The sequence below is a fragment of the Triticum aestivum genome, chromosome 4D (assembly GCF_018294505.1).
Source record: "Triticum aestivum cultivar Chinese Spring chromosome 4D, IWGSC CS RefSeq v2.1, whole genome shotgun sequence".
Taxonomy (NCBI): Eukaryota; Viridiplantae; Streptophyta; class Magnoliopsida; order Poales; family Poaceae; genus Triticum; species Triticum aestivum.
In genome coordinates this window covers 311,370,629-311,442,160 of record NC_057805.1, presented here as the reverse complement: position 1 = coordinate 311,442,160, position 71,532 = coordinate 311,370,629, and the positions used below count along the sequence as shown (strand labels likewise).

Genomic DNA, 71,532 nt, shown 5'->3' with positions numbered 1-71,532 from the left:
ATGGTTGAATGATTTGAATGTCATAAATTTGAAATTATATATGTTTCATATGCCTTTCCCATGGGGAGTAATGCCTTCACATATAAGAAGTAGAGGTGGTAAATTTTTTGAAGGTTAGCAAACATTGTATTGGTCACTTGAACAATTCATGAAAGAATATTGAAGGAAGAGAGATTTCACATATAAATATACTATCTTGGACATCTTCTATGATTGTGAGCCCCATTAATTATTTTCAAACCTGAGCAAATTAGTTGAAGTTGGACAAGGAAGACACCATAATGAGTTATGCTTGGGTATATTTGTATAGAAGTTATATTGTTATGGATCCTCTAACATGTGGTGCTTGCTATTTAGAATCCTTTGCTAGCCAAAATATGTGTACTAAGTGGGAATAATGCTTGTGCATCCAAATTCCTTGAACCAAGTTTATTCCATGAGTGTCCACCATATCTACCTATATGCGGTATTTACCTGCCGTTCCAAGTAAATTTGCATGTGCCAAACTCTAAACCTTCAAATAATAATCTGTTTTGTATGCCCGAATCGCTCATGTGGCGACTAGGGGCTGCCAGTATCTTCCATGCTAGGTGGGTTATTCTCACGATGAGTGGACTCCGCTCATCATTCACGAGAAAATGGCTAGTAACTGGGATGCCTAGTCCTATGATCAAAAGATCAAAAACAAATTCGCAAATAATTTACACAAAACTCCCCCAGGATTGTTGATAGTTGGACGGCACCCGTTGTTTCGGACAAGCCGTGGAGTGTGATTGTTGGTGGAGGGGGAGTAAAATCTTTACCTTTCTGTTTGGGAACTGCCTATAATGTATCTAGTATGGAAGATATTGGGAACTCTTGGTCGTTATGTTGACAATGAAAGCATACCTCTCAAAATTATTTTCATCTCTGTTTTAGCTTCGAGCTCTGGCACCTCTGCAAATCCCTGCTTCCCTCTGTGAAGGGCCTATCTTTTACTTTTATGCAAGAGTCAGTAGTATTCCTTCTCATTCCAACCTACTTTTTAGTTGGCAAGCATCATGTGGTGGAGAAAGATCTAAGCATATATGGCCATTCAAATATATTTGATCATGAATTATTATTGTTGACAATTATCTATATGATAAATAAGTTGGGAGGCAAAACGTTAAGCCCATATCTTTCTCTGTGTTTGATGGATGCTATTTATTCTGAAAATATGCTTTGAGTGGTAGCAATCATGGAAGACTATATGATAGTTGAGTATGTGGGATTTGCTAAATCAAAGCTCTTACATATACCCTTCCTGAAAATAAGATGAATTGCAATTGTTTGATGACTGAGAACATAGTTTGTTAGTTTTCAAGAAAGTTTATGGTCTATGCTTTAACATGTGAATAGCTTGTTACTTGATCATGAAAAAATTTATGATATGAGCTACTGTTATGACATATAATGATGCTAGAAAATGTGATTGAAATTATCATTGATCAAACTTGTGCACCTGCTAGCATTCACACTTCATAAATTATTTCTTTTATCATTTACCTACTCGAGGACGAGCAGGAATTAAGCTTGGGGATGCTGATACGTCTCCAACGTATCTATAATTTATGAAGTATTCATGCTATTATATATTCTGTTTTGGATGTTTAATGGTCTTTATTATACACTTTTATTTTATTTTTGGGACTAACCTATTAACCGGAGGCCCAGCCCAAATTGTTGTTTTCTTGCCTATTTCAGTGTTTCGAAGGAAAGGAATATCAAACGGAGTCCAAACGGAATGAAACCTTCGGGAGAGTTATTTTTGGAACGGAAGCAATCTAGGAGACTTGGAGTAGACGTCAGGGAAGCTTCGAGGAAGCCACGAGGCAGGGAGGCGTGCCCCCCACCCTCGTCGGCCCCTCGTGGCTCCCCTGACCGACTTCTTTCGCCTATATATGTCCATATACCCTAAAAACATCAGAAGACACAATAAATCGGGAGTTCCGCCGCCGCAAGCCTCTGTAGCCACCGAAAACCAATCTAGACCCGTTCCGGCACCCTGCCGGAGGGGGGAACCCTCACCGGTGGCCATCTTCATCATCCCGGCGCTCTCCATGACGAGGAGGGAGTAGTTCACCCTCGGGGCTATTCTAGTACGAACTCTTGAATAGATCAATCCGAAAGAATAACTTTGAGGTGGTTTCGTACCCTACCATAATCTCTTCGTTTGTTCTCCGCCATTAGTGACTTTGGAGTGACTCTTTGTTGCATGTTGAGGGATAGTTATATGATCCAATTATGTTATTATTGTTGAGAGAACTTGCACTAGTGAAAGTATGAACCCTAGGCCTTGTTTCAACGCATTGCAATACCATTTGTGCTCACTTTTATCGCTTGCTACCTTGCTGTTTTTATATTTTCAGATTACAAATATCCATATCTATCATCCATATTGCACTTGTATCACCAAAACTTCGCCGAACTTGTGCACCTATACAATTTACCATTGTATTTGGTGTGTTGGGGACACAAGAGACTCTTTGTTATTTGGTTGCAGGGTTGTTTGAGAGAGACCATCTTCATCCTACGCCTCCCACGGATTGATAAACCTTAGGTCATCCACTTGAGGGAAATTTGCTACTGTCCTACAAACCTCTGCACTTGGAGGCCCAACAACGTCTACAAGAAGAAGGTTGTGTAGTAGACATCAGGATGCCCACAACCCCGACAAGTTCACCTGGCCATGTGACACCTCAGGCTCTTACACGACACACTCAACCTACCAGAGACTCCGCCTCAGTCTCATACGATCGCCTGTCCACAATTGCATCTGGAAAAGCTGGGCCATCCTCAAGTGTAAGATCTTTGCATGGCTTGTGTTGCAAAGAAGGCTTTGGACATCCGACCAGTGCGCCCGTCATGGCTTGCAAGACCAGACTTCGGCATGTTACACTTGCCTGCAAGAGGAGGACACCATGGATCACATTTTGATCCAACGTGGAAGTCAGCGCCCCTGAACCTCACCACTTGCTCAAAGATTGGTGGTCCTTGGCGAGGCTTAGCCAACCCCGAGCACATACCCATAGCTTTGATACCCTGGTCATCAACATAATCTGGTCACTCCGGAAAACAACGGAACGCGAGAATCTTCGGTAGAATGGACCAACACCGCTCGCCTGCACAACCAGCTTCTCAAGTGCTCGACAAGATTCATGAACGGCACACCGCATGAGTAGGACACTTAGATCCCTTATGAGAGAGTAGCTTGTGTGCGCTATAGGGATGGGTGTCGGCTACACTGTACAGTGGCGGAGCTTCATGGGGGCCAACCTAGGCGATGCCCCCCCCCCCCAGCCCAAGAAAAAAATCACCTACTACACATTAGTTTTTATGCTATATGTTTAGTAAAAATAGGCTAAACCTCATAGTTTTTCCCCTCCTAGCCCATTGCCCCTCCAAAGATTTGGCCCAAGCTCCGCCACTGACACTGTTTGTTCGCATTTGGTCCTAGTCTCTTGTGCATGTCTTGCTTCCTTCCATAAAAATATGGTACGTCATTGGCGTATTCTCAAAAAAAAGTGTGAGAGAAAGATGACACACATGTGTCATAGGATCTGCCCAGATCCAAAGAAGCGCGTGCGACCGACGCCAGCTTTGGTCGGTCGCACGGAAGCAATTTTAAAAAAAATACACAAATGCAAGACTGGATGTATCGCCGCTGGGCCGCCTGTCCGGCCACTCCCCGACATCCTAAATGCTAGAAAATGCAGCGGCGCTATCTCGTTGTTCCGGGCGTATGCGTGTCAGCCATCGGATGCGGCCATATCTCTTGTATGTGCATGTTCTGACGCATCTGGTTATTTCGCACAGCAGATGATGACAGTGTGTAGGGATCGCGCCCACTTGCATGTGGATCGCCAGCGGCGCGCATGCATGTAATGATGCACCTATTTATTTCGTTTCATTTTATTTCAAAAAGCTATAACTTTTGAACCGAGTGTTGAAACGATGAACCATTTTCACTGTTGGGTTCCTTGTGATGAGCTCTTCAAAACTAGATCCCGTATGAATATGTTTTGATGACTTTCTTCAAAATCAACTTCAATGCTAGACGAGGCAACTTTAGTGTTAAACAGGAGCAACTTTGCTGCAATATGAATTGCACCATGTGTATTAGTGAATTCGCCTAATAGCCTCCTAATTAATTGCGTGCATTAGTGTAATAGAGGGTTACCATGGTTGCTAAGTTGTATACAACAGAAATTAAGTTGTAGATATTTTTGATGCCTACAAGACTGTGAAATTTGCTTACAATAGAGTGGAAAGTTGTCGAACATGGGTTTCAAGTTGTCTACCTCAAAAACTAAGTTGCCTACGGATGATCCTTAATTGCCTACAATACTATGGATGTTGTCCATCCAGGGACTAAGTTTTTCACAATATCAAAATGTTTTTGTGGGTTCTATGTTGTCTATCATGATTTTAAATTTTGAAACTATGTGGAGATTGATGGTATGAGAGCCTTGTGTTTTCCTTTATTTGGGGAGTCTGTCCACCAATACTACTGAGCGTGTGGGCATTGGCTAGGCAGGTCATGACGAGCTTTCCAAAACTAGTGATTGTGCTTGATCCTATGACTGAGTACAGGTGCAGTGCATGCACTATTCTTGATTCTGCTTAGAAACATACTCGTGCGTTGTAGAGCTTTTTAAAACTAATCAGGACTTGCCCTTGATGATAGATGAGGGACAGTTTTATTGTGGTATGCTTCATTTTCTTTCTTTTTTAGTTTTCCCACACATGTTTTCATCCTAGGTTAACACAAACATGTCATACTTTTATCCACAGGAGAAAGGGCGTACATGGTCTTAACAAGATCACGATGGACCGACGGAGTTGCAGGGGAGGGGGTAACAAGATCATGTCTTCTTTTGTCTGTGTGCTTTTTCCGACAGCTAAATTGTTTGGGAAATACACATGAGTTGCACATAAATTAGCTCATAGTTGCTTTCTTTTGTTCTGGTCAAAAACACTTAGAGCTGCTATGTTTGTTTCCTTTTTCTATTTCCTAGTTAACTTGTGCTAGACTGAATACTCTAATTTGCCCTACATAGTTTGCATCCTTTTTATGCACAATACATGAAAGATAACATAGTTGCCCACATTAACCATACAATTTCCTAAAAGCTTGTATCCCATTGCCCAATCCACATGAACAAAAACATTACCAAGAACACGATTTGGCCAACATCTAAAGGTTTTAGATACCTTTCAATTAAGTTTGTGTCATAGTGGTGTGTCAAGAATTTCTTCTCTTCGGGTGGGATCCCTTGGTATGATCGTAAACACTTGGCGAATGATCATAGAGGGTGGTGGGGTGGAGCTAGTCATGGGGACATAACTAAAACCATGGAGTTTTTTATGAGATTAAGTTTATCTATGAATCCCTAAAAAGCAAACATGTGTATGTTCTTTATCCCTTTTCAGGTGTCATAGTTGCCCAAAATCAGCTATACAGTTGCCTAGAACCATGTATCCAGTTGCCCAATCCTCATGAACAGAAATATTACCAAGACCATAATTTTACTTATATGTAAAGGTTTTAGATACCTTTTAATTAAGATTGTGCCATAGAGACACATAAAGAATTTCATCTCCTCGGGGTTCGATCCCTTGGTATGATGGTAAATACTAGGTGAATGATCATAGAGGGGGGGTGTGGAGCTGGTCATGGGGACATAACTAAAATCACAAAGTGTATTTAGGGGATTAAGTTTATTTGTGACCCCCTCCAAAAATGAACATGTGTATGTTCTTTATCCCTTTTTAGGTGTCATAGTTGCCTACAATCAACTGTTATGTTGCCTAACACCATGTATTCAGTTGCCCACAATCAACCGTACAATTGTCTAAAATCATGTATCCAATTGTCCACAATCAACCATACAGTTGTCTTAAACCATGTATCCAGTTGCCCAATCCTCATGAACAGAAATATTACCAAGACCATAATTTGACTAATATGTAAAGGTTTTAGATACCTTTCAAGTTTGTGTCATAGAGATGCATCAAGAATTTATCTCCTAGGAGTGGGATCCATAGTATGATCATAAATACTTGGCGAATAATCATAAAGGGGGAGAAGGGTGGAGTTGGTCATGGGGCGTGACTAAAACCGTGAAGTGTTTTTCGGGGATTAAATTTATCTGTGAACCCTTTGAAAATGAATATGTGTATGTTCTTTATCCCTTTTCCAGGTGTCATAGTTGCCCACAATCAACCATACAGTTGCCTAAAACTAAGTATCCAGTTGCCCATGATCAGCAAATAGTTTGCCTACAACCATGTATCCAGTTGCCCAATCCTCATGAACAGAAACATTTATCAAGACCATTATTATTTGGTAAATATCTAAAGGTTTTAGATACATGTAATTAAGTTTGTGTCATAGAGGTGGAGTCAAGATATTCCTCTCCTTGGGTGTAATCTCTTAGTGCGACCGTAAAGGGGAGCGGGTGGAACTGGTCAGGTTTCCTAGCTGGAGATATGAGGCACATGACTATGTGTGTGTGTGCGCGCGCGTGTGTGTGTTTTGTCCTCTGCTACTGCCTAGGTGCCCAAAGAAAACTGTGGAGTTGCTCAAGCTTGGACTACACACAAGTTGCCTGGTGAACTTAATATTTTCTATATGTGGCCGCTTTATCTAGATACCAAGTCAGGATGAGACTACACACGAGTTGTCTGGTGAAGGCATTGGAGTTGCACAAAAACACCCCAAAAGTTGTTGGCTTTTTAAATACAACTCCAGTGCATATAAGTCATATGGTTGTTTTTCTTTTCTACCCCAACGGGCTCTGTTGGGTGAACTTAGTCTTTTTTATATGTTGTTGCGTTTATCAATACCCGAAGTTGTTGTTGCCACCTCTGTGACGCCCCCGATTTGACCATACACTAATCATGCACGCAAACGTGTACGATCAAGATCAGGGACTCACGGGAAGATATCACAACACAACTCTACAACATAAATAAGTCATACAAGCATCATAATACAAGCCAGGGGCCTCGAGGGCTCGAATACAAGTGCTCGATCATAGACGAGTCAGCGGAAACAACAATATCTGAGTACAGACATAAGTTAAACAAGTTTGCCTTAAGAAGGCTAGCACAAACTGGGATACAGATCGAACGAGGCGCAGGCCTCCTGCCTGGGATCCTCCTAACTACTCCTGGTCGTCGTCAGCGGGCTGCACGTAGTAGTAGGCACCTCGACGGTGGCGTCTGGCTCCTGGACTCCAGCATCTGGTTGCGACAACCAGGTAGAAAGGAAAGGGGGAAAAGAGGGAGAGAAGCAACCGTGAGTACTCATCCAAAGTACTCGCAAGCAAGGAGCTACACTACATATGCATGGGTATATGTGTAAAGGACCATATCAGTGGACTAAACTGCAGAATGCCAGATTAAGAGGGGGATAGCTAGTCCTGTCGAAGACTACGCTTCTGGCAGCCTCCATCTTGCAGCATGTAGAAGAGAGTAGATTGAAGTCCTCCAAGTAGCATCGTATAGCATAATCCTACCCGGCGATCCCCTCCTCGTCGCCCTGTTAGAGAGCGATCACCGGGTTGTATCTGGCACTTGGAAGGGTGTGTTTTATTAAGTATCCAGTTCTAGTTGTCATAAGGTCAAGGTACAACTCCGGGTCGTCCTTTTACCGAGGGACACGGCTATTCGAATAGATAAACTTCCCTGCAGGGGTGCACCACATAACCCAACACGCTCGATCCCATTTGGCCGGACACACTTTCCTGGGTCATGCCCGGCCTCGTAAGATCAACAAGTCACAGCCCCACCTAGGCACAACAGAGAGGTCAGCACGCCGGTCTAAATCCTATGCGCGCAGGGGTCTAGGCCCATCGCCCATTGCACACCTGCACGTTGCGTACGCGGCCGGAAGCAGACCTAGCCTAGTGGCGTTCCAGTCCAATCTGGCGCGCGCCGCTCGGTCGCTGACGTCACGAAGGCTTCGGCTGATACCACGACGTCGAGTGCCCATAACTGTTCCCGCGTAGTTGGTTAGCGCGTATAGACCAAATGGCCAGACTCAGATCAAATACCAAGAACTCGTTAAGCGTGTTATTTTGAAGTAACCGCGGACGCCGACCAGGGCCAGGCCCACCTCTCTCCTAGGTGAGCTCAACCTGCCCTGTCGCTCCGCCATAAAGTAATAGTCGGGGGCCGTCAGGAACCCAGGCCCACCTCTACCGGGATGGAGCCACCTGTCCTTTCAACCCCCTCATCAGAATCACCTGCGGGTACTCAACGAGCCGACCCGACTTTAGTCACCACATATGTCATGTATATAATGTATATAGTATATACCCGTGATCACCTCCCGAAGTGATCACGGCCCAGTAGTATAGCATGGCAGACGGACAAGAGTGTAGGGCCACTGATGGAACACTAGCATCCTATACTAAGCAGTAGGATAGCAGGTAAGGGTAACAACTGTAGCAACAATGACAGGCTATGCAACAGAATAGGATTAACCGAAAGCAGTAACATGCTACACTACTCTAATGCAAGCAGTATAGAGAAGAATAGGCAATATCTGGTGATCAAGGGGGGGCTTGCCTGGTTGCTCAGACAAGGAGGGGTCGTCGGTGACGTAGTCGACCACATGGGCATCAGCATCGTCACGGGGTCTACCGAAGAGAAGAGGGGGAAGAAACAGTAAATACATAGCAAGCAAGTGCATAACAGGACAACAGGTAGAGCTAGACGTGTTCTAACGCAGTATGAGGTGATACCGGTGAAGGGGGGAAACATCCGGGAAGGTATCCCCGGCGTTTCGCGTTTTTGAACAGATGAACCAGAGGGGGAAAGTTGCGTGTTTGCAATGCTAGGGATGTGTGGCGGATGAACAAGCCGCGTATTCGAATTCGTCTCGTCGTTCTGAGCAACTTTCATGTACAAAGTATTTCCATCCGAGCTACGGATTATTTTATATCAATTTCCAAAGTTTTTTTCATTTTCTAGATTTAAATTAATTCGAATTTAAACAGTGGAATATTCTTTTATACCTAGCAGCAGCTAGCTACTGAGTATGACAGGTGGGGTCCAGAGGCTGAGTCAGCATCCACAGTCAGCAAGTCAAAGGTCAATGTTTGACCAGTCAAACAGGGGGTGGGACCCAGGTGTCATAGGATGTTTTATTAACAGCAGTTTTAATTTGTTAGTTTATCAAAAGGGGCCCACTAGTCAGTTGGATATTAGGTAGGGGTTAGGTTAGTGCCTAATTAACAGGGTCGGGCCCACCCGCTAGTTTTAACCAGCGCGTCGGCGGTGGCGTACAGAGGCGACGGGGGCTCGCCGGACTCGCGGCTCCGGCGGCCATTTGGTCAGCCGAGAGCGGTTACGGGGAGAGGGCGACGGCGCGAGTCGGGGAGAGGGGTCACTAGGTGCGGGGGGGTGGCCGGAGCGACGGCTACGACGACTGACGAGCGGCGGTGGCAGCGGAGTTGCGTCGATGACCCGGTACAGGCGACCCCAGTACGTGTGGCGGGGCTCTCTGGAACGTCCGCATCGCGGTGCGTCCAGCGGTAGCGGTGGCATGGCCGGAGATGTGCGGCGAGGTCCGTGGCGTAGGAGGCTGCAGTAGGGCGGGCCAGGGCGACGCAGGCATGCGAGGGTGCAGCCTGACGCGCGGGCCGGGCTGCAGCGGCGCCGGGCATCGCGTGGAGGCGGGACTAGCAAGGAGGCGCGGAGCAGAGGGCAGTAGCGAGCAGAGGTGGACGGCGAGGCATGCGTCCGATACGGCGACCGCGCATAGGCGCGTGGTGACCGGGAGGGACGAGGAAAGAGGAGGGGCGCGTGCTCACGTGCGGTGCCGGCGACAGGGGAGAGAAGAGGCCGGGGGCTTGGCCTCACCGTACGGTGTAGGGGAATGGCAGCGGAGTTCGGGGAGGAGGACGGGGACGAGCGACGCAGAGGACGGCGAGGCAGCTCCGGCGAGGTCCAGGCGGCGGTGACGTGGTCCAGCGACGGGATCCGGGGAGGCGTGGCGTCGGGCTTGCGGGGAGGGGCGCCGTTTCCCCCCGATCCAGATCGGGAGAGAGGGAGGAGCGGGGTCGTGGGGGGAAGTGGGGTAGCGGCTAGGGTTTCGGCGTAGTGTGGGCATATGGCGCGGCTGGTGGGCCGTCCTGGTTGGCCTGATGGCCAGCTGGGCCAAGGCCCAGCGGGGGAGGGGGGATATTTCTGTTTTTACTTACCTTTTCTTTTTCTTATTTTATTCTTTATTGTTTAAATCTTATCCTTACATTAATTTTAATTCTAAAATATAGGAGTAGCTCCTAAATTAGTATAACTAAATATACTACTACCACATAAGGTTTAGTCCACAAATAAATTAGTTTAATATTTTATTAATTATAAAAGGCATCTAAATAATTGTTTTTGCTACTGTTTTAATTAGTTTAGCGCATCTAAACATTTTATAAAAATGTGGTTTCCCCACCATTATTCCTTATGATTTATTTGCCACATTTTGAACATCTTAGTTTTTGACATTTAAAAACTTTTAATGTTTGACTTTATTTTAAATTTGATTTTTGAACTGATTTTTGAATCAACGAGAGATTGACAACAGTAATCGAAGTGATGTGGCATCATTAGCAGAGGGTTACTGTAGCTTAATTATCCGGGCGTCACAATTCTCCTCCACTACGAGAAATCTCGTCCCGAGATTTAGGAGGCGGAGTAAGGGGGAAGATCTGGTTACGAATTCTAACGAGTCTTCTTGGTCTTGGTTACTCTTCTCGAAGAGGTCAATTCATTATATTGATGTCTTCATTTCTCTGCTTCGGGAACTCCATCGTACTTACAAAAGAATAAAGGGTGGGTATCCCGGGAGAACGGACCTCTGCAAGGTTGACTATCTGGTCGATAACATCAAGGGAAGGTGGAAAGTAACTCTCGAATTGAAACTTAAGAAAATATCAATAGTAAATAAAGGAGGTATCGTGGGAAGTTTCGAGCGGGCAGGCAATCGCCCGATGCCTGAAACAGAGTGTGAAAGGGGTTCAAAGCAATCGGAATAAGTATTATGTCTGATGCAGTATAGATCAGTAGGACGGTGGTCCGTGAATTACATACGAGGCCACGCGCGATGAATAAATTTGGGAACAGGGGGTGCACAGGAGAGTCATGTTTTGATCCTGTGGAACTGTGGGGTATGGGCCCACCATGTGGTTAAAGTAGGAAGGGCGGTGACATCTTGCACGATCATGATAGCAAGGCATGTCAGAGGGTAGCCTATCAGTTATATGTCAGCAACATCGTCGGTACCAAGGGCGAGGGACGAAGAGAACCATTTTCCTGCTCGTTGAACGAGGCGGACCAATAGGCAAAGTTCTCGTCCATCGGCGGCTACCGGAATGTCATCAACAATAGTAACAGGGTCTTACTGACCACGTGGTACAACAAGGTGCTTACCTAAGCAGGGAATTATCACTGCTCAGTTAAATCATATTACAAGAAAGGTTAAACAAAACAATGGAAAGGAAATATGATTATCAGATTAAACAGAACAATGGAAGGGAAAAATGTGTTTAAACACATATTTCAGGGGTATATCCTTCCCAAGGACAAGCAAGGCATGATATCTGTTGACAAGATATAATGTAGAAAACCCTTTAGGTAAGGGGAGAGAAATTTCATGACATTACCCATACAACGGTGTTTGGATAATTGAGCAAGAAACATTTAGCATTGGGCTTCAAATGTTCTTGTTGAAAATTGGAGTACCACAGACATGCTTCAAGATAGCATTGACATGGTCATTAGGTAAGATCAGGCTATGGATACACAAGGATCCATCAGGAACAACTTATAGAGTAAGTCTTACAATTTCCTCATGGAAGAATAGCTAACCTTGCTAAAAAGGAAAACTTATAACAATAGGTCCAACCGGCCAGGTGTGCTAGGCATGACATCACCTTACCGGGTCATATAAAGACCAATGTTATAACTCTTGGAAATATGTTCCAACCATCATATCTGACCGAGATTCAGTTCTGATTGGTGTCAGGATACCTCAGACTTAGGATGCCTGAGAAGAAAAGGTGCGGCACAATTTGACGAGATGACATTGTAAGATTCTCGGGAAATGAACTATGGAAGCGAGTTCCGAAACAAGAGTCCATCAGTAAACCAACGAGAGGATGAGGAGGTGGCTGATGGAATCAGCGACAATTCATCGAGATTAACAAAAGATGGATTTCCACAACCATGTGAACAAGGAGATAACATTTGTTAGATCAAATGGTATAATGATGTATGCTCGAGGAAAACATACACAATTAAACATTGGTTGAAAGGTGCACCCGAAATATGGGGTTAGGTAGCATGATCAATGTTAGAATGGTGTTAGCAACCGATAGGCTAAGAATGAATTATCGATCATTAACTTCAAAGCAATAGGGTTGCTAGAAGTGCAGAATCCAAACAACACCGTTCACTTGTGGGTACCCCGGTTGGAATCAACACGAGGACCAAGAAAGAATGGTGATGGTGAGAAGTATCATTATAGCAAGAATTCTTAAGAGGTGGAGCAATCCTCACAACATTCTTGACATCAAAGATGGTAATACTCCGCGGTAGAACTTAACATAAGTTGGATAGCAAGGAAATCAAGGTACAACACAAAACACGAACAAGTTTGTGTTGAATGGAAGGCAATAAAATGGTCGATGATAAAACAAATCATCGAGGGCAAGGATGGTATTTCTCATCCAGAATTCGATAGATATCTTGGAAGAGCTTAGGACGTTGATGATGTTCACGACACATTTGTAGCGAGAATTTATGAAGAGGTAATCGATCAGCGATGACATCAAGTCAAAGGAATGATGAAGCGAAAGGTTATTGGAACCAAGGGTACGACACAAACTCGAAATCAAGCTTGTTGTTCAAGGCTAAATGATACGACGAGGAAAATCGACGTAGGCTTAGCTCATCATCGGAAGTGGTGCTCTGGGAATAAGGACCAGGTAGCACAGTTAAAATCATCACGATAATGATATAGACAAACAGGCTAGGAATGACGTGATCGGCTACAAACCCATAAGTAAAGAAGATTTCTAAAAGTTGTTGAACCATAGTGCGGACTCAGTTCACTATTTGGTGTTCTCAGTTGACAACAACCCAGAACCCAGGAAAATTGGAATCGGAACAGTTGGTGAAGAACCCATAAGAAGTTATGCAGTTCCATGATATTCTCGAGATGCCATAGTGTAATACTCGACGATAGGGCAGAGTAGAGGGTGGACACGTGAAATGATCTGCAGAAGACAAGTACTTAAACTTGCCCGAGAAATGGAATCAAAGAAGAACATATGGTCGGAACCACAATTGCAAAGGATCAATTCACCGATACCAATGGATATTATATCAAGGAAATAGTTATTATTACAAGAAGCTTCCATGATAGGATCTACATCGTGTCCATGGGCATGAACACAAAGGTTCAAGGTCGACTCCCACTTCTTCAATGCATAACCTTCCATTCGCCTCTCGTATTTTGATAATGACATTAGTTGTCGAAAGTTTTACCTGGTGCAATACCAGATAACTATGTCCCGCGAAATCTTTCGGGTTCACACAGATTAAGGAAGGCATAGGTTCAATCCATCGGGGCATCGTAGAAACATATACCACAAGCTTCAATAGTAAATATCACCAGCTCGAAAGCAGAGCATGGTTGGCCAAATCAAGGAATAGGATTTACCAAAGGCATTATGTATCAGGGAAAGAACTACCAAAGTAATTGAATATGAAGGACGTTGTTGGATAAAATCCAACAAGGTTCTGATGGTCCATAAAGGATCTGATGTGAGTATCGGCTCACAATCAGAGAAAGAATCAATGCAAAGACATTGGATTATAGAAACAACTGAGTAACTTAGAGCTCAATTGCAAAGGAATTATGATTTCCAAATCAAGGGATCAGAAGCAATGCTCTGATTAGGGATGGATAAGTTGAATAGCCTTAGGGGTACAATCGACGGCAATTTGATTAGTTGAGAACCAGCTCCTATTCAAAATGACATCTGAGTCGGAAGGGTGAATTCTAGGATTCGACTGAGGAATGCGAGCATCCTCAACATATTGAATCAACGGACTTAAAATGATAAAGACAAGGGATGCCGATAAGATTATGAGACTTATGGGATTAACCATAATGCAAGCAAGCAAGAATTTCAAGAGCAACAGGTTGTTCAGGATTTTCGAAAGATCGAATGGTATTTTGAACACTTTTGTGAAATACTTGAATCAACTGGGGGTGAGCGGATACTCGGTAAGTGCAAGAATTATCCGTAGGGGTATTCAGGTGACAAAGAACAGCAAGGCAGTAAGCTCAAAGGATTCTCGGAACAACAGAGAGAATTTCGGGGTATCTTGTAACAACAAGATCAACTGGGAAACATTGTATGAATGGCGAGTATACGTGGTTATCCATAGGAGTTTATCGATGTAAGGGAATTGCAAAAGCGATGAACACAAGTTCTCGGGTTAACAGCGGAGAGTGTCTTCAGGGTCCTCACGTGCAGCAGACGATCATCAGTAATAAGGGGCTCTCCGGGTGAAAGTGATAACGAGATCCTAATATTAGAATTAGCAAAATTCGTTTAACCCGAATAGAAGAGAGATCAGAGTCCCAGAGTATAGACAAGGAGTAAAAGATCCTAATACCACCCAATGGCGACATGGGCCCGTAAGCCACACAGCTATGTTAGTAAAAGTCTTTCAATGACTAGACTCGACTTCGGCCAAGGAGTTGGAAAGGGGGATTCCTACAGGCAGTCGTCTCTGATACCAACTTGTGACGCCCCCGATTTGACCGTACACTAATCATGCACGCAAACATGTACGATCAAGATCAGGGACTCACGGAAAGATATCACAACACAACTCTACAACATAAATAAGTCATACAAGCATCATAATACAAGCCAGGGGCCTCGAGGGCTCGAATACAAGTGCTCGATCATAGACGAGTCAGCGGAAACAACAATATCTGAGTACAGACATAAGTTAAACAAGTTTGCCTTAAGAAGGCTAGCACAAACTGGGATACAGATCGAATGAGGCGCAGGCCTCCTGCCTGGGATCCTCCTAACTACTCCTGGTCATCGTCAGCGGGCTGCACGTAGTAGTAGGCACCTCGACGGTGGCGTCTGGCTCCTGGACTCCAGCATCTGGTTGCGACAACCAGGTAGAAAGGAAAGGGGGAAAAGAGGGAGAGAAGCAACCGTGAGTACTCATCCAAAGTACTCGCAAGCAAGGAGCTACACTACATATGCATGGGTATATGTGTAAAGGACCATATCAGTGGACTAAATGCAGAATGCCAGATTAAGAGGGGGATAGCTAGTCATGTCGAAGACTACGCTTCTAGCAGCCTCCATCTTGCAGCATGTAGAAGAGAGTAGATTGAAGTCCTCCAAGTAGCATCGTATAGCATAATCCTACCCGGCGATCCCCTCCTCGTCGCCCTATTAGAGAGCGATCACCGGGTTGTATCTGGCACTTGGAAGGGTGTGTTTTATTAAGTATCCAGTTCTAGTTGTCATAAGGTCAAGGTACAACTCCGGGTCGTCCTTTTACTGAGGGACACGGCTATTCGAATAGATAAACTTCCCTGCAGGGGTGCACCACATAACCCAACACGCTCGATCCCATTTGGCCGGACACACTTTCCTGGGTCATGCCCGGCCTCGTAAGATCAACAAGTCGCAGCCCCACCTAGGCACAACAGAGAGGTCAGCACGCCGGTCTAAATCCTATGCGCGCAGGGGTCTAGGCCCATCGCCCATTGCACACCTGCACGTTGCGTATGCGGCCGGAAGCAGACCTAGCCTAGTGGCGTTCCAGTCCAATCCGGCGCGCGCCGCTCGGTCGCTGACGTCACGAAGGCTTCGGCTGATACCACGACGTCGAGTGCCCATAACTGTTCCCGCGTAGTTGGTTAGTGCGTATAGACCAAATGGCCAGACTCAGATCAAATACCAAGAACTCGTTAAGCATGTTATTTTGAAGTAACCGCGGACGCCGACCAGGGCCAGGCCCACCTCTCTCCTAGGTGGCCGCAACCTGCCCTGTCGCTCCGCCATAAAGTAACAGTCGGGGGCCGTCAGGAACCCAGGCCCACCTCTACCGGGATGGAGCCACCTGTCCTTTCAACCCCCTCATCAGAATCACATGCGGGTACTCAACAAGCCGACCCGACTTTAGTCGCCACATGTGTCATGTATATAATGTATATAGTATATACCCGTGATCACCTCCCGAAGTGATCACGGCCCAGTAGTATGGCATGGCAGACGGACAAGAGTGTAGGGCCACTGATGGAACACTAGCATCCTATACTAAGCAGTAGGATAGCAGGTAAGGGTAACAACTGTAGCAACAATGACAGGCTATGCAACAGAATAGGATTAACCGAAAGCAGTAACATGCTACACTACTCTAATGCAAGCAGTATAGAGAAGAATAGGCAATATCTGGTGATCAAGGGGGGGGGCTTGCCTGGTTGCTCAGACAAGGAGGGGTCGTCGGTGACGTAGTCGACCACAGGGGCATCAGCATCGTCACGGGGTCTACCGAAGAGAAGAGGGGGAAGAAACAGTAAATACATAGCAAGCAAGTGCATAACAGGACAACAGGTAGAGCTAGACGTGTTCTAACGCAGTATGAGGTGATACCGGTGAAGGGGGGAAACATCCGGGAAGGTATCCCCGGCGTTTCGCGTTTTTGAACAGATGAACCGGAGGGGGAAAGTTGCGTGTTTGCAATGCTAGGGATGTGTGGCGGATGAACAAGCCGCGTATTCGAATTCGTCTCGTCGTTCTGAGCAACTTTCATGTACAAAGTATTTCCATCCGAGCTACGGATTATTTTATATTAATTTCCAAAGTTTTTTTCATTTTCTAGATTTAAATTAATTCGAATTTAAACAGTGGAATATTCTTTTATACCTAGCAGCAGCTAGCTACTGAGTATGACATGTGGGGTCCAGAGGCTGAGTCAGCATCCACAGTCAGCAAGTCAAAGGTCAATGTTTGACCAGTCAAACAGGGGGTGGGACCCAGGTGTCATAGGATGTTTTATTAACAGCAGTTTTAATTTGTTAGTTTATCAAAAGGGGCCCACTGGTCAGTTGGATATTAGGTAGGGGTTAGGTTAGTGCCTAATTAACAGGGTCGGGCCCACCCGCTAGTTTTAACCAGCGCGTCGGCGGTGGCGTACAGAGGCGACGGGGGCTCGCCGGACTCGCGGCTCCGGCGGCCATTTGGTCAGCCGAGAGCGGTTACGGGGAGAGGGCGACGGCGCGAGTCGGGGAGAGGGGTCACTAGGTGCGGGGGGGTGGCCGGAGCGACGGCTACGACGACTGACGAGCGGCGGTGCCAGCGGAGCTGCGTCGAGGACCCGGTACAGGCGACCCCAGTACGCGTGGCGGGGCTCTCTGGAACGTCCGCATCGCGATGCGTCCAGCGGTAGCGGTGGCGTGGCCGGAGATGTGCGGCGAGGTCCGTGGTGTAGGAGGCTGAAGTAGGGCGGGCCAGGGCGACGCAGGCATGCGAGGGTGCAGCCTGACGCGCGGGCCGGGCTGCAGCGGCGCCGGGCATCGCGTGGAGGCGGGGCTAGCAGGGAGGCACGGAGCAGAGGGCAGTAGCGAGCAGAGGTGGACGGCGAGGCATGCGTCCGACACGGCGACCGCGCATAGGCGCGTGGTGACCGGGAGGGACGAGGAAAGAGGAGGGGCGCGTGCTCACATGCGGTGCCGGCGACAGGGGAGAGAAGAGGCTGGGGGCTTGGCCTCACCGTACGGTGTAGGGGAATGGCAGCGGAGTTCGGGGAGGAGGACGGGGACGAGCGACGGAGAGGACGGCGGGGCAGCTCCGGCGAGGTCCAGGCGGCGGCGACGTGGTCCAGCGACGGGATCCGGGGAGGCGCGGCGTCGGGCTTGCGGGGAGGGGCGCCGTTTCCCCCCGATCCAGATCAGGAGAGAGGGAGGAGCGGGGTCGTGAGGGGAAGTGGGGTAGCGGTTAGGGTTTCAGGGTAGTGTGGGCATATGGCGCGGCTGGTGGGCCGTCCTGGTTGGCCTGATGGCCAGCTGGGCCGAGGCCCAGCGGGGGAGGGGGGATATTTCTGTTTTTACTTACCTTTTCTTTTTCTTATTTTATTCTTTATTGTTTAAATCTTATCCTTACATTAATTTTAATTCTAGAATATAGGAGTAGCTCCTAAATTAGTATAACTAAATATACTACTACCACATAAGGTTTAGTCCACAAATAAATTAGTTAATATTTTATTAATTATAAAAGGCATTTAAATAATTGTTTTTGCTACTGTTTTAATTAGTTTAGCACATCTAAACATTTTATAAAAATGTGGTTTCCCCACCATTATTCCTTATGATTTATTTGCCACATTTTGAACTTCTTAGTTTTTGACATTTAAAAACTTTTAATGTTTGACTTTATTTTAAATTTGATTTTTGAACTGATTTTTGAATCAACGAGAGATTGACAACAGTAATCGAAGTGATGTGGCATCATTAGCAGAGGGTTACTGTAGCTTAATTATCCGGGCGTCACAACCTCCTTGTTACAACAGAAATGGTTGGCGCAGTGGGGACGCCGTCTCCTCCTTTATGCGGCATCTAGTTTTGGATGTCGTGTTTGCTTGGGAGCGGCGGAGAGGGCATTGTCAGACAACGGTCGGAGGTTGACCGTTGGGTTAGCATCTCCATTTGTAGTGCGGGTTCTTTCTCCATCACAGGGCCTCGGCTTGGACGTGAGGATTCTGCTCCTCTCGTCGTCCAAGGAGATGGGATCCGGCTTAATATCGGAGGGAGCAATGGACGCTGAGGGGCCTTGAGAACGCCCCGTCGTCGTTCAATTTGGAGGATTTCAGACGTACGAACTTATTCAAACAAATTAGGTGACCATCATTGGATGGTTAAAAGTGTCTAGAGAGGCCAATTCCGACATTTTTTGAGGCAATTTGGTGATCCACGTTGGAGTTGTCCTTACGGTAGGCGATTTAGCAGTGAAGCTAGTCAATTGGTACTCATGGTAACCAACTTAAAAGGATCCTCCATTGATAGGTAGTTATACTAAGGAAAAAAGGCGTTGCTTTTCTATAGCACTAAAGTTGCCTCTGTAGCACACAAAGTTGCTCGAAAAAGGAAATTCATCGAAACCTACTCATATCAGATCTAGTTTTGAAGAACTCGTCACGAGAAACCCAACGGTGAAAACAGATTTGAATTTTAACGTTCTAATCAAAAGTTACAATTTTTAAAAAAATTTGATTCCATAATAAATGCAGATGAGATAATTATGCATGCGCATGAGGAGCGTGCGCTCTGAACAACTAAGAGCATGGTTAATACTATAGCCAACTGCTGGCTATAAGCCATTGCTGTGTCATATACTCCCTCCTTTCCGGTTTATTGGGCTCAATTCAAAAATCTCACCAACCAAGATAGATGGTGAGTGGTGGCATACTTTTTGTAATTTGCAAAAGCATCCAATTAATGCTCTTATTTTTCTTAAAAATTATGTTTACCAATGTATTAATTGCAATGCATGCATGAATAAAATACATGCATTGGTCAATTTTCTCTTAATACTTGCATGCAATTATTTAATGCACATTGGAATCTGAACTTATGATGGGGAACAACCAAATTGAGTTTTATAAAATGAAAAAAACTAAGATTTTGAGATAAGCCTTATAACCGGAAAGGAGGGAGTATAGCCCATCTTATAGCCAATATGTACAATAGTTGATTAGAAGAGTGTACTACTTTTTTATTATATGACCCACCTTTCACTGTCACAAAGTGCCTAGGAGCACGTGCTAGAGTCGGCTCTTCACCAAGAGCCCGCTTACCTTCTCTCTTCTTTTTTCTTTCCTTCAACTAAGAAAAAAATTATACTAGTCTTTTTTCCCTAATCTCCCTAATAATAAAGCACGGATTGACTTTGTCGGGTTCACCGTCACAATACGCTTCTTCCCGTAAGTTTACACTTTCACTTTGAATTAAAAACATGGTACTAAAACCGCTTGAGATTTTTTAATCAATAGATTTAAGGGTGACGCGTCTGGCCCGGCTGGGCCAAATTCGACCGCGTCCTGTTCGTAAAAGTGTGGATTTTTTGTCTATTCTCGAACTGACGAAAGCCTGGGCAGCCAACAAAAGACTCCCGGCCCAAACCGTGTCCCTCTCCCAAGTGCCAACATGTCGCCCAATCATCCTCCGATTGCTGCCTCCGCGTGCGCTCCAGGCGATGCAGGCCGAGGCAGCCGTCGCCTCCTTCATGCTCCCCTCCGGCCCACGCCCGCTCCTCACTCCGGCGAGTACTCCTCAGCCCCCGTTCCCCCGCCACCTCGCCATCCAGGTTTCCGAGATCGAGGCGACCGTGGTGTCCCGTGCCGCCAAGTCCGAGTTGATCTCTGACCGGGAGTCGGAGACCTCCGTGCTCCGGGATAAGGTTGCCGCCCTCGAGGCCACGCTTAGCGGTTCTTCCTTGCCGAGCTGCCGGAAGCTTTGACGGATGCTGCAGTTGCTGCCACTGGCTGGTCACGTCTCCAACACCGCTGCCGTGGCATATCCCGAGATTCCCGACGAATAGGACTTGGCGAAAGTCCTGGCCTCGGGTCGGTGACTCGCTGGTACTTGGCACAAGGTCGAGGGCCCGTGGCCATGGAGCAGCAAGGGGGCTTCGGTGGACTTGAAGGTTTTGCTAGAAGGCACAGCACGCGGGCAACCGAGGTCATGGTGATGGCCGGAGCAGCAGCAAGGTGGAGGGAAGCAGCTGACAGAGGTGGCAGGGGACTCATGGCAGAGGCTGGTCGCAGTGGAGGCCTCTGGCAGGAAGACTCAAGGCGAGCTCGGGCGTGGCAATAGAAAAAGGACCAGCGTCCATGGTGGACACAGGAGCAGGGAGGAAGGAGGAGGCTCGTCGGATTGAGGCCGGGGTCCACGGCAAGGTGCAGGCTACGGCGTGGGGCTCGACAGCTGCAGCCATGGTCCAGGCTCGGGAGCAAGGGCAGCGACGACGCGTCTGGGCATGGCGCAGGCGAGGAGAGAAGGATGGAGAGGAGCCTTCAGTGTTCATCTGAATCATCTCGGCAGCAAAGCTCACATGGCGACGGAGGCGCACGTGGTGTTTGCATGTTGCTCATCCCATGGCCTCCCTCCAGGCATATGCTCTCGTGGCCACATGAGCCCCTGGGCGGCGTAAATACACGGCGTGCGTGCATGGAGTATGCACCAAGTACAAGTTTGATGGAGTAGCAGCTCCTTGACTAATCTTTGTCCAAAGTTTCAAAGCAATGATCGGTACGGCAGATAAAATTTGAAGCACAATGCTAAAGTTTCAAATTTTCAATGATCAGTATGGTAGGCGGACAGGCTTTATGAGTGCAAGTGGGCTGGAAAAACACAAAACGGTGTGCTAAATATAGTCCCGTGGAGCAGATGAATATTTTGCATCCCATGGTTTGCCTCCTAGCTACATCATGTGCGACGCACCCATCCCCGCGTCGCCAACCCTAGGCGACACGGGGGGCGACCACGCCGCCGGCCCTAGGCCCCCTCCCCTTGCCTCCTCCGTCCTGCCGCCGCCCGAGGTCTCACCGACGAAGCCTGGCCTATGATGGCGGCGGCGGGGCCTTATCCCTCGTGCGGTGGTCGTGTTTTTTCCGGGCGGCGGCGGCGCATCGTTCGACGCAGATCCGGCGGCAAGGAGCGGCGGGATCCCTAGGGCATGCGTGACGGCGGAGTCAGCGGAGGCGCAACCTCCCCGCGGCGGAGTCGCCCCTGTGGCGGCGGCCGAGATCGCCGATCTGGTCTTGCCCAGATGGGCTTGGGCGGTTCCGGTGTGCATCTACAGGCGAGCGCGGTGGGCCAGATGGCGCCGGCTGTAGGCACCGTGGTGGTGCCATCGTCGGTCAGGCGGCGGCGGCCTGGATCCCTTTCGTCTGGTCCCCGGCAGAGATGGCGGCAGTCCGTGCACGACATGCTTGAGGGAGGATCTTCGAACCGATCTGGGTGAAAACCTGCTCTCGGCTAGCTGTAAGGCCGGCGGTGGCGGCGCTGTCTGCGTCATTCCCTTCTTGAAGGCATCGCCATGGAGAAATTCAAGGCCACTCTATGCTACCTCTGGGGAAACTCTAGATCAGTAGATCAGATGACGGCGGTGCTATGGTGTCGTTTCCCTCTTGGGGGCGTCATTCGTGGAGGTGTACACGGACCGAGGGACCAGTGTAAGGCTTTTTGGTGGAGCGGTGCTTCAACTTACACATTGATGGCGACGGATCTTGGCGGCATGGCGCCATGAAGACTCGACGTCTGATGCGCGGAGATGGACTCGCGCAGGGAGGTGGCGCTGTCTGGCGTCGTGGTGGCGTCGACGGCAGCTAGACCGGGCAAGGTTGATGCAGCAGTACAGCACTGAAGATGGATTGGTGGCAGGTGGCTGTGGCGGCCTCATACCCGGCAGGCGTCCTGGTTGAGAAGTGCGCCGGACTGGTGGGTGCCCCATACCTTGCAGGCGTCCTGGTTGGGACCTCAGGTCTTAGATGATAGGTTTGGCTGCGAGGTCTGTTTTGGTATTAGGCCTAGACTATTAGCATCCCTTCATCAACTGGATAGAAGTAGCAACAAATGTTGCCTAGACGGTGGCTTTAGTCTGACTGTTGTATTACTTTGTAAGGTTTTCTGTGAATAATTAATAAAGTGGCTGCATGCATCGTTCAGATGCAGAGGCCGGGGGTCCTCCTCCATTTCTAAAAAGAATGTGCGATGCATGCTGCTTGCTATGGAGGGTCCCTAACATCTGCCAAGTGTGGTAATTTTAAAGCAGTTGATATTTTTCTACTTCATTCTTCCTACACTATTTTTTCCCATATAATCCTTTATTTTTGGTCATGATATAGTAGCATAAAATGAAGCTATTTCGATGTGCTCGGGTTAACATCTTGGTTGGTCATCACATAGATATGCATATTTAATAATTTAATTTATCTAATTTAATTGATGACCTGAAAAATAACTACAATTTGAAAATATATTTGGAGTGGTCTCTGATGTCCAATTTGATGTGTTAATGTTTTAATAGGATATTGCAAACAGATAATGCTTTATAGGGAACATATTGGGAGTTGATATTGCTAATCAAAAGTGCAGCTTGTGATAGTGGTATGTGTGCACAGCAATTTTGCATTAAAATAAAGATATGGAAAGGTAGAAGCATGCGAATTGGAAGCTACAACTCAACAATGCATTATGAAAGATAAACTCTCAAATACCACACAAACCCTTAAATCTATATCTTATACCCGTTGCAACGCACGGGCCTTTTTGCTAGTCTATCCCTCCCTAATAATAATTTTTAAATAATAAAGTACGGATCGACTTTGTCGGGTTCACCGTCACAATACGCTTTTTCCCGTGATTTTACGCTTTCAGTTTGAATTTTAAAACATATTTGAGGTGGTACTAAATTTTGTCTCTGTTGGGTTCGCCGTCGTTTTCTTACATCTGGTTCACGTGGCTGTGTGTGGGTACGAGCTTCGTGGATGGGCTTGGGCCTTACTAGCGAGAAAAAATACACACGAGCGAGCAGAATTGTAAAAGAAAAACATGCACACACGAACACGAGGGCTCGCCTTCTATCCGTACGAGTACGACGCCGCCGCTGCCGCGGCCGCACGCGACCTCTCCGGCCATCCGCTGATCTCCACCTCCATCGCACCGCCCCACCTCCTGCCACGCCCCGCCCCGCCTCACCGCGCGCTGCCGGCCCCCTGCCCCCCATCGTCGCACGTCGCCGGCCCTCCGCCCCTCTTTGCCGCGCGTCGCCGGACCGTCTACCGTCGCCGCGCGCTGCCACCGCCTACCCCATCAGCGCGTCTACTCCTACCCCAAGTGCCCTCACACCCGCGGCCTACCACCGCCGGCGACCCGCGGCGGCCTTCCACCGCCGGCGCCGCTCGACGCAGCGGCGACGGATCCCCCCGCCTCTGCCACCATGGCGCCATCGGGACTCCTCCTCGCTGCTTCCACCTCCACATTGATTTCCCCAACCCCGCAGGCTTCGCCTCCAGCCACTTCTTCCCGGCGCACTCTGCCCGCCGTCGGACCCATCCGCTGATCTCCACTACCCCAACACCCAATGACGATGCAATCCATGTTGGCAGAGGAGGAGGTCGTTCAATCGCCTCAACTCATGCCAAGAGCAAACTGCAATTCACCTTGGAATATGCAGTGCAAGAGAAGACACATCGAATACAGTTTGAATCAGTTTAGACAGCCAGCCGCCATTGTTGGTGAAGCTTCAGATTGAGCTGCAGTGAAGCTGCCAAGTGAAAGAACTGCAGCAGACTAGCGGCGAAGCTATTCATTTTCTCGGCACCGTGAAGTTTCATTGCCGGTCACCCCTATAGGGGCATAAGTATGTGATCCAGTGTCCAATCTTTATAGATAAGTCACTAGATGATTATACTAGGAATCACTTAGGATATTAGTATATTTTTAGTTATGCTATCATATGGGCTATCCACAGCTTATTGTCAGATCTAATTAAACCAGAAGAAAATCTACTTAATATATGTTTGGCTATGCGATTCCAAATTACTTTGTTTCCGGTAAAAATACCACATTACTAACATATTTTGTGATGTTTCCCATAGTTCTTTGCCTTCATGAAACAACATATGGGTGAGGCAATATATTTTCCTGTCTATATATCGGCGTCTCTGTTTTTAAAAATTGGCATTGAGGATCCCTTTTACATGTTTTTTCTACACCCTGCTGGGAGCTGAATTGCCTTTCCTATATATGAACAGATGGCAAGACATTCAAAGCATGGTTCCTCGCATCTGAGCGACAGTTTTTATGCCCTATGCCCTTGTCCGTCTCACATATCTACCTTGTATCTACAGGAAAATATATATTTTCTTTCTACTGCTAAGGCAATCTATCTACACGTAATCTATGGATTCTTTGTAGTTCAAATGGACTAATCTATATATTATTTATGCAGTACTGTTTATTAAGTTAAAGGTACCCTTTCTAGAGAGTGAAAACTGGTGTAGGGCAGGTTATATGGGTAGCAATGGCTTATATCCCTAATTATATTCGATTTTCTGGTTGTACGCAATTCGCTTTCCTCATAGGCAGAAGTAATGGCTGAGCTAAGTTAACGGCTACATGTTCCAGAACAAATTGGATCTGCAGTGTGTAGATCGATTGATGATATTTATTCTACTTTTAGAGAAAGGACTAAGCCCAACTTTTAATACAAAGCTTTGAAAGATTCTGATATTGCTGGGCCAGAAGCGAACAAGTGCCATGCATGGTGAACTGTCGCTAACTTCAGAAGATGGTAAGGTTGCATATGGCTGGAGCAACCTTCTCTTCAAATTTTCGGAATTATTTACCCTTTTTCTCTGTAGTTTTTATATTCAAATTCTCTTAATTATTCTTCACCCATTTTTTCCTCTGCAGTTTCCATCCTTTTGAAAGCTCCTTTTGTTCTGTATGAGCCTAACCTGAAAATATATACGGTTATATATTGTCAGTATTTTCCTTTTTCCATACCTCATGGTTATTCGCTTCTGTTAGCTAGATGCATGTGCTTCAGTTATAGGAATTGCATGCCTTCTACGATTATGTCGTTGTTATTGGCTTGCGAAACATGCATAAGACTGTACCTATGGATAAAAATTACCCTACAAACTCCAACATTGAAAATACAGACTGGCTGACATGAAAGTTTGAGAAATGCAGCAAGTGAATGACCTTGATTTGCATATTCGAGTGCAGGATTTAGTAGAGCTGGAGGTGTACCAGCTGTTTGAGGGATATCAGGTGTCATCTACTGCATGTGAGGCTGTTTATTTCCTTCATGTCATTCAATTTTGTCACCGGGGCCTCTTACGCCTACTCACTAGGTAAATAACTCTGTATCCTCAAACTCTCTCCTCTATATAATTTAACTCAAATAACCAGTTAAAATAATTGATGTTATGTACACACTTTCATCAAGCTAGATTTGTTGCATGTGTAAGTAAATCGGAATAGACTAACCTTGAATTCTTTCAACAATTTTAGGAATTCAAGTCTTCAACAGGAAAAAAATTCTGATGCACACTGTGGACAATCATGGAGAGCTGATATAGATGATGGTTCATAACATTTACTATTATTATTCTATTTTGCCATATTTTACATTCTCATATAATTTTGTGTGTGAGCCGGTAAAGAAAATAGACCAAGATCTACCAGTCACTCATACAGATGCTTCGCTGTTTGAGAATCACTCGACCAAGCATTCAGCTTAATTTTGTTCTTAGATCTATTTGTCATTTGATGAGTGAGTTGGAAGCCTTTAGGCTATCCATGGCAAGCAAATCAGCACATATATCATGTTGATTCCATGGTATTTTTATAACAGCATTTAGGTGGACCTCTTAACTTATACTCAACATGTACGTGCATGAATATGTATTTGGGTGGCCATCTTGATGTGCCTGGGGCCTTGAGATCCTTGCCGCCCCCACGTTGAAAGACCGGCACATCTGCTCCACGCCTCCACCATGGTCACACGTTCTTCCGTGCAGTACTGCTTTCAATGTCTTGAGACGCTGATGTCCATCACAAACGACGACTGCAGCAGCTGCTCCTGTTTCAAGGGAAAGACAGGGCACTGGGAGCAGGTAATCTGATTTGAGATTCAGACAATATGAGCCAGAGGGATCTGACAGTGGTATTGTTGTATTGCAAGGCATGAACCACACATTACGATATATTTCCCATCAACAGTTTGGCTACTGAAAATGCTTACTTAATGCTAATTATGGTTAAGAGACAAGCTTATCTGATTCTGATCCATACTTCCTTCACCTTGTGCAGGCATTTTATCAAGGACCATTTTGTTGCATATGAAATGGGAACAATTTGGTATTAAAGGGGGGTTGGCGATTCACCATCATTATGTTTCCTATGCCATCTACTCCCTCCGTCCCAAAATTCTTGTCTTAGATTTGTCTACATACGGATGTATCTATTCACATTTTAGTGTTAGATACATCCGTATCTAGATAAATTTAAGACAAGAATTTTGAGACGGAGGGAGTACTAGGATCTTCTTTACACCAACTCTACACCAGCCTATTGGCATGTTTATAAACAAAGGAAACTGCTTTGTTCATAACTTTACACCAACCTATTGGCATGTATATTAGCAGCAATGTAACTTAAATGAACAACTCTAGCATATTAATTAAAATTCCTTGCACAATACTTCTCAGTTTCTCAGGTTTAAGAACAATCTATAGCACATTTAATCTCTTCAGTTAGTAGTCATGTTTTCCTATTTAGATATTTATTTTGTGATCTTGACCTTTACTCCACATTAATATAACCTGATTTTAAAATATATTTTTAAAGTTGATTATAAATTATTTTGTTGGATAGTACATCATCTTCATTCCATTGGATAACATTACCATCCCTGGTTACATGAATAAGCAAATGTAGCTATGTCTAAGATTCCAGATTCAGGTTGCAAGGTCCTTTTAGAATCTGCAAAGTAATTTATTTTATCACTTTGTGCTATCAACTTTGGTAATCGCTTACTATTCATCTGCACGTGAACTTGCCTATTTTTAGAAAAGTCACTTTATTGTGAAGTTTGATTATTCTTCTATTTGGGGTTGGCCTAATAGTCGGTTGTCCATATAAGGTCACATGTACATTACTTGTTGGATATTATATGGTTCCAGTTCTCACAAACTTCTCAATAGCTTGCAGATGATTGATTGAATGCTTTTTTCTGATTATTACACATCATCAGTTATGTATCAAAAGGCTGAAGTGCCCTTTGATCAATCTAACATAAAGAAGATTTGTATGAGCTGCATGTAATAGTAACATAGAAATTATGACTGATGGGAGACAAAAAGAGGGCTGTTGTAGTGGTAAAGAAGTCAAAATGACCGTTGTTGAACCTAGCATGTCTACAAATAAGCATATGGCGATGGACATAACTTTCTTATTCACAACTTTCTTATTTGCAACGGCACTGTCCACTGTTTTCTTCATAAAAGTTTATTATTTGGTCTATCAGTGTGGTATGTATTTGCTTGGTTGTGTCCAGTATAAGGGTTAGTTGTTGATAAATGTTAAGGGGTTGGTTTATAACTATTTAATATAAGAAAAGAACACGATGAAGCCATGCTTGTGCATCACCAATAACATTCATTCTGGCCAAGTTAGGAAGAATAATATCTGGGACAATATTTGTGGGAGTGCAACCGAGGAGAAGGATTGATGACGGAGATTTCATTTGTGATGAGCCAAAAGTAGAACGATAGATGGAGAAGAGACAACATGCTTTTTCATGTGGGACAACTCAGAGTTGAACTTACACACGAACGGAGGGTTCGGGGTGGGAGGTAAATGAATTATTTGTACATATATGCCGTATGAGCTATATCTCTTTTTCCGTGGCAACGCACGGGCATTGTCCTATCTCTCCCTAATAATAAAGCACGGATTGGCTTTGTCGGGTTCACCGTCACAATACGCTTTCTTCCTGTGAATTTACGCTTTCAGTTTTTCTTTACCTATATTATTTTCTACATCCGAGGTGGTACTATTCATGTGTCATAATACGCCTCCTACAAGTCCTAATACACTATCTGTAATCGTTCCACCTAGATTTGTTTCTCCCCGTCCCTCGCGATCGATCCGGTCTCTCCCCAGGATTTGAGTCCCTCACGAGCTGGTCTCTCGCCTGCCTTTGCTAGCCTCTTCCTTAAATACGTTGCCCGAGACAACAGACGGAGCCGCCGGATGAGCAGCATAAACCAAGGCCGATCCCATGGACAATTCATCCAGGTGCGTGCCCTTGCCGAAGCGGACGGTAGCAACAGCCGAAGCCGCCGAAGCGGACGGTAGCAACAGCCGAAGCCGCCGAAGCGGACGGTAGCAACAGCCGAAGCCGCCGAAGCGGACGGTAGCAACAGCCGAAGCCAACGCGGCAACGCCAACAGGCCCACATCTTTGGGAGGATTCTCGTTCTTTGGATTTGCTGCGCCGGCACGGTCATGGATGATGATCGTTGACAATAATGAGAAGATCTCCAGACACGGCACCCGCGCCCACGTGGTACGTTAACGACGGCAGGTTCCGTCGGCATGGGCCACCCTGTAGGCATGGTCGTTGATCACGTAAAGCACACGGGCTCATTGACGTGATGGCGGTGCCCGTCACAGAGTGTTGTCGATGGCTAGGAGATGCCGAGCTCGACGGAGTGGAGAGCCGATCATAGGTGCTGGCGGAACCGCGGATGTACGCGTTGCCATCATGTGTCACTGGCTGCGGGGAGGGTTCCGCATACATGGTCACCCCACATCGTCACCTGATAGTCGCACCGCCAAAACAATGAAGGCCGGGCAGCCCTCCATGAACAAACGCTGAGTTCATGTGGCCGCTCATCCTGATCCTACTCCACCGACCACTGCCTCAACTTTAATCTCGTGAGTGGCCTCTAATATCTTCCCTTTGCTTTGTCAATGCAAACCGCAACAGAGAGCCTGTGGCTGCTGGCCCAATGGCTAATTAGCTCAGATTTTGATCTGATTGGAAGATGGCATGAACGAGCTTGCCTGTGACGACGCCGGGCGGCGGCAGGCCAACAGCAACATGCGAGTCTCTGATTCGGTCAAAACAGGTCAAAGCACTGGATGGTGTTAGGCAAGAACTAAAAGTATAGCGTTGCATGACTTGCTTCTCCTTGCCTAACGAGTATGTTTAGCTCTGGCAATGTCGACGATACAGTGATCAAGCTTTCAAGCAATCCTTCAGTTCATGCCTTTGTTTTTTCGGACTTATTATATGGGGCGTGCTACGCCTTCGCCGAAAGATCGGCTGGATCGCGAGACGTCAGATCTAACGCCATCGAGAGGCTGACCGACACCCTTCACCATTGCAACAAAGCTAATGTTGCGAAAACTAAGTTTTTAGGCAATGACAGTGACGTCGAAATTTGGCTTCATGGCCCATGTGTAAGCAAGGGCGGTGATGCCTTTTACTACACAAGGGGTTCAGAGGAGGTATGTCTATTTTTGTCGAGAGAAAACTATGAAGAAATATCACTCCGTTAGTTTGATAGTATATCAACCATTTTAGTTCACTTTGACCTCTTGAATACAGATTCTTAAAGTTTGTCTTGTGAAGTTGTGATTGTCCGGAACCTGGGGAAAGCTAAGGATTTTTTCAGTGGTAGTGAACATATTTTTATGTCTATTGGCAATGACAAACATGATGAAGATCTTTCCGAGGTACCAAACATGACGAACATTGTTCTAAAGTATGGTTTTGATTAATTATTTATTCTTTGGGCATTCTTCTTCTTCTCTTTAACAAAAGGTGGCTTACGTACACATGTTTTTGGAAGGTGCTTCAAACAATAGGAAGTTGGCGGTGAAAAGACGAGCAACATCTTGGAGAGGAAGCTTCGACGTGAAGGGAAGGGACACGTTGTGAGGAAGCATGGTTTGGTGAGGTCAACCTCTCCCCTCTCCAGCCCTAGCAGCATCGTTGCCCTTACGCTCCCCCTATGCCACCACGCCCACTCTTGCTGTGCACAGCATCACAGGTGGACAAATGTCGTCACGACCATTCTGTTGACAACTCCTTCGCAGGTTAATTTTTTCACGTTGCAACGCACGGGCACAGGTGCTATCTATATCTATATATATACCTCTATATTCTTCTAAGAAAATCTATACCTCTATATACCTACTAATATTTTATAAAAAAACCCAATATTTTTGACATTAAACCCGCAGTACATATCAAATGTTTTTTAAAATAATCATATCTTCTTAACCGTAACCCCAAATTTAAAATGTTATATATGAAATTTGATTAGAAAAATATATAGAATCTTAATATGATGTTATTTTATCTGTTATCCATTAAAAAATACTATCTAGGGTACAATCTTAATCAATAGTGCTTTATCCGATCCGGATTGTGGATGAACATCTCAGCAAAATTAGGATCGGAGATGAAATTGAAGATCGCTTGCCCGTTTCTTTGCACGTATTAAATCTACATGCAAGCCGTGTTTAAATAGAAGACATGTGAAATCTTAAACTTGCGCTTTTGTAGGCAAAGACAATCTTTGTTTGGATCGTAGCTACAAATACTCACATTATAGACAATTTTTTGTCTAAGAGGGTGTGGCATTCTTTTCTTCTGTTGCAACGCACGGGCCCTTTTATACTAGTAATAATAAAGCACGGGTTGACTCCCTCGGGTTCACCGTCGTCGCATTTTTGGAAAACAATCCCTGTGGTTTTTTAAAATTGAACCCGCAGTCCGTATTTAAGTGGACAGGGAAAACAATTCTATTTTGCAAATTAACCCCTGCAGTTTGTAAAAATTACGCTGGCGCTCCTTTCTTTATCTTATCCACCGACAGCTCCTAGGACCCGAGCTTCCTTGCCGCCCCGGCTGTGACGGCGGCTTCCTGGAGCAGATAGACGCGTCGCCGCCGCGCCGGGCCGTCGCACCCTCCGCCCCCACGGGGTCAACGAGGTCCTGCCCCGCCGCAGCCGGCGTGGCGCCTCGGGTGACCGCTCGGGGTCGCCGTACAACCCAGTCATCGTGCTCCGGCGCTCCGCCGCCCCTCCCTGCGACGAGGCCCCCAGCGCCACCAGCAGCTTCGAGCTCTTCTACGACGACGGCGCCGGATCCGGCCTCCGCCCGCTGCCCGAGACCATGTTTGACTTCCTCATGGGGTCCGGACTCGAGCGGTTCCTCAAGCAGCTCGCCCAGATCGAGGCCGGCGGCTTCGGCGCCGTCCGCCCCTGCGACAACCCTCCGGACTGCAAGGCCGCCATCGAGCCCATGCCCACCGTCGCCGTCGCCGCCTGCCCTGGCCACGTCGGCGTCGACTCCCACTGCTTCGTCTGCAAGGAGGCCTTCGAGCAGGGCGACTAGGCCAGGGAGATGCCCTGCAGCCATATGTACCACCAGGACTGCATCCTGCCGTGGCTCGCGCTGCGTAACTCGTGTATCGTGTGCCGGCACAAGCTGCCCACAGATGTGGCGCGGCCTGCTCTGGTGATTGACCTCGGTGCCGCCGACGACCAGGGCAGCAACACCGGGGCTGAGGCTGCCAGTGAGGAGGAGACGACGGTTGGGTTCACGATTTGGCGGCTCCCTGGTGGAGGCTTTGCTGTTAGGAGGTTCGCTGGTGGCAGGAGGGCCGACGAGAGGGAGCTCCCCTCCCAGTTGTCTACACTGAGGTGGATGGGGGTTTCAACAATGGTGATGCACCGATGAAGATCTCATGGTCATCGAGAGGGAGCCGTTCGTCACAGAGGGGAGTTAGCAGATGCATGTTCGACAACATGTTTGCTTGGTTTGGACACACCCATCCTCGAGGTCGGAGTGGAGCTCGGTTTTCACCCGTGGTCTGAGGAGCCGGAGCACAAGCTGGAGATCCCAGGATAGCCACGCGGATGCGATCGCCAGGTGATGACTGCATCACGCAGTGGGGAATATGACAATTGGATGTTGGAGAGCCGCAGATGTTTGCTTCAGTTTGATGCTTTCTATATGAGTTGAGAGATAAAGAGGATTTGTACGTAGAGCGCAAATTGCGTGCTGTTTTGTACATACAGTAGCAGAACTAGAGATGTTGCAATGGAAATGTCCTCCAGTTTGCGCATTCAGGATGGTCTTCTTGTTGCATGTTGGAGTATGATTCAGCAAGACAAGTTTTGTTACTGATGCACGCATCTGGATAGTGAGCACTTAAATTGTTGGCAGCATTCAATTGTTTCTTCGAATTCCATCTCGCTCAATGCGACGGGGGTTCCTCCATTGTAACCATGACTTGTTGGAAGGTTCAGAGCGTAGCAAAGATTCAATAAAGCATCACTCAAGACATTTTCTGCTCTCCAATTGAATATTTTCTGCTCTTCAATTGGAAAATATGCGGCAAGGAGCAATGGCAAGCAGCAGCAGCGGTGGCAAGCAGAGGCAGGCTGCTGCCGTGTCGTGATTGAGGTTAAGTGTAGAGGGAGATGCAGGGTGGGGTGGGGTCCTAATCATCTGTATCATCAATGCTCTGGCTATCGCCTCACGATTATCGATTGGTGCTCCCGCCTCATCTGTGTTGGTCAATGGCTACGCTAGCAGATTACTAATCATATGAGATTCAGACAAAGTGCATACTACCGATTCCATGGGCTGGAGAAGGACACACACGGCTGCAAGATGCAGAAGGGAGAATAGCGGCAGATAACTACTCAAGAATTCCAAGTGCAGACCACGTTGGCAGATTACTATCACATTGGCTGATTACTAATACACACAGAAATTACTAGCTACAATTTATCACCAGGCAAAAAAAAAATTGTGTGTGCGCTACTACTGCTTATAGGGAATAGAGAATACAGATAATGTTGCAGATTATATATCAATGAGAATTTTTAATTCTTGCAGTTGCTAATGCACTGGTATTTTAAGTTTGCTTTGGATGTTTCACAAATAACATTCAATTCAGAGAGATGGAGATAGCTAAGGCAACGATGCAGTATCCAAGGAGAGATTCCACTTCATTCAAATTCCTTCTCACTACGATACATTTTTTCGATAAAGGATGGATTTTATTGCCTCAATATGAAGCATCAAGAGGATACAAATACAATGAGCACACACCCAGCCTTTGCATAACTAGGATACACACAGCCAACATCAGCACACACAAGAAAAAAAACATCGGCAAATAGCAAAGTCATACAAGACCAAAGCTATGCCTATGCATAGAAAAAAAACCAAAACATCAAATCTGCAATGGACAAACTACGGCACTGACCTTATCCGCACCAACTTTCTCATGACACCACAAGGACGGCAAGGTTCTTCAACAGCAACGCCTTCAAGAAGGAAGCGACGATCAAGCGCCGCCGTCACCGGATCCAACCATCAAAGGCTAGATTCTAGGTTTTCACCTTGAAGAAACGGTCTGACAGTATCCGAGCAATGCCTCCAACAAGGTCACGACGCCATAACATCGCATTGCTAGGTATAACCAACTTGGCTTAGACCTAGGTTTTCACCTCGAAGCTCAAGACCGGATGCTCAAGTAGCACCACCATCAAAGTCACCATGCGTTGTCACCACCAATTTTCCTCGATCCCAGTAGCTAATGCGTTGTGACCACCGCCGCGCGCCACCATATCCTCTGCGTCAAATCATTGATCATAGATTGCATCTCACTGTCAGGACAACCACTAGATCTGGAGAAAGAAATTCTCCGGAAGACCTTTCCGTGGCTACTGCAACCCGCAGCATAGCTGCCACCACGTCGGAGTGGTCACACACGATCCAACACCTATGGCAGAACCACGCCGGAGAGCCCTTTCCAATCCCGTCAACCAGGGCTACCGGATCCACACCGGTGCATCGGACCCGGGCAGCACACCTGGAGGTGCCGCCAGGAAGGAACACCCATGGTGGATCATCGCTGGAGCAGGGACACCGCAGCCCCGCCGGCAACAGCACCCGAGGTCCAAATCCGATGTTCCTAGCGACTCTCACTACGATAGATAAATGGACCTAATCTTTTTCAAATTTTAATTATTATCTTGCGTAGGTGTGGCTCATTGACAGGTGTGCGCAGCCGAAATCACTGCCTCAAGATTGATAACATTCGAACGCATTGTGCTCAGAGGAGAACCTGACCATCGACAACAAGGTGGAAAAAAGATTAAGTGGTGCACAGGTGCGATGCCGTCTCAAAATAGATGTCGGAGTAATGGGCCACGGGTAGGCTAACCCGAGTCCCCGAACCTTCCAAGACATCGGGGCTGGCTGCGCCCCTCAAGGCATCAAGACGAAGTGCCGCCTTCTGGTGGCCGGCTGGAGGAATAGCCGGCTGCCCGTAGATGGCCGAGTTCCAGAGGCCGGCATCAAGACAATCCGACTCCTAGTGGGCGGCTTCCAGAGAAGCCGGCCCCTAGCAGTCGGCCCGTGGCGCCCACAAAGTCTGCACCCTCATCAAGAAAGACAAGACAGGGAGTGGCTACAGTGTAGCCCATCCCTCCCAAATCCAGGGCCGGGCGTGGCCACAGTGCTCCGTATAGGCGGAGATCTCCGCCCGGCGCGGCACTGTTGCCACTCCGCCCCTGACATCATCCCTGTCAGGCGGAGCCCTGCTCGCACGACCGCCTGTCGGTACGGCCTGAAGACGGCGGGCCCTACCAGGCAGTGGGAGCCCGAAAGACGGCGGAAGCCTAGCTAGTCGGACCCGAGGGAGGTCGGCCTCCAGCAGGCGGCTCGTTCCTTCCTCAGGGCCCCACACGCCATCAACCAGATAAGACGCGGTGTGGCTACAGTGATCTCCCACCAGGCGGCGGGACTGTAGCCACGCCCCCTGACCAAGCCTGCGTCATTAGCATCACGACTACAGTAATCAGCAGCCGACAAGACCCGCGAGCGACAGAGACGGCCTGTCGGCTCCGTACCAGACCAGTTGGCAGGGCCCGCCAGGCGGCGGGCCCCAGCAGCCGGCGGAGAAGCCGGCGACCAGAGAGACTGATAGCCGGGTCCTACACCCGGCCGGATTACCATTGTACCCCTAGGGGTAGGCCTATATAAACCCCCAGGGCACCCATGCAAAGGGTTGGAGCCTGTTAGACTTAGACCAGCACCTAGGGGAGAGGAGAGCAAGCCTTGCCTCCTTCTACCTCTAGCATACAGCTCGAGGAGCACGATTGTACTCACTAGTGCCTTAGTGATCATGCGGAGACCCCGCAGAGCAGGATTAGGGGTGTTATCTCCTAGGAGAGCCCCGAACCTGGGTAAAGTGCGCCGGCGTTCGTTTCTACGCCTCATCCCGCTTCCAGGCACCGGCGACGTTCTACTCGCCCCCACCATGATAAGCCATCCATTGGCATATGTCGCACCCAACCCCCGACATTTGGCGCCCACCATGGGGCCAGGTGCACCGTCGTCCGGAGACCTGTTCCTCCCTGGCGAGCGCAGCCAGCCCGGCACGCCAGACGGAGTCTGCGCCAACGCGCTGCATGGTGCGGAGGTCATCTGCGCGGCGAGCTGCCTCGCCGATCTTGTTGGCGAGGTTCGCCTCTCCGACGAGCCCGCGTCTGATGCGGGCACCGATGGCCCTGAGAGCCTCCTCGATCAGCTCCACGTCACCAGCAAGCCTGCTGTAGACTTGGAGTCTGTTGGCTCCACCGACCCGATGCTTGTCGACTCCGACACTGCGTCACTTGACGCGTTCCCCACCAACGTGGTGGTCTACGACGAGCCGCTTCCTCGCGCGGAGAGCGGCGGAAGCACCGTCACGGAGGTGCTTGTCATCGGCCACAGCGAGCACTCCGGCGGAGGTGCTCATGACCCGCTCGATGCAGCACTGCAAGACCTGACGGCGCCCATTCCAAAAGACGCCGACGCCGAGATGCTGGAAGCACGCCGCGCCCAGCTCGTCGAGAGCGCCAAGAAGCTGGCCAGCATGAGACGCCTATCGGAGGCCTACCAGCGCGAGATGGACCGCGCTGTGGGTGGCACGCCGGCTCCTGGTGGGCCTAGCCGCATCGGCACGGTCTAGCAATGCGGCGTGGCCATCGCCAGCCTGTTCGGGGCAGATCGCCCCATCTACGCCATCCCCGCGGAGAACATACGAGCTGCCCAGGCGGCAGCAGAAGAGCTGGACAAGTTCGAGGGCGAAGAGCGTCGCCAGATGGCGGAGCGCGTCCAGCGACTCCCCGACGCGGCTGCTGAGCAGCACGAGGCCGGCTGCCGCACTGAGGCGCCCAACCGGCAAAATGACGATCCGCCTCCCCACCGAGACCAAAGCGCGACATCCCGGACGTCGACTGGTGGCGTCCGCGGAAGAAGAGACAAGGAGCCGGCTGCAAGCCGCAGCCGGACTCGCATCACTATCGAGCGCGACCAAGACGGCCGCCCAAGAGCAGTGGAACGATGGGATGACTGTGATGCCCGGATAATTAAGCTACAGTAAAGCTCTGTTAATGATGCCACGTCACCACGGTTACTGTTGCTAATCTCGGGTTAGTTCGAAACCGATTCAAATTCAAATTCAAAATCAAGTCAAATGGTAAAAAATTTCAAACATTAAAACTAAAATGTTTGAGTTGTGCCAAATAATGCATAGGTATTTATGGTGGAGAAACCACACTTTTATAAAATGTTAGAATACTCTAAAATGATTTGAAAAGTAGCAAGAACAATTATTTAAACGCTTTGAAAATATTAAAACAAATGAAAACTATTTTATTTAAAGTTCCCAATTTATTGTGGTTGTGATATAACCAGAACTACCAGTTTAGAATCTATGGCAATAATTATTAAAACTAAATAAACTTAAGAGATAAGTGAAAACAGAAAAGAAATAATAAAAATAAAATTAATAGAAAAGTAAAAGACAAGAAAGACCCCCGAACTAGGCCTCGGCCCAGCAGGCCATCGGGCTCCCAGGCCAGCCCAGTCGCCCCCCTGTATAACCCCCTCCCCACCCGGTCAAACCCTAGTGTCACTCCCACTACCCCCCGAACCACTCGTCTCCACTCCCCCTAACTCCCCCGATTTCCCCTGGATCGGGATCGATCCCGTCGCCGCTCACCACCCTGCTGCCCTCGTCGCCGGCGGCCCAGACGCCGCCCCATCCTCACCTCTCCCTCTCCCCCTTCCCTCTTGATCCCATGTGGATCGGGGAGGGGATCGAGCACGACGCCGCCCTGGACCGCCATTGCCCGCCGCTGCCCGGAGTTACCTCGCCGCCGAGTCGCCGCCCCGTCGCCGGCCTCCCCAGGCCTCGCCGCCTACGACCGTTTCACCACCGGACGCGGCCTTCCTTCGCCCGCCCCTGCCGTCGGCGCCGCCCCGCGGCTCCCTTGGCCGTGCCCGGTCGTGGCCGACGCTCGCCCGCATCTCGTCACCGCCCTGCGCGCCTCAACCTTCTCCTCGTCGCTCTGCCATGGCGTTGACGGCCTCCCCGAGCGCTTCCCCGAACCCTGTTCGCTGTGAGCTACTACTGCGCGCCCCCTTCTTCCCCCTGCTTTACTCGCTGTTCCACCGTCGCTCGCGCGCACCGCGGCCAGACGCCCACAGTCACTGCGGCCATCCCCGTCTGCGCGCGCCTCACCGCGCCTGGCGACCGTCCGCGCCCGCGAGCCTCTGTCTTCGCCACAGCTCGTCGGCGGCCTCGAATCCGGCGGACCCTTGGACCAGCTCCACTCCGAGCAGATGCGCACGTGGACCAACTCTCGAACGAGCCTAAATGTGCTCATTTTGGACCACCGTGGCCTTCTTCTGACAAGGTTCAGTGCGTCGCCGCCGGCGCGCCACCAGTCTTGAACCGGCCTGAGTCACTGACTCATGGGCCCGGTACTGTAGCACTTAGTTTTAGGACTAATTGAACCACTAACTAAAACGTTAGCAGTCACTGACGTGTCGGGCCCACCTTTAATTAACTCTGCTTAATAAAAATAAACCTGATTAGGTCTATTGTGTGTGACATGTGGGTCCATGCCACTATTTAACTGGATAAGGTTGACACGTCAGCCTGCTGACTCAGCAGGGGCCCACCAGTCAGCCTCTGCTGGCTGGTTAGTTAACTCAGTCAACGGACCCACTGGTCAGCCATAGTCGCAACCCCTGGGTACACTTCTGTGTACCCGCAGCAAATACCCCCTTTTTATTTGAATATATATATATATATTCCAAAAATCTTGTAAATTTAGAACTTTGACAATTAATATAAAATAAACCGTACCTCGGATGAAAATACTTTGTACATGAAAGTTGCTCAGAACGACGAGACGAATCCAAATACGCAGTCCGTTTGTCCGCCACACATCCCTAGCATAGCGAACACGCAACTTTCCCCCTTCAATTCATCTACCCGAAAACGCGAAACACCGGGAATACTTTCCCAGATGTTTTCACCCTTTGCCGGTATCACCTACTACCGCGTTAGGCCACCCCTAGCACCGCTCATTACCATGTTATGCTTTGTGATGCTATGTTTGCTTTATATTTACTGTTTCTTCCCCCTCTTCTCTCCGGTAGACCCCGAGACCGATGCTACCCCTGTGATCGACTACGTCGACGACGACCCCTCCTTGCCAGAGCAACCAGGCAAGCCCCCCCCTTGATCACCAGATATCGCCTATTCTTCTCTATACTGCTTGCATTAGAGTAGTGTAGCATGTTACTGCTTTCCGTTAATCCTATCCTGATGCATAGCCTGTCCTTGCTTCTACTGTTGTTACCTTTACCTGCAATCCTACATGCTTAGTATAGGATGCTAGTTTTCCATCAGTGGCCCTACATTCTTGTCCGTCTGCTGTGCTATACTATCGGGCCGTGATCACTTGGGCGGTGATCACGGGTATATACTTATATACTCTATACATGACACCTGTGGTGACTAAAGTCGGGTCGACTCAAAGGAGTACCCGTAAGTGGATCTTTGTGGCGGAGCGACAGGGCAGGTTGAGACCACCTAGGCGAGAGGTGGGCCTGGCCCTGGACGGCGTCCGCGGTTACTTCAAAATAACACGCTTAACGAGTTCTTGGTATTTGATCTGAGTCTGGCCATTTGGTCTATACGCACTAACCAACTACGCGGGAACAGTTATGGGCACTCGACGTCGTGGTATCAGCCGAAGCCTTCGTGACGTCAGCGACCGAGCGGCGCGCGCCGGATTGGACTGGAACGCCACTAGGCTAGGTCTGCTTCCGGCCGCGTACGCAACGTGCAGGTGTGCACTGGGCGATGGGCCCAGACCCCTGCGCACATAGGATTTAGACCGGCGTGCTGACCTCTCTGTTGTGCCTAGGTGGGGCTGCGACGTGTTGGTCTTACGAGGCCGGGCATGACCCAGGAAAGTGTGCCCGGCCAAATGGGATCGAGCATGTTGGGTTATGTGGTGCACCCCTGTAGGGAAGTTTATCTATTCGAATAGCCGTGTCCCTCGGTAAAAGGACGACCCGGAGTTGTACCTTGACCTTATGACAACTAGAACTGGATACTTAATAAAACACACCCTTCCAAGTGCCAGATACAACCCGATGATCGCTCTCTAACAGGGCGACGAGGAGGGGATCGCCGGGTAGGATTATGCTATGCGATGCTACTTGGTGAACTTACCATCTACTCTCTTCTACATGCTGCAAAATGGAGGTGGCCAGAAGCGTAGTCTTCGACAGGATTAGCTATCCCCTTCTTATTCTGGCATTCTGCAGTTCAGTCCACCGATATGGCCCTTTACACATATACCCATGCATATGTAGTGTAGCTCCTTGCTTGCGAGTACTTTGGATGAGTACTCACGGTTGCTTTTCTCCCTCTTTTCCCCTTTCTATACCTGGTTGTCGCAACCAGATGCTAGAGTCCAGGAGCTAGAGATCCCGAGGATGATTCTACATGGAGTTCGGCTTCGAGGAGTAGTTAGGAGGTCCCAGGCAGGAGGCCTTGCCTTTTCGATCGTTGCTACTTTTGTGCTAGCCTTCTTAAGGCAAACTTGTTTAACTTATGTCTGTACTCAGATATTATTGCTTCCACTGACTCGTCTATGATCGAGCACTTGTATTCGAGCCCTCGAGGCCCCTGGCTTGTATTATGATGCTTGTGTGACTTATTTATGTTGTAGAGTTGTGTTGTGATATCGTCCCGTGAGTCCCTGATCTTGATCGTACACATTTGCATGCATGATTAGTGTACGATTAAATCGGGGGCGTCACAATGACTGTCCGCCTCCCCCCCCCCCCGCGCAGGGAGAGGCACATCTCCCCGCCACCTGTTGAGCACCCGACACTCGGCGACCGCCTTGGCCGCCAAGAAGGAGTCGGAGAGAACGATGCCCGCCATCGGATCGACCGTCTCAACCGATCCCTGGCGCTAGAAGAAGAAGATGAGTTGGGTCCGCCTTGTTTTGGCCCCGATTCGAGATGAGCCCTTCCCCAAAGGGTTCACGCTCCCGAGAGATACGCCCAAATACACTGGCTCCGTGAAGCCGGAGGACTGGCTAGTCGACTATTCCACAGCTGTCAACATCGCAAACGGCAACAAGCGCGTTGCCGTGAAGTACGTTCCGCTCATGCTCCAGGGCACGGCCCGTGTAGGGTAACACAGCAGAAAACAAAAAATTTCCGACCTACGCACCAGCCCAGGACCACTATGGAGACTGCATACATGGTTTGATCTTTTTCGTTACCGACTCGTAGCGCAGCGGGAAGTAGAGTCGATGACGATCGGCGGCGCAGATCCCCGCAGCTAGGATTTACAACCTCCCAACCGCGAGGATGTATACCCTCATCTGCTCCTCAGATAGCCCTCCGGGAGGCGGTCAAACAGCCCCCCCGGATGGTGTTGCGGACAGCCCTTCGGGAGGACCTTCGAAACTCGAACGGTCACTCGGACAGCCCTTCGGGAGGACCTTCGAAACTCGGACGGTCACATGGACAGCCCTTCGGGAGGCACTCACGAACTAAGACCGAAACTACGATCTCTCTACAGAGTTGCACACATACGGTGTCATCTATCCGGCAGGGCTTCGCCGTCCAGAACTAGTTCCCACCGGAACCCAGACCGCCTTTCGGCTCTACGAAACTATTTCGCTGGGAGGGAGAGAGAAGCCAGATCATGCATGGCACTTGTATGTGAGAAGGGATGATCCTTTAGGCAGCCCCCTCCACCCCTATTTATAGGCCAAGCCCAAGGGTGGCTTCTCCAAGAAGCCAAGGGGGGAAATACCAAAAAGGCCCTCAAGGTGGCTTCTCCAAGAAGCCAAGCAAAAAGCACTTTCACTATTCATGACGACATTTTTCAGCGTCCGTTCGAACTGAAAATATTTATGTGGGCTCAGAACATTTCCAGTACCCACTAAAATAATTTTCAACGCGTTCCGAAACAATTTCGGTTTAGTGATTTTCATCCGCGAAAAGCAAACAAGAATGCGTTTTCACTATTCATGAAGACAATTTTTCGCGTCCACTAAATCCGAAAATATTTCTGTGGGTCTTAGAATAATTCCAGTACCCACTAAAATGATTTTGGATTCGTTCTGAAACAATTTCAGATTAGTGAATTTCATCTGCGAAAAACAGCCAAAGCGGTACCGGCAGCTCCGAAACATTTTCGGTTTTTATTTCTGAAAATTACAAAAAGTTGCCAGAATGATTTTGGCACCCTCCAAGAATTATCAGGCATGTGCCGAAACCATTTTGACTTAATGGCATACCCCGAAACAACTTTTTCGGTTTCATCGAAACTCATCCGATGACCTCTTTCTGCGGAACCTTTTCCGGTGTCCGAAACTTTTTCGGTGATTTTCTCTCAGACTCCTTGTCTAGTATTCAGCAGATAGATGACCCTTAAGCATGTGACCCTATAGGTTCGGTGAAGTATAGACATGACCCGGAATCCCTACCGATCAATGATCAACATCGGAGCCGTGGACACCCATACTGACCCCTATACCCACACGAATAAATATTCGAGTGAACCTCCAGTTGCCGTGTGCTATTCCTGTTGCTTCACGATATGTTACAAATACCCGAGGTGAGACATGTTGGCATTCCCGTGGATCAACAACTTGTCCACTATGCTAGTTACCTCGTTACCGGTTTTGTTCTCTTTTCTCGTTTCGTGTTCCAGCATCCCCGTGATCAAATCACAAAGTGTCTGGCCAGACGATGATGGACACCGTAACACCGAGAGGGCCCGAGTATATCTCTCCATCGTCGGAGGAGCAAATCCCAATCTCGAGCTATCAAGTCACTTAACATACTTTCCCATGAACACGTAAGCCGCCGTAATAGCCATCCAGTTACGGATGACGTTTAACAAACCCCAAAGTTCATGAAACAAGCATGAAGAAACTCGATACTCTCATGGTCCAAGGAATTATGCAAACATTAACTATCTCTGTGTTATAAACCATTAACTTGTGACGAATGTATCTCATGGCATAACATCAATTCGGGTCGATTCAACAGAAATGTCCTTCCTGACATTGTGCCCTCAAAATTGCTTGGCATAGACATGCCCATGATTGGGAAAACATAATCATCATGCAACACTTGAGCTAGTCTTAGAGGCACGACTAGGAATACATTTTACCGTTTATTATTCCACACGTGCATATGGGTTCTCCCCAGAGCCTTTATGGATATACGGGCTCGGGAACCACAGCAGTTATAGCATGGAACATTAACATAATTATGAACATGGAGATAATCAATAACATTTATTATTGCCTCTAGGGCATATCTCCTACAGCCCGGACATGGCTGAACAGCCTGAAGCCCCGCAACATCAACAGCTGGGTCGACTTCACCGAAGCCTTCATCCGCAACTTCACCAGCACGTACAAGCGGCCCCCCAAGCCTCGCCAGCTCTCCTTGTGCGTCCAAGGCCCCAACGAGTCGACTCGTGACTACCTCACGCGCTGGGCCGAGCTCCGCAACTCTTGCGAAGGTGTGCACGAGGTGCAGGCCATCGAGTATTTCACCGCCGGGTGCCGAGAGGGCACCCTTCTCAAGCACAGGCTTCTCTGCGATGAGCCGGTGACCCTCGACGAGCTGCTGATCATAGTAGATAAATACGCCACGGCCGACTCCTCCATGAAGACAGAGATCCAAGTTGATGCATCTGACAAAGTGGCTCCTCCAGCTCCTCGGGTCCCGGCTGGTGACACCAGTCGGTGTCAGCAACCCAACGACAACAAACGCAAGGCCACGTAGCCGGCTTCTACAAGCCGGCAGGTGGCGACAGTCGAAGACCAGCAGCCAGGAGGGCAGCCTCCATCCAAGCGCCAGAAGGGCGGCAAGCCCAATTGGCTGCCTGCTTTCTCGTATGAGCAGACTCTTGATGCACCCTGCAAATTTCACAGTGGCGCGAAGCCGTCCAACCACACCACTCGGAAGTGCTATTGGCTCACCAGGATCGCCAAGGGTGACGGCCTTCTACCTCCTCCGCCTGCTGGGCAGCCGCCTCCTCCTCCACCCCAGCAGCCGGCAGTTCGACCGGTCGGAGCCATACAAGACGAGTATCCCGAAGAGCACGGAGCTTATGCCGTGTTCACCAGCGTGGCCGACGACAAGCACAGCAGACGGCAACGACAGCAAGAAGTAAATGCAGTGGCATCAGAGACCCCCCGAGTTCATGCATTGGTCCGAGAAGCCCATCAGCTGGAGCAGAGCCGACCACCCGAAAGTAATGCCCAATCCCGGCTCCTATGCCCTGGTTCTGGATGCCACTTTTGCCATAGAGAGGCAAGCTGCTCATTTTTCCCGAGTTCTGATAGATGGTGGCAGCAGCATCAACATCCTGTACAAGGATACCATGGAGAAGTTAGGAATCAAACAAAGGCAGCTTCAGCTCAGCCGGACCGTATTCCATGGCATAGTTCCTGGCCTTTCCTGCTCACCCATCGGCAAGATCCAGATAGATGTCCTCTTTGGAGGCAAAGATCACTTCCGCCGAGAGCCAGTCTGGTTTGAGGTGGTGGACCTTGAGAGCCCATGCCATGCACTACTTGGCCGGCCTGCTCTGGCCAAGTTCATGGCGGTCCACCACTATGCTTACCTCAAGATGAAGATGCCGAGTTCCAAGGGAATTCTGACCATAGCAGGGGATTACAAGAAGTCGTCCACCTGCGCAGCAGATAGCAGCCGGCTAGCCGAGTCCCTTGTGATCGCGGCTAAGAAGCGGCTCCTTGACCGGGTTGTGGCGATGGCAGGCAAGCAGCCGGAAATGTCACCCAATCCCAAGGAGTTGGAAGCCGAGGGCTCATTCAAGTCGGCCAAAGAGACAAAGAAGATACCCCTGGACCCGGAGCACCCGGAGAGGTACGCTGTCATAGGTACAAACCTTTACAGCAAATAGGAAGGCGAGCTCGTTGATTTCCTTCGTGAGAATCGGGATATTTTTGCATGGTCTCCCAAAGACATGCCGGGTGTTCCGACGGATTTCGCCGAGCACAAATTACATGTCCGGTCTGATGCCAAGCCAGTCAGGCAGCCCTTGCGCCGCCTGTCAGAAGAGAAGAGAAGAGTCGTTGGAGAAGAGATAGCCCGGCTGCTGGCAGCCGGCTTCATCATGGAAGTGTTCTTTCCAGAGTGGCTGGCCAACCCAGTCCTTGTGCTGAAGAAAAACAAGCAGTGGCGCATGTGTATTGATTATACCAGCCTCAACAAAGCCTGCCCCAAAGACCCATTTGCTTTGCCGAGAATTGACCAAGTGATAGACTCCACGGACGGATGCGAGCTGTTGAGTTTTTTGGACGCATACTCAGGGTATCACCAGATCAAGCTGAACCCGGCCGACAGGCTGAAGACCGCCTTCATCACACCGTTTGGAGCCTTCTGCTACTTGACCATGACGTTCGGCTTGAGGAATGCCGGCGCCACGTTTCAACGTTGCATGCAGAAGTGCCTCCTCAAGCAACTCGGTAGGAACGCCCACGTTTATGTGGACGATGTTGTGGTGAAGACAGAGAAGTGTGGAACGCTGCTAGAAGACCTCAAGGAGACCTTTGAGAACTTGCGCCGATTTCAAATCAAGCTCAACCCGGAGAAATGCGTCTTTGGAGTACCAGCCGGCCAGCTTCTTGGCTTCCTGGTCTCAGAGCGCGGCATAGAATGCAACCCCGTGAAAATCAAGGCCATCGAGAGGATGGAAGGGCCCACCCGACTGCTGGACGTGCAGAAATTCACCGGCTGCTTGGCATTCATCAGCCGCTTCATCAGTCGGCTGGGCGAGAAGGCTCTTCCCTTGTACCAGCTCATGAAGAAGACCACTTTTTTGAGTGGAACGACAAGGCAGACGAAGCTTTTCTCCAGCTCAAGAAGATGCTGATCACTCCGCCTGTCCTGGCAGCTCCGACTCCTAAGGAACCCATGCTCCTCTACATCGCCGCCACCAGCCGGGTGGTCAGCACAGTCATAGTGGTGGAACGCAAGGAAGAAGGCAAAGCACTACCAGTCCAGAGGCCAGTATATTACCTGAGTGAAGTGTTGTCCGCCTCCAAGCAAAACTACCCCACTATCAGAAGATGTGCTACGACGTGCACTTTGCCGCCAAGAAATTGAAGCCGTATTTTCAAGAGCACCCAATCACTATGGTCTGCACGGCTCCGCTTGCCGAGATCATTGGAAGCCGAGATGCTTCAGGCCGAGTGGCCAAATGGGCCATAGATTTGGCCCCCTACACCATCTACTACCAGCCTCGCACCGCCATCAAGTCACAAGCACTAGCCGACTTCCTCGTCGACTGGGCCGAGACCCAGTACCTGCCGCCAACGCCGGACTCCACCCATTGACGAATGCACTTTGACGGTTCCAAGATGCGCACCGGTTTGGGAGCCGGCATCGTCCTCACCTCTCCCAAAGGCGACAAACTCAGATATGTGCTGCAAATTCACTTTGCCGCCTCCAACAACGTAGCCGAGTACGAAGCGCTCATACACGGGCTCCGGCTTGCCAAGGAACTCGGCATTCGCCGGATCCTGTGTTATGGAGACTCTGACTTGGTGGTCCAGCAGTCGTCGGGCGACTGGGATGCCAAAGATGCAAACATGGCTAGCTACCGCTTCCTCGTCCAGCAACTCAGCGGATACTTTGAAGGGCGCGAGTTCCTCCATGTGCCAAGAAATGACAATGAGCAAGCAGATGCCTTGGCACGAATCGGCTCCACCCGGCAAGCAATACCAACCGGCGTCACCCTACAACGCCTCCTCAAGCCGTCTGTCAAGCCATCGCCAGAGTCGGATTCCATCTTTGTGCCGGCTCCTCCTGAAGCAGTCGGATCCGACTTGAGGACCCCAGCAGCCGGCATGAGGAATTCGGCAGGCGCCCGGGGACCGCAACAGCCGCACCTGGCCCGGGGACTGTAGCAGTCGGCCCGGGGACTTCATCGACTCAGCAAGCGGCAGCTGACTCCAACCCGCTGCCTCCCGGCCCAACCGCCCTCGTGCAAGTAGCAGTCTTAGCAATCGAAGAAATCGTAGCGCCTTCATGGGCCAAGCCCATCCTCAACTTCCTGGTGAACAAAGAGCTGCCGACTGATGAGATCTCAGCCCGGCAAGTGCAATGCCGGGCAGCAACATACACCATAGTCAACAGAGAGCTTGTAAGGCGCAGTGTCAGTGGTGTCTACCAGCACTGCGTGGAGCTGGAGTAAGGCCAAGCAATCCTCAAAGATATCCATCAAGGCGAGTGCGGTCACCACGCGGCTTCAAGAGCACTTGTTGCCAAAGCTTTTCGCCATGGTTTTTTCTGGCCGACTGCTCTAGAAGACGCCAAAGATTTGGTCCAGAAATGCAAAGGGTGCCAGAAGTTCCGCTCCAAGCCTCATCAGCCGGCTTCTGCACTCAAGACTATCCCCATTGACTGGCCCTTTGCTGTCTGGGGCCTGGACATGGTGGGACCATTCAAAACAGCGCGAGGTGGCATGACTCATCTGCTTGTCGCGGTGGACAAGTTCACCAAGTGGATAGAAGCAAAACCAATCAAGAAATTGAATGGTCCGACTGCTGTGACTTTCATCTCCGACATCACCATCCGGTATGGCATACCACACAGCATCATCATCGACAATGGCACGAACTTTGCCAAAGGTGCCTTGGCCCTTTTCTGCGCGATGCAGGGCATCCGACTGGACTTAGCGTCCGTTGCCCATCCGCAGTCAAACGGCCAAGTAGAGCGAGCAAACGGCCTCATCTTGTCCGGCATCAAGCCCCGACTGGTCGAGCCTCTGGAGCGCTCGGCCGGCTGTTGGCTCGATGAGCTGCCGGCCGTCCTTTGGAGCCTGCGCACAACTCCGAACAAGTCAACCGGCTTCACGCCTTTCTTCCTCGTCTACGGTGCCGAAGCCGTCATCCCGACGGACATAGAATTCGACTCTCCTCGAGTCACCATGTACACTGAAGAGGAGGCAGAAGAAAGGCGACAAGACGGTGTCGATCTGCTAGAAGAGGGCCGGCTGTTGGCACTCAGCCGGTCCAGCATCTACCAGCAGAGCCTGCGTCGATACTAAAACCGGAAGGTCAAGCCGAGATCCTTCCAAGAGGGAGACCTTGTGCTCCGGCTGATCCAGCGAACAGCCGGCCGGCACAAGCTCTCAGCGCCTTGGGAAGGCCCCTTCATCATCAGCAAAGTGTTGGGCAACGACTCCTACTACCTGATCGACGCCCAGAAGCCTCAAGCGCGCAAGAGGGACGACTCCGGCAAGGAGACGAGCGGCCATGGAATGCAAATCTCCTCCTAAGATTTTACAGTTGATGCAGTATGTACCACGCTACCTTTTATATTAAAGTACGAAGACTCCGGGTCCCCCGAGAAGAGCTCGGGGACTGCCCTCTTTTATCTATATGATAATAATTATGCCTATGAATGTGTCATTTCCTTTATGTCGCTTGGCACCGGGTCCGACTAGTCGGCCCGGGGACTCGCCGCCTTGTACTATGAAATGCTTCCGGCAGCCGGACAAGTAATGTGTTGGCACTTAAGCCGTCTCCTGCCAGAAGCCGCAGCTCGCAGAGCGACTGCCTGGTGGACAGGAGAAAGGTAGAAAGGGTGCCCACATGAAAAATGGCTAAGGACCCAAAGCATGTGCATAGTTCAAGCCGGCTTCCCGCCTCTACGACCGGTTGTTGAGCAGCCGGCCGGCCGGCTTCTACTTGACTTGCTAAAACGTTCTAATAGGCTAAGTACTTGCCTTCCCGAAAGTAGCTAAGTACTTGACCCAGCCATAGTCCACAGAGCGGCTGTCAGGCTGGCAAGACGGCAACTAAGGGAGGGCGGCAAAGGAAAAAAGCCAAAGAGCAGCAAGCAAGAAAAGATAGAACTCAGAAAAATATTTACATAGCAAAAGGCCCTTGGCCGACATTCAACGGAAGTTTGAGATACACCCTGCGGGTGGAATTGTGCAAAATTAACAAGTTCGTCGAGACTGATAAGCAGGTAAAGCAAAAGATAAACTGGCGGCCTAGGGAGCGGCAGACGGGTTCGGTGGATCGGAGGAGTCGGTGGCGCCGGTTGGTGGAGCGGCCGGCTGGTCAGTCTCCGCTTGGTCACCTCCAGTGACAGCCGGCTCGCTCGGGCGTGGCTCGTTGCTGGAGGCGCGGTCGAGCTGAGGTTGGTCGTCTGCTCCGACCTCTGGCGCCTCCTCTTCACCTTCCTCTTCCTCCTTGCCTTCTCCCTCGCCGCTGGAGTCGATCACCTCTGCTGAATCCTCGCCGTCCTCCGGGTTCAGCCCGAACCACTCTGGTGGCGCCTCAGCGCCGTTCTCGGCCCGCTTCGGGATGAAGACGCTGGTGTTGGTGTACTCGGCGATTGCCGCCGCGCGTTTGACAAGGTCATCCTCTACTGCCACCAGCTCCTCCTGGGCCTCCTGCCGAAACGTGGTCAACTGGGCTAGATTTAGCCCAGGGTACCACACCTTGACAAACTCCAAGGCCCGGCGCGCTCCAGCTCGGGCCGAGGAGCCCTTCCAGGCCTCAAGATGGCTGGCCGCCACCTCAAGCCAGTTGGCAGTCCGACTGGGGATGCGTGGTGCCGGCATGTCCGGCCACAGGGCGGCGATCGCCTGGGCGCCGACACGCTGAAGACGGCACAGCATCCGGTGAGCCGGCCGAAGACGGGCCTCAATGCTCAGGAGCTGCTCGCTAAGGGTCCGGGGAGCATTGGTAGCAATCTGCGCACCTTCCGCCCTCCGTCCTTCGCGATCAGCTTCGATGGCCAGATTGGCGGCGTCAAAATGACCAGGGAAGAAGTATGCCCAAACAGAAAGCAAAGAGCCAAGGTTAGAGGCGAGAGGCCGGCTCGGTCAGTAGCCAGCAGCTCAAAGAAGGAAAAAGAGGGAAGCTCATCATCGACTATGTCTTCAATCTCGCCAAAGGCGGCAGTCAGCATCGCCTCCTTGTCAGTCCAGGCGGAGCGTTCGGTCGCGAACTCGGCAAGGAGGCTGGTCTCCTTGTCCTCCGCCTCCTTCTGAGCCTTCTTGAGAAGCTCCGCCTGCTCCGCCAGTTGTGTGACCAGCCGGTCACGCTCTTCGGCCAGCTTGCTGCACTCCGTCTCCTTGGCACGAAGCATGGTGTTGGCTTCTCCCAGCTGCTGCTGCAGGGTGGCATTGGCTCCTGCAAAAGAAGAAGGAGAAAAGGACATCAACAATCAGCGAAGAAAGACGAAGTTGCCAGGAAGATCCGGCCCGACTGCTCAGCAGTCGGCCCGAATCTCAGGGACTACAGCCCGCCCCCGCAGAGAAAGAAGAAGACTTACTCCGGCTCTCCGACAAGTCGATAGCACGTTGATCCAACTCCTGGACTTTCGAGTTGAAGGCGGCCGCACGGAGGTTATGATAATCCTGCAGCAAGGATATTAGCACTCAGAGCCTGCTAATTAAAGTTCCGAGGCGCCTGCTCAGCAGCCGCCCCGAAAGTCGGGGACTACATCCAGTGGGTGCGCTGGCACGCCCCCACGAAGCAATACAAGAATTGAAAACGAAGAAGCAAGAAGCGTACCCGGATGGCCTCTCGCGATTCCAGGAACGTCTTGTTGCAGTGCTTGAGAGCGTCGGCCTCAGCGTGGAGTTTGGCTTGAACGTCCAGGATCGCCTGGTTCAGAGGGCCCGTCCCGCCTCCCCGCACCCACCCAGTGGGCGCGGCGCTGGACGCCTCGGTATCCGGGATCGAGGAGCTTGTAGCGCCGGTCTCCAGCGAGGGTGGCGCCGAAGCCGCCTTTGCAAGCCGACGGCGCGTTGGTGTGCGGACCTCAGGAGTCGGGCCCGTCACCACCTCGTTTCCGGCTGGCGGCACCGGCGGGTCCGCCGGCTGCTCGCCTTGTGCGTTCCTGGACGGTGGCGGTGGAGGCACGATTATGTCCGGCATGGCGACGTCGCCGCTGTCCCTCTCCATGATAGGGTGCTTGCCGCCGGCTTCCCGAGTCTGTGCCACGAACTCCGGCGGTGGCGGCGCGGAGCTCAGGGGGGTGACGAATATCACCGACTGGCGGCGCGCGGCCTCCTCGGCCTGCTTCTTCACCGCGTCGGCTGCCTCGGCCTCCGCCAGTTTCTTCAGGGCGGCAGCCTCCGCCTTCTCTGCTTCCGCCTTCTCCAGGCGGGCGGCTTCCTGCTCCTCGTGCGCTTCCCGCGCGTTCCGCTCCGTCGCCTCCCGGAGGTCGGCGGCCGGATCGATCCGCCGAGTGGTGGTGGAAGTCTCCGCCGACCCCACGATGGAGGCGGCGGCCGTCTTCTCAGACAAGATCAGCAAGGAAGGAGAAAGTACGAGATGAAGGCAGTACTTACGCAGAAACCAGCGGCGGCTCCTTCACTGCCTTGCGAAAGCGGATGGCCTTTGCGGCCGCTTCATCCCGCTTAGTCGCCGCGGCCGAGCCCCTGGCTTCTTCGGCCGGCTGCCGAACAGGCTTGGCGCGGCCCTGCGCTTGTGCGCACCACCTCGGGCTGCCACGCGGCAGATGAGCTCGCGCCCGGCTGGTCGGACCCTGGTTGGTGGCGTGGGGCGACTTCCCCCGCATCGTCGTCGGGCCAGTCCTCGAGGCCGGTTCCGAGCCCTGAGCCGCCTGCTTCGCTGCCTCCTCCCTCAGTGTCGTCCTCCAAGGCCACCACCCCCAAGTCGGGGTCATCCACGTCGCTATCCGCTCGATCGGGGAGGAATTGACGCTCCGGCCCCGCGGCGCCGGCGGCCGGCTGGAGGAGGGGGCTCTGTTCAAAGGCCGATTGGTCAGGTTGGACAGGCAGAACTTGGCAACAAAAAATATAGAGAAAAAGAGAGATGAATTACCATAGGCGGGGGGTCGGTGCATGAATACGGCTCCTTGCCGAACCGCCACTCTTCCGTAAGCTCGCAGTTCGCAAGGTAGTTCACCATATGAGCTACCTCTGCGTGAGGCATCTCCTTGGTGCATAGCCGGCTTGGGTCCCGATGCCCGCTCATCTGACAGATCATGTGAGGGCGGCCCTGGAGCGAGAGCACCCGGCGTGCCACGAAGGCAGACAGCAAGTCGGGCCCGGTCAGGCCCTCCGACTGTGTCAACACCCGGAGCCGCGCGATTGCGGCGGCTCCAGAGGGCGACAGTGTCCTGGCCCGGTACGACCAGTTGGGCCGCCTCCCAGCCGGCGGGCCGGCTACGTAAGTCGGCAAGTTGACCCAGTCGCCCTCCGGGAAGACGCTCTTCACGTAAAAGTACGACCGCCGCCACATCTTCACCGACTTAATCAACGTGATGGGAGGAAATGAATTTTCGGTCGCCGGCCTCCGCACCGCAATGAAAGCGCCGCATTGAGCCGGCACGCCCGCGACGAGGGTGCCGAGCTTAGTGTAGAAGAACTCCCCCCAAAGCTCGATGGTGGGGAGGACGCCGAGGAAGCCTTCGCACAGAGTGACGAAGGCGGACAGCAGCACCACCGTGTTCGGGGTGAGGTGGTGCGGCTGAAGATTGTAGAACTCGAGTAAAGACCGAAAGAAGCCGCTCGCCGGCAGGCCGAGGCCGCGCAGGCAGTGCGAGCGGAAGACGACCCGCTCGCCCTCCTCCGGCGCCGGCGAGATCTCCCTCTCCGGCGCGAGGCGGACCTTCATGTAGTCTTTGCCGGGCAGCCGCCGCGTCTGGCGGAGGAAGTCGATGTGGTCTTCATGGACTTCGGAGCCGTCCCATGCCCCGGAGCACGCCATGGGGGGGGCGTGAGGTTGACAGACGAGCTCATCGGAGACGAGCAGCGGCAGCGCCCCGGCGTGGCTTGGAGGTGCTACGGCGAAAGGAAGAAGAAGGAGGCAAGAATGGGGTGGAGGGGCGCGCGTGCTCCGCCGCTCCTTCTCCTCCCCCTACTTATAGGCCTACGGGCTGCGAAGCCGAGGGGGCGATCGTGGGATTTACTACGCCCATGACCCCACGCCCCCACGTTTATCGCGCGAGTTACTACGCGCAGTAACTCCGTGGGAAAACTCAACCGCCCACCTCGGCCGCAGCGGATCCGCTCGCGTGCCGAGGCCCGGTAGTGGCGGGCCCCGCCCGCAGGCGCGTCCCATCATGCGCGTGGGCTGGCAGACCGGCCCGGCCGCTCGACGCCACGTGGCATGCCCACGACGGGCGGCGGCCTGGAAGCTTAGCAAGCACGCCGCCTGGTTCCCGTCGTTGCATTCAAAGTTTTGGATAAGTCAGGCTGGACGAGGCCGACTCTCGCCAGGCGGCTCGGCAGAAGTCGGACGAAGCTCCACCTCAAGCACTCGGAGAAGGAAACTGCTGAGGCACCTCGGCTGCTCAGCCGCGGCACCTCACCAGCTTCGGGGACTACTGTCAGAGTAATGGGCCACGGGTAGGCTAACCGGAGTCCCTAAACCTTCCAAGACATCGGGGCTGGTTGCGGCCCTCAAGGCATCAAGACGAAGTGCCGCCTTCTGGTGGCCGGCTGGAGGAATAACCGGTTGCCCGTAGACGGCCGAGTTCCAAAGGCCGGCATCAAGACAAGCCGACTCCTAGTGGGCGGCTTCCAGAGAAGCCGGCCCTAGCAGTCGGCCCGTGGCGCCCACAAAGTCTGCACCCTCATCAAGAAAGACAAGACAGGGAGTGGCTACAGTGTAGCCCATCCCTCCCAAATCCAGGACCGGCCGTGGCCACAGTGCTCCGTACAGGCGGAGATCTCTGCCCGGCGCGGCACTGTTGCCACTCCGCCCCTGACGTCATCCCTGTCAGGCGGAGCCCTGCTCCCACGACCGCCTGTCGGTACGGCCTGAAGACGGCGGGCCCTACCAGGCAGCGTGAGCTCGGAAGACGACGGAAGCCTGGCCAGTCAGACCCGAGGGAGGCCGGCCTCCAGCAGCCGGCTTGTTCCTTCCTCGGGGCCCCACACGCCATCAACTAGATAAGACGCGGTGTGGCTACAGTGATCTCCCACCAGGCGGCGGGACTGTAGCCACGCCCCCCTGACCAAGCCTGCGTCATTAGCATCATGGCTACAGTAATCAGCAGTCGACAAGACCCGCGAGCGACGGAGGCGGCCTGTCGGCTCTGTACCAGACCAGTCGGCAGGGCCCGCCGCCAGCAGCCGGCGGAGAAGCCGGCGACCAGAGAGACTGACAGCCGGGTCCTACACTCGACCAGATTACCATTGTACCCCTGGGGTAGGCCTATATAAACCCCCAGGGCACCCATGCAAAGGGTTGGAACCCGTTAGACTTAGACCAGCACCTAGGGGAGAGGAGAGCAAGCCTTGCCTCCTTCTACCTCTAGCATACAGCTCGAGGAGCACGATTGTACTCACTAGTGCCTTAGTGATCATGCGGAGACCCCGCAGAGCAGGACTAGGGGTGTTATCTCCTAGGAGAGCCCCGAACCTGGGTAAAGTGCGCCGGCGTTCGTGTCTACGCCTCATCCCGCTTCCAGGCACCGACGACGTTCTACTCGCCCCCACCATGATAAGCCATCCATTGGCATATGTCGCACCTAACCCCCGACAATAGAGGACGTGGATCTGTGAGATCTTGTAGTCATTCGATTTTTTCCCGTTGCAACGCACGAACCCTTTTGCTAATTTATTTCTTATAGCCAGCTGACTCAGCTCTATTGTACTCCCTCTAAGGCCTTCCACTATGTGGGCTAAAAGAGGTGCCAAAACCAGTTTTCCCTCATCTAGCACCGATGCCTTCCATAGCCCAGCCGGTGCCATAAAAATATTCCAGGGAGCCGGAGCAAGTAGCTGCTCCGGTGCCCACTTCAAGCACTACAATAAAATATACTAAAGTATAACTGCCATCTCTACTGGAGCATTCCTACCCAACCACCACCGAGCAACATCATTCAATCCATACCAAACATCACTCAATTCACAGCAAACCAGAGCACTAAAATTTCCAGATGACCGTTGCACTGCAGTAGGAAAATCTGCCCGTTTGGAGAATATGTCTATAAAATGTACAGAACAAGCTCATAGAAGCACAAGAAGATCTTGGAGAAACTCTCCCCCAAAACATGGAGCACTCATCTTCTCAAAGCTTCACAAGCATGATGAACTCCTCCTTCTCACCTTCAGATGCACAGAGCCGAAACAACCTACAAAATCCACAGAGCCCAATTAGTTTGCAGTACAATTCTAGTTTCCATCCCCATCATCCACATATGAATTATCCACCCACACAATATATTCCCAGTTTCCAGCATCAACACCCACACCATGCAAATTTATATGCTCAAGGAGGTTACCAACAAGTTCCATCCATACCTCTAGGCTACCATGGTGTTGCTTACCAAGGTAACATGGGGCAGTACCCTTCGGGAGCATTTGGAGCAGGCTCAAGTAGCAGTCCAGCTTCTCCTGCTGGATGCATACCTTTTCTTGGATCTGCTAGAGGCACTAGTTCAAGAGGAGTTGAGAACAGTCCAGTTGGATTTAGTTCTCCCATGTCACCTGCATATCAAGTGGATGAAGATCCGGCTGTCAGTAATCAAGATGGCAGTGATAGTAGTCCTGATGAGATTCAGAAAAAAGGAAAAGGCAAGAACTGGAGTAAGCGTGAGGATGAACTTCTCATAGCAGCTTGGGTGCACAATTCATGTGATCCGATTGATGGAAGCTCCAAAAGGGCAGAGACCTATTGGAAGGAAGTCGCAGCAGAGTACAACAAATATGCAACAAAAGAGCAGAAGAAAACAGTTGGGCAATGCAAGAACCACTGGACCAAGACCACAAAGAAGGTTACAAAGTTCAATGGTATCTACAATGTTGAAAAAAGTACATGGCCTAGTGGGAGTGATGACAAGCAACTTATGGAGAGGGTATGTGCCAAATACATGAGTGTTGCCAAGACAAAAAGACCCTTTCCATATGAGCACTGGTGGGAGTACGTGAGGAAATAGGCTAAATGGAGAAGGTCTTATTCAGTTGAAGAGATGAACAAAAGAAACAAGTTGAATGCATCAGGAGCTTATAGTTCTCCAACCCAGGCAATAGATGAGGAAGGTGAACTTCAACGACCCCCGGGACGCAACACTTCAAAAGACGCAAAAGATAAACAGAAGTCATCAAGCAAGTCTAAATGCTCTGGAAGCTTGACAAGTGAGAGTGTGGACAAATTTAATGAGATTCAACTACGAAAATCAATTGCTACAGAGAAAATGGCCGACGCCACCCTTAATCAAGCAGAAGCCACAAAAGTTCAAGCAGAAGCTGAGAAAGAAAGAGTTGAAACTGGGAAGGAGAAGATAAAGGTGGACAAACTGAGCAAATACCTTGATCTTCTTCACAAAAATACTTCAGCTTATGATGATGCCCAAAAGAAAAGACATGAACAAGTTCTAAATTTCTTAGCTAATGATCTGTTCGGTTAAGATTAGATGTATCTTGTAGGTGAATGATGCGCTATGTAAGCAGTTTCATGTGATCGTTGTTTATTAGAACTTTATGAATTAGTATGTAATCACTGGTTGTAAGCATTTTCTGAATTACTATGTAATCATTTGATGAATTACTATGCACTGCATTTAACTTGCTGGAAATATAGCTGTTGAAAACTAGCCGTTGGAAACTATTCCCTATTAATAGAGGCAGCAGCTCCATCCCACCAAGCCCAAACACAACACACCTTCCACTCAAGAGATGTCCACCAATGAGAACCCACAAGCAGAGCAACAAGACAATGTTGATGCAGCAATTAGTTTCGAAGCCATGAGTGACTTTTTCTGGGACTTCATGAATAACCCAGTTGAAGCCCAGATTGAAGCAGAAATTCGAGCTCAGATTGCAGCACAACAGATAGGTACGTCCAATGAACACAGAAGACTACCTAGAAGACACCTTGATAGAGATAGGCAAGGTGGTGAGGATAGGCTGATGGATGATTACTTCTCAGAAAATCCATTATACACTGACAAGCAATTTAGGCGTAGGTTTTGTATGAGGAAGCATTTATTTTTACACATTGTCCAAACTCTTGGCGAGTGGTCTCCATTCTTTACTCAGAGGAGTGATGCATTTGGCAAGCCTGGCTTTTCTCCCTTGCAGAAATGCACTGCTGCTATGCGAGTGCTAGCATTTGGGACACCTGCTGATTTGTTTGATGATAACTTGAGAATGGGTGAAACCACAATCATCAAGTGCATGACCACATTTTGCAAGGGTGTGATGGAGAAGTTTGGTCCAGAATATCTTAGAAGGCCCACTAACGAAGACATACAACGCTTACTTCATGTAGGGGAGGCCCGTGGCTTTCCTGGCATGTTGGGAAGTCTTGATTGCATGCACTGGACATGGAGAAATTGTCCAGTGGCTTGGAAGGGAATGTTCACTCGTGGCGATCATGGAGTTTCCACAGTCATGCTCGAAGCTGTAGCCTCACATGACCTATGGATATGGCATGCATTTTTTGGGGTTGCTGGATCAAGTAATGATATCAATGTCCTAGACCAATCAACTTTGTTTACTCAAGTGCTGCAAGGTACAGCTCCAAAGGTTCACTTTGAAGTCAACCACAATGAGTATAACTTGGGATACTACTTAGTAGATGGCATTTATCCGGAATGGGCGACATTTGTGAAATCAATCCCTATGGCTCAAAGTGAGAAGCACAAGTTATATAAAGCACATCAAGAAGGAGCAAGGAAAGATGTAGAGCGGGCTTTTGGTGTTTTGCAAGCTCGTTTTGCTATAGTTCGTCATCCAGGGCGTATGTTGCAAAGGTGTGCTCTTGCTGAGATCATGTATGCTTGCATTATATTGCATAACATGATCGTTGCAGATGAGAGGCACACCTACAAGTGCTATGACAAATATGACTGTGACTATGAATTGCTACAAGGCGCCCAAATACCATATCTTGAAACTGAACAAGGACCATTTGATGGGTTTGATCTGGTTCTTGAGACAGATGCTGCCATTCGGGATCGATCCACACATCGTCGTCTCAAGGCTGACTTGGTTGAGAATATTTGGCAAAAGTTTGGAGGAAATGGACATTAGCAATTATAAGTTCTACATGAATTCATCTTATTCTACCCTTTTCTACTTTAGTTTTCCAGTCGAGCATCTCCTTTGTAATTGTGTAATCTAGTTTACAAATTGTGGAATGAGAACATTTTATTATTATTTTTTGTTGCTAATTTTTAAGAACAGGAAAGTAGCATCACTGACATTATTAACTAGTACTACACTACATGCAAGTATAGCACGTCCTAATAGATAGAGCTTCATAGGCCGAACATTACAATGTCTTAACTGAATCCAGTAAAACATTTTTGTTTGCTTCATAGGCTGAACATCACGCATCCTCACCTGTGCTGCTTCGAGACCAGTAGAGGCAGCATAGTAGTAGAAAGTAGTAGAGGCAGCGCAGTAGCCGGCCGTCCAGTAGTCCGGGCAGCGCTAGCCACAACATACTGCTGGCCCGCCTCCGCCTCCTGCTTCCTTCTCCTCGTCCATGGAGCTCGTCCCCCGCCGCACATCACCTCCACTAGCCGCGGAGCCTCGGCGGGCCGACGAACACCTTGCCTGGGGGTAGGAGATGCGTGTCGATTTGGCCTAGATCCACGCCGGATCGAGACGAGGAGGTGAGGATGGAGATGGATCTGGTCGGAGGAGAAAGGGGATTTTCTCTGGACAGAGGCGGACGAGAAGGAACTCGCGCGAAGGATCGAGGAGAGGTTGGCTTGCTCGATTTTTTTATGGACGTGTGGGTCCCGCTTTTCTACGGGCTACAAACGCACATTGTGAGGCCGGTACCAAATTCTTTTATAAGGGCATCCATACGCAGTCTGCTATATTTTAGTGCACCGGGCACCGGGCACATAGTGGAAGGCCTAAGAACGGCGCTTTGTAGCCACGTCCCCTCGACATATATCGGGATTGACGTGACACTGACAGTAACGACCCACGCTGCAGTCCATGACAGTTGGACCCCACAAGCGTCATCCGCCTCCCATTCCCGCAGGTCTTCACAGCTCTTCTCTTCCTTGACTTCACACCTCTTCCTTCCCTTCTCCTTCCCCTCACGTTTATAATAAGACGCCGGTGCGCTGCTCCGGTGGCCACCTCGCCCTCGCGCCTCCCTTGTTGCTGTCTCATTTCTGACCACCGACGGGGGAGATGGCGTCGGAGCCGGTGGCGCGGGCCGTGGCGGAGGAGGTGGCGCGGTGGGGCGGGATGAGGCAGACAGGTGTCAGCCTGCGCTACATGACGGAGTTCGGGGCGCGCCCCACGGAGCGCAACCTGCTGCTCTCCGCGCAGTTCCTGCACAAGGAGCTCCCCATCCGCATCGCCAGGCGCGCGCTCGACCTCGACTCCCTCCCCTTCGGCCTCTCCCATAAGCCCGCCGTCCTCAAGGTGAATCCCTAACATACGCACGCGATCTTCGTCGTTGCTACTATTACCACTTTTGCCAGAGAGAAGCGCTCGCCACTTGTTTCATAATTCAGGGAAACGGCTTAAGAGTGGGTCAATTTGCTGTGCGGTTTCCCTTTTTGTTCTCAATCTGCTTTGATTCTTGTGGAAAACCAGGGATTATTTTGCCACACTTTGCTTTCCGTTTGGAGTAATCTGAATTGGGCTTTTCTTCAAACAGTTGGTAGTGGAGTATTCGTTCGTTTCAAGTTTTCTCCTATGTGCTTATGTCGGGAACACATAGATAACTACTCTAGATTTTTATTTAATGTGCTAGACAATGCCCGTGCGTTGTAAAGGGATATAAATATTCTAGTACGTTAGCTTGTGATTTATCTTAGCATATTAATGTGATTGTATAAATAAATGTTTATCAAATTCTGTCCGTGATTTACATTACATTCTGACAGAAGTTTGGTAAGTAAATTAAAGTGGAATTGGTTTATAAGATAAGTAAATTAAGGCGATTGATTATCATACAGGAAAGGACGAAGGGGTGGTGGGAAGAAAGTGAAACATGGAACCTTACATTTTTTGAGTTTTTAATTTTTTTAATGTAAAGTACATAGACCCAGAAAAAGAAAGAGTCCCTGCTCCTTGTTAGGAATAAACCCCGCAATTAGTTTCTCTGCCATGGCAACGCATTTCATTCCCCTGCCATGGCATGTTTTTTGGCTGACATTGCAGCTGTTTGTTTTTTCTGTTAGCTGTTTTAGCTAGGCTCAACTGATTTGAGCGATTCTTGTGTCGCACTTGATCCATTCGTCGGATGGCATGAACTCTATGGCTCATGGGCGTTGCACGTCCCTTGTAGCCCGAATAAGAGGAGAAAGCATGGTTTTTGAGTCGCTGATTAGTCGCTGTATAGTCGCCGACTAATCGCCAAGTCGTTTTCCAAAAATCAGGGCGACTCGCGACTATACAGCGACTTTCGTCGACTATACGCCGAGCCGCAGGGCTCGCGGCGACTCGCCAAGTCGCGACTCAAAAACCTTGGGAGAAAGTAATCAGAAAGTCGCAATTGCACGTGGCACAAAAATACTCTTGTGTCCAGCTCCTTCTGTTCTTCGTGTTCGTCGAGAGAGTGTGAGCTGGGAGCGAGAGAATTGCCGACACTCCTTTCTTGTATTGGTAGGAGGGACTGGAGTACTAAATTACCTGTTCTCTTTGAACCCGTGGAATTTCACAAAGGACCGAATGTTACTGGCAGTTCTAGGTTAACAGTTGTAATGTCATTTTCTATCTCTTCATTGACTAACATACGTCATGAAAGATTTGATTCTACCACAGCTAGGTTTACAAAATTGAAAACAATTATGATTCAGGTGCTTGTCATTTAAATTATTGGAGACAAGTCTAGCATAGATGTATCCCAGGGTAAGGAATAATTTTTTCCAGATTCCTTCATGACAACATGATTTGATTTTGTTAAGCATATTGGCTTCTTGAACTTCACAGTTCAGATATCGAATCACTTGGACTAGTCAGATAGTAAATATTCTAAGAAGGATTGGTGTAACAGAATCAGCACGTTCTTACCCATGAGAGTGTCTCTTTACAGGACTAACTCTTTTTTATTTGCTGCTGTTAAGGTGAGAGATTGGTACTTGGATTCGTTCCGTGACATCCGGTACTTCCCGGAGGTGAGCAACCAGGACGATGAGCTAGCATTCACCCAGATGATCAAGATGATCAGGGTGCGTCACACAAATGTGGTGCCCACCATGGCATTGGGTGTGCAGCAGCTGAAGAAGGACCTGGGTGGTACAAAGGCATTCCCCTCTGGAATTAATGAGATCCATCAGTTCCTTGATCGCTTCTACATGTCAAGAATTGGGATCCGCATGCTGATAGGTAAGCATACACAGCACCTGCCTGTTTGTTACTAGATTTTAAATCTACAAACTGTTACTAGTGTCCGTCGACAAGTTTCTCTACTCCTATAAAAGACTCAGTTGGTGATGATGGTGTGTCTGCCATCCGTCATTTCTGACCATCAGATTTGCATCCAACGACTGTGAGGTAAGCTGTGGCATTTTTGCAACAAGACCGCACTTCTCTGCTCCAATTTACAGAAAACCCCTTAGTATCCTGAAACCAACCACATCCGCACCTAAAAAAAGCCACGAGGAATATATTTTGAGTGAAACCTAATACGAGTATATTTTTAGTGACACACACACACACACACACACCAAAACTAGAGTGTTTTTCTTTCAAGTTTGTGAACATGTATTGTTCTACTTTGGATCCGTTGCAACGCACAGAACATTGCTAGTAGTTACTAATATGCTTTTAGGTGTTATTAAGCTCCAATTCTAATTCGTAACCGGTGTTTCCGGATTAATAGAAATGCAATCCTTCCAGTGTACTGGCACACTACTCCAACTTAGCATCTGATATGGAAGTTCAAATTTTATTTTATTTTCTGCCTTGCCAAAAAGAACTACCATGAGCCTGCCTTTCTGCTTAAGAGCAGGCTAAAAGTAATTAATTTTTAAAGCATAGGTTTGGAGTAGAAATGAAATTTAATAGTCAGTAATAATTACTTCATTTGGCAGGAGTACTTATTAGTTTGATAAGAACAAAAACTATTGTAAGATACCAGTATGATATCATTTTTCTTAGAAAGTGGTCGTCAGTGGTTATTCATACCCAGTCATTTTATGTTTTCCTGCCAAAAACTACAACTGGTGTAAGATAACCATTTATGAGTACAATGTTTTCATTTGAATCGTGCTACTGAAGATAGATAACACAACGTTCTTGATTTCAGGGCAGCATGTTGCTTTGCATGATCCTGATCCAGAGCCTGGCGTCATAGGGCTCATAAACACAAGATTGTCCCCCATGCTGGTGGCTCGACTTGCTAGTGAAGATGCACGCGCTATTTGCATGCGAGAATATGGATCAGCTCCTGATGTCAACATATATGGGCACCCAGATTTTACGTTTCCGTAAATCCCTGATTTTCAGTCCTCCTATATGCTTCCATTTTGATTTGAACCGATCTTACTGTATTATTCATTTCATCAGTAATATAGTTGAAGTGCATAAAGTATTGAATGAATTTTGCTTTCATTTCTCAATTGCAGATATGTGACAATACATCTACATCTTATGATGTTTGAATTGGTGAAGAATTCTCTTCGTGCAGTACAAGAACGATTTATGAACTCTGATAAACATGCACCTCCTGTTAGGATCATAGTTGCTGATGGAGCAGAGGATGTAACTATCAAGGTTTGTCTCTCCCCATGGCTATACAGTTTATTTTGTGAATCACAAGCTTCTCTGTGTGCAAGAGTTAACCTTGTATGCTTTTATCAATGTACCTCTTTTTTGTTTATATAGCAAATGAAAATGAAAAAAAAGATAATCAAATTTGGCATTTAACGCAAAATCTGATATACAATCGTGTGAAACACTTAGTATTAGTTCTGCAGAGACCAAATTATTGACTAGTAAGCAATGACATACCCAAATCCAGACCATCATGGTTTCGTATACTTATCCAAAGGTGAAATATACCTCAGGACATTTATCTCTCTTGAAAGAGTGGCTCATGTATGCAAGAACAGAGTTGGAGCGGCATATTAAGTTCCACTACATTTTTTGGGAAAGATCAATATTCTGTATCGCATTACAGTGCCATAATTGTTACAGAAAATTTGCTCCTCAATTATGTGCAAGACATCCCATCCTTGTTCCATTTTTCTTCTTCCATGATAACCCTACTGGAAAGTGTTCCTGTAAATAATTTCTTATATGGACCACATACATTAGAACATGTGTTGCTAGTCAGCTTTGATTGATCCAATCCTTAGCCACGTGACTTGCGTTTATAATCTTTCCAATGCAGATTAGTGATGAAGGTGGTGGAATACCAAGAAGTGGCCTCCCAAGAATATTCACCTATCTCTACAGTACAGCAGAACACCCACCTGATCTAGATGGCCATAATGGAGTGACAATGGCTGGGTATGGTTATGGGCTCCCAATTAGTCGTCTTTATGCTCGATATTTTGGCGGGGATCTGCAAATAATTTCTATGGAGGGATATGGTATGTCCATTTTGCACTTCATATGCTTATGTAAAGGAGTGTTGAAGAGTGCCCTTCTTTTTTGCTGAGCTTTCCTCTATATATTAAACTTTTGATTTCCATGAATTTTTGTCTGAAAGTTGACAGAATGTGAAGATTAGAAACCTTGGCACTTACTCCCTCCATCCCAAAAAGCTTGTCTTAGATTTGTCTAGAATCCCTATCTAGACATGCTTTAGTGTTTGATACACACGTATCTAGAAAAATGTAAGACAAGCATTTTGGGACGGAGGTAATAGTATTTGGTAGTTAAGCATTAATTGTTTCTTCCACTCCGCGCCTAATAACTACCTAAGTTGGGAATTGCTGCAATATTTCCATTACTACTAAACTTATGATCATCAATGTGTTTGCTCTTTTATGTAGGAACTGATGCTTACCTCCACTTATCACGTCTGGGAGATTCAGAGGAACCCTTGCCCTAAGAGATTCAGAAGGACCCATTACCTCATTGACCTGCTGCTCTGATATCATTGCTGTTATTAGGATGATGTAATTGTTGGCTGGTATGCAAATATCGTTACCAAGGCCAGCCATCAATATATGATTCAGCTGTTCTGCTCTAGTCAGTATATGTGGAATGACACCATAACCAAGGCTCTAGTTTTTTCTTACCGTCATTGGAATTTGGGAAGAATGACGTTGCAGAACTACTTCGAACCAACCCTTGCCTGGTTTATGTTGTCTAAAATTGTTTACTAGAGGCTCAAAACGGGAAGTCCTCACATACTTCCAGTGCGTTTCCTTGGCATCTTTACTAAAAGAAGGATTACTGGCAGGAGTTTCCTTTTGCATTGCCAATCAAGTTAATTTCTATTTTTTACAAGTGATTTGACTTTATTTATTAACCATACACTTAGGCCCCGTTCGGGAACGGACTAGCTGCTCCCCAAAAATGAACTGCGCGCCGCTCCGCTCCACCATTTCAGCTCCACGGAGTTGGGAGCCAGAGTGTTGCCGAACGGGCCCTTAGAATCTACTCCCTCCTTTCCGGTTTACAAGGCTTATCTCAAAATCTTAGTTTTTTTCATTTTATAAGACTCAATTTGGTTGTTCCCCATCATAAGTTTAGATTCCAATGTGCATTAAATAATTGCATGCAAGTATTAAGAGAAAATTGATCAATGCACGTATTTTATTCATGCATGCATTGCAATTAATACATTGATAGACATTCATTTTTGAGGAAAATAAAAGCATTAATTGGATGCTTTTGCAAATTACAAAAAGTATTCCATCACTCACCATCTACCTTGGTTGGTGAGATTTTTGAATTGAGCCCTATAAACCGGAAAGGAGGGAGTATTTCTGCACTGAACTCTTGGAGCGTTTGCCCGCTCTTCTTACTGCTATAGACTGATGGTTCCGTTCTGAATAACTAGTAAAATGCACGTGCTTTGCACGTTGGTATGTAAAAAATGGAGAAACATTTAATCATAATTTTGTTGAATTTTGAACTTGAATAGATGTAGCTATGATTTAATGAATTAGAACTTGGGTTAATTTCTTCATTTATAATTGTTTTGTTACTTCTTATCACATTGTGAGGCATACTCTATGGCCAATCAAAGGGCACTCATCTTCTGCGAAGCTTGAAGGCACCATGAAGACATTGGTCTCTATATTCTCAAGGGCATCCGCTTCAATACGCATGATTTCTTCATCAGGCAACTGACTGCTTCAGGCATTAACCTCTTTGGCCAGAAGTTTTATGCTTCATGGATGATGCGGCTGATTAAGCTACGCACCACCATCAACTATCAAGTTTTAGCTCGCAATCATGTTGTCTTCTTGCCTGAGGTGGATATGTCACATGAAGCCATCTATCCTCAGCCAGCCAAAGAACCACTCCGTAAAGACAATCCTGCCTTTCAGAGCTTCTCTGCTCCTATTGAAGCCACTCATGTTCCAAATCATGTTGCTGTTGGTCCACTTGCAGCTTCGTCTGCTGCATCGTGCTCACACTGATGCGACAACCAGCACAGTTCCTCAGAGGGCTTCGAAGCGTGCTCGAGTACTCAATGATAGAGAACTTTTATTTTCTCTTCATCAAAAGCATGATAGGCATCATGATTGGATGAAACGCTAGATGCAAAGTCTTCTTGTTGATGTCAATCGTATCTGCAACCTCTCCACCAAGAATTCTTTTGTTGCTCAAGAAGCCTGCCAGCGTGTTTGGAAGAGCCTCACAATGCTCTGTTCTGAAGATGTTCTCATTGCTGATGGCTTCACCGAGCGCTTCAAGTTTGACTCCAAGCCTCCGGAATAGGCCAAGTGGCGTCCTACACGATCCATTGAAGACTCCGACTACTCATGATCCGTCCCAACTGTTATTGCACGCGTGATTGATGAGGAGGACGACACCACTTCACCAGCAATAGCTTCACTGCATCAAGATGCTGCATCAGGCCCTACTGCACCATCCAACTCCAACGTCGACCTGGCTGCAACAACATCTTCACCGCCGCCTCCCGAGAATGCTTAGATGCCCTATGTCTTTGTTCCTTTTTGGTCATTCGATGACAAAAGGGGGAGAAGCATATGTGTTGATAGTCTTCAAGCGGGTTTATTGGGTCAGGTGCTATATTTTTTGTTAAGTTTGCAACTCGTTCATAAACATTTGGTTTTTGAGTTGTAACACTTAAGTCCAGATGGGACGCGTGCTACATTTTATGCTGCTTTGTTATGCGTGGTTGAATTCCTATCTTATGCGCATGAAATCATTCTGCAGATGCCCATTTTTCATTGTGCATGTCATTATCTTCAATACATTTCTGTATGCACTATGATTTGACTTCATGAACAAGAGTGAGTTCTCTACAAAGCAAAACCTGCAATGTGCATTTGCATTCGAAGGCAAATTACTTATATGCACATTTTCAGAGGGAGCCCTTCAACTTCATGAAGCCAATGACCACGTTCTTTAACTTTCACATATTTTTATCCGCGTTGAAAACTTCAACCAGTTTGTCATCAATCACCAAAAAGGGGGAGCTTGTAATTGCATCTAGTGCCACCCCTAGTTGGTTTTGGAGTATTGACGACAAATGTGGTTGACAGACTAATGTGTTTGTGAGATTCACAGGAGAGCACAGGTAGAAGTTCCTATTGATTCGGTTTACCCATCGAAGATGACGCCTAAAAATGTATGAAGACATTGAAGACATTGGTGGTTCACGAAGACAATCGCGTCGAAGATAATGACGCGTGAAGACATTCGCTTGAAGGCAATGGAGTGCGAAGACATAGTTTCTTTCGTACTTTCATTTTCTTCTTTCTTGAGTCATAGGAACCACCGAACTGTCTAGTGGGGTTCAAGTGAACAAAGTCAGAAAACTGACTTGATGTTCAACCCAAATCCTATGCCTTTGAGTGAAGACAATGAGAGAAAAACTTATCCTGAGTTGGATAAGTCAGCTTTGCTTGTAGCCCAAGTCAAGCTATCGCGTGTGTTTGAAATCCGACTGTTGGACACATGTCGGTTTCCCAATGACCCAGGGTCATTTCGGACAAATCATGCCGGGTTTCCCCTGGCTATAAATAGCCACCCCCTTCCACCATAAATTGGTGGCTGGTCAGAGTTAGTGCACGACTTTTGTCGTTTGAGAGCAACCCACCTCCGAAGCCTTTGAGAGAGAATCCTTGCGGGGACAAAACCAAAAACACACAGAGCCCAAAGAGTGCTTGGCATCACTGAAGTCTTTCTGTCCGCGTGATCTGAAGACTTATTACACTTGAAGACTATAATCTTCCAGTCGGTTAGGTGTCGTGTTCTGAGGGTCCAAGAGTCATTGTGGATCGTCAGTGAACGGAGTCTGTGAAGGTTTGGAAGTCTACCTTGAAGACTTACCAGAGTGATTGTGCAAGGACTAAGTGACCTTAGCTCAAGGGGAATAAGGTGAAGACATGGTCTTCTGAGTTTAATCTCAGCTTCCCTAACCAGACGTACAATTGTCACAACAACTGAAACTGGTCTACCAAATCCTTGTCTTCGTCAAGTAACTGGTTCTATCACTTCACCCCTTTACTTCCAGTTTAGCTTCGTAAAGTCATTGCTTACTTGCTCTGGTTGAATACCTTGTGTGAAGACATTCACCCTGATTGCATATTTGGCTTCACACTATCTTCCTATTCTTATCTGTCTACCTAGCTGCTACTTGTCTTCGTGCATTCCCTGTATTGTACTTTGACTCTATTGCATGGCTAGTGTAGTTTATCTTCCGCTGTGTTATGTTTAGTGGCTGTTTTAACTGCCTGTCTCGAAGACTTTTATAAAAATCTCCTATTCACCTCCCCTCTAGTCGATAACTAGCACTTTCAGTATCTCAAGAAAAGTATCTCAAAGATTGTGTGAAGAAGTTTGGAATACAAGATCGCAAGGGCTACAAGACGCCAATGCCAACCAACGGTCAATTGGTCTCCGACGATAATGGCAAAGAGTTCGATCAAAAGGTATACCGCTCCATGATTGGTTGTTTATTGTACTTATGTGCATCTAGGCCAGATATAATGGTTAGCGTTTGCATGTGTGCCCGATTCCAAGAAACACCAAAGGAGTCGCATCACCTCACGGTGAAGCGAATACTTTGATATTTGGCTCACACCCCAATGCTAGGATTATGGTATCCAAAGAGCTCAGAGTTTGATCTAGTTGGATTCTCAGATGTTGCTTATGCTGGTGACAAGGTGGATCGCAAGTCTACATCAGGCACATACCACTTTCTTGGTCGACCGCTTGTCTGTTGGTCTTCAAAGAAGCAGAACTATGTGCCACTCTCTACTGCTGAAGCTGAATATATTGCTGCCGGATCTTGCTGCGCTCAGCTTCTCTGCATGAAGTAAACTCTCAAGGACTATGGCATCAACAAGAAGATGGTGCCACTCTATTGTGACAATGAAAGCGCCATCAAGATTGGACACAATCCCGTTCAGCACTTCAAGACCAAGCACATTCAGATTCGTCATCATTTTCTCAGGGATCATGTGCTAAAGGAAGACATTGATATCATTCACGTCAACACCGAAGAGCAATTGGCAGATATCTTCACAAAGCCTTTGGATGAGAAGAGATTTTGCAAGCTGCGGTGTGAGCTAAATATCTTAGAATCCTCAAATGTCCTATGAATGGACACACATCGTAACGCTTATGCATGTTAATGACTTAGGTTCGCAACACACCAAATAACATATGTCTTCAATTCATGAAGATATACACTCTAAGTGTGAAGACATTAATGTGAAAATTGACTTCAGAGCGCCACGATAATTGTGCGTCGTGTCTGGGTATAATACTTCCTATACGGTGGGTAATGCCACCACCAACTATTCTTGAAGATTTTTATTTGGTGTCACATACATTGCATTATCTTCATAATTGGTTTGTCTTCCACATTGGATTTATCTTCATGTTCTATTTGATCTCTCTCTCTCTCTCTCTCTCTCTCTCTCTCTCTCTCTCTCTCTCTCTCTCTCTCTCTTATCTCCCCGCGGTCATTAAATCGTCTACTCCTGTCGCTCTCTCGCTCGCAACCCTAGCATCGTCGCTAGCCCTCATCGTCGCCCGGGAAGAAGCGCTTCGCTGCCGAAACCTCTCTGTCACCGTACTCACGCCGACCGCGGATATCCTCTCCCTGCCGCCGCCATAGCTGTCTTCCGCTGCCAAGTTAGGGCGTGGGAGATTGAACTGCTCGGCTCCTCTCCAACTCGTCTTGCAGTTCGTTCCCAGTTCTTGAGCAGTAAATAAAATCTCACTTTTTGCCGTTCGTTTGATCCGTTTAACTTTCTATATCTTCAGAAAGTTGTTTTGTCACTTCCAAATCTGGATCTTCTATCTTTTGCATCTCATGATTTGCCAAGTACCTTCACTTATGCTTCATAACTAATGTGATTCCTCACTTGTACTTATTTACGAACTCGTACAAATGTGGAACCAACTTATCCCAATAAGTGAATGTCTTCGCACTATGAGGTCAATATCTTCAAACTGATTTTATCTTCAAAATCCTCTGAGAATGCATATGACCTCTCCTGCTTCCCTCGCATCTCTAATTCTTTCACAGGTACATGTCCGTGGGCGAGTCTCTTGGTTCTCATAGTCTGAATTCATTTGCAGACTTCTTACAGCTTCACCTCGACTCTCCCGAAGCCAGTTCCTATTTGACAAGTAGAGAGAAGCCAGATATTTATGCGAAGCCAATCATTTCTATGAAGCCAGTGACGGGTGGTAAATCCATAAAGAAAGGGGGTAGACAGCATCGTGAGAATACTGCACTGGATCTGCCTCCGGATCTATATGAGATGTACAAATCTAATCCAGAAGAGTCATATGGGGAGCGCAAATCACACGTGCAATGGATTCGCAGGTACTGGGTTGCACAATGGTTTCATTACAAGTTTGTAACCCCAGAGTACGCTGCAAAGAACGCTGTGAGGTCACCGTGGGCCGACATTGTTTATAAGAAGCTTCACCCAAAGACCAAGGCCGAAGCCATTCAGCAAGGCTTCTATCCTTGCATGGTGAGGCGGCCCATGCCTGAAAACCTTGATCTATCAAGCATGTTATGGTGCCGTGACGATGATCTTTTTGAAGCCAACTATCAGTTCTCCAGGGGCTCTGCTGCCCAGAACAAGGACTATGGGATTGACTTCAATCCAGGTCCGACCGAACCAAGGCCTGATGGCTCACGCCAGGCTGAAGCCAATCTTGTTGGCCCCTTCAATGACTTTGATGCGTATCTGGCGCATTGTGTTGAACAAAGAGCTAGTGCTGAAGCTGCTCAAGAAGGGGCTCACCAGACTGATGTTCCAGTCCCCGAAGCCGACTAAGAAGGCAAATGCTTCAAAAGCTACATCTGCACCAAAAGCTTCAAGAGTGAAGCCTCTGAAAAATGCACCTCCTGAAACTAGCATGCATTCTGAAGACTTGTCTCGGACTTCTCCGAAGACAAAGAAAATCTCAAGGTTAGGCCTTACACCAGCAAGCATTCTGCGCAATGGTGATGACATCATAGATCTGTCAAGCGATGAAGATCTTGATGATGATGCTCTGGAGCTGTTGATCAAGAACAAGCAGGAAGCTGAAATCTTCAAGGACATACCACTATTGCAGGATGGTCCTAACGCGACACTACGATCAAAGACTCTTCAATGAAACTGTGTGCGATGCATTTGTCGCAAACGGTGGTGTAAGAAAACCGTCAAAAATGAGACAAACTATTTGCGATGGCGGAGACATCAAACATGATTCAGACTATAGTTGCATGTGCAATGCGCGGCATACAGTTCACTCGAATGAACTATTTGCGATGAGCGTAACAACAGAAATGGTCAACTAGATGAAGGTGTGTGCGATATACGGCATACAGTTCACTCGGATGAATTGTTTGTGATTAGGCAACACAACAAAAATGGCTAGCCAGATCAAGGTGTGTGCGATATAGGGCATACAGTTTACTCCGATGAACTGTTTGCGATGAGCCAAGACAACAAAAACGGTTCAACTTAACAAGATGTGTCTGATACGCGACAAACATGCCATTAATCAGGAATGTGTGGGAAGGCTGATAATAACACAGACGATTGCTGCTAATAAGCCGTGTGTATTGTGGGCAAACGCTTGCTGGTATGCAATTGTCAGTGATTGATGAAATCATCACCGGCAGGTTCCCTAGTTTACTCCGTGTGAGATGTGATTTGCTGTCTTTAGATGAACAACATATATAACCAAAAATAAACATCCAATTACATAAGTGACTATACAAAACATTCACACACACCTCAATAAACAATTACATGCATTCTAAACTAGGAGGAACGATCATCTAATCATCTACTTCTTCTGAGGCCGCCGCCACTGCTCCGTGGCTCGATCCCTCGTCTGGGGCAGGATGAAGGCACTTCCTCATGTCAATGATCCGCCTGTACATCTC

The 71,532-nt window shown here is 48.8% G+C and overlaps 2 protein-coding genes, 1 long non-coding RNA gene and 1 pseudogene across 6 annotated transcripts; 3 read left to right on the top strand and 1 right to left on the bottom strand.

Moving 5' to 3' along the window:
• The first annotated feature begins 23,673 nt into the window (after positions 1-23,673).
• LOC123097624 (uncharacterized) lies at positions 23,674-28,171 on the top strand. 2 transcript variants are annotated; one of them, XR_006447388.1, is made up of 3 exons: positions 23,674-25,998; positions 26,159-26,763; positions 26,960-28,171. It is a non-coding gene; the product is annotated as an uncharacterized lncRNA (long non-coding RNA). The 2 variants fall into 2 exon arrangements; XR_006447387.1 differs by having other exon boundaries at positions 26,159-28,171.
• A 1,962-nt stretch (positions 28,172-30,133) lies between these two features.
• On the top strand, positions 30,134-33,581 carry LOC123096922 (probable E3 ubiquitin-protein ligase RHC2A; annotated as a pseudogene).
• A 21,400-nt stretch (positions 33,582-54,981) lies between these two features.
• On the bottom strand, positions 54,982-58,909 carry LOC123097623 (uncharacterized). Of its 3 annotated transcripts, none has more exons than XR_006447386.1 (3): positions 58,398-58,888; positions 55,353-55,538; positions 54,982-55,183 (listed from the first exon to the last, which is right to left on the bottom strand). XR_006447386.1 is itself a non-coding variant. In XM_044519413.1 (3 exons), exons 1-3 carry the CDS (start codon positions 58,498-58,500, stop codon positions 55,120-55,122), a joined length of 327 nt encoding a protein of 108 aa, XP_044375348.1. In that variant the 5' UTR covers positions 58,501-58,892; the 3' UTR covers positions 54,982-55,119. The 3 variants fall into 3 exon arrangements, 1 of the variants encoding a protein (XP_044375348.1); XM_044519413.1 differs by having other exon boundaries at positions 55,379-55,538; positions 58,398-58,892; XR_006447385.1 differs by having other exon boundaries at positions 55,353-58,909.
• Positions 58,910-59,084: 175 nt separating this feature from the next.
• On the top strand, positions 59,085-64,409 carry LOC123097622 (pyruvate dehydrogenase (acetyl-transferring) kinase, mitochondrial). Its single transcript, XM_044519412.1, has 6 exons — positions 59,085-59,444; positions 61,094-61,355; positions 62,278-62,458; positions 62,597-62,744; positions 63,364-63,565; positions 63,971-64,409. The coding sequence occupies exons 1-6, from the start codon at positions 59,208-59,210 to the stop codon at positions 64,027-64,029; spliced, it is 1,089 nt and encodes a 362-aa protein (XP_044375347.1). The 5' UTR covers positions 59,085-59,207; the 3' UTR covers positions 64,030-64,409.
• Positions 64,410-71,532: the final 7,123 nt, after the last annotated feature.

Coding starts and splice junctions, on each gene's coding strand:
- LOC123097623 (XM_044519413.1), bottom strand. CDS start 58,500: ATGTTGTGGCTAGCGCTGCCCGGACTACTGGACGGCCGGCTACTGCGC. Junction 55,539..58,397: donor CTGGTCTCGAAGCAGCACAG/GTGAGGATGCGT, acceptor CTTGATATGCAG/GTGACATGGGAGAACTAAAT. Junction 55,184..55,378: donor TACTGCCCCATGTTACCTTG/GTAAGCAACACC, acceptor TGGATTTTGTAG/GTTGTTTCGGCTCTGTGCAT.
- LOC123097622 (XM_044519412.1), top strand. CDS start 59,208: ATGGCGTCGGAGCCGGTGGCGCGGGCCGTGGCGGAGGAGGTGGCGCGG. Junction 62,459..62,596: donor CACCCAGATTTTACGTTTCC/GTAAATCCCTGA, acceptor TCTCAATTGCAG/ATATGTGACAATACATCTAC. Junction 63,566..63,970: donor AATTTCTATGGAGGGATATG/GTATGTCCATTT, acceptor TCTTTTATGTAG/GAACTGATGCTTACCTCCAC.